Raw genomic sequence first — 66,574 nt, 5'->3', positions numbered from 1 at the left:
CAAGTTCTGTGGGGTCAGATATTGTTCCAGTTATGGGTGATAATTCTGGGAGATTGTTGATGAACCTCTCTGCAGTAGCAGACATAAATATATGTTCAACATGCTGATCTCTATTATGGGTGGATGGACACACCTGTTCTCAGAGGATCTTCTGAATGAATATTAAAGTCTCCAACAATTAATGCTTTGTTAAGAGAAACAACTAATGAAATCATTTGAAATGAAATCAACAAATTCACAGATAAATTCAGCATATGGCTCTGGGGGTCTGTAGATAACTATTAGTGGAATCATCTTGTTGGTCTTATTTATTTGTAGCTACATATGTTAGTATAAAGCTAAGATAGCTTAAAATAAAAATTCAGACAATGTGAAATTATTTCTGTCTTAACAATTCTTTGCAGCTAGCAGATGGTCATTTTTTAGCCTACTTGTCTGCTCCCTTGTTGGCTCCGGATTGTCACTGATTATCTAATACACACCAGCTACAGCATACAAAAACATTCTATCCAACCCGAGTGTTAACTTAGACAATGGTTCACTGGAAAATTGAAGTCTTTTACAGAAAACTTTCTTTAATGAAACGTAATGCATTCTTTAAAATCAGCTAAAGGTGCTTGGATACCTATGTACTTAGATGTGTTATGAAAATTCTTTTTCTGTATGGTTCTGCATGAAACCTTTAAGCATTTCTTCCAAGGAACACCCAAAAAACCTTTAAGAGCTCAATATTTTTCAAATTTGGTTGCAATTGACAATTCTTACACAACGTAATTTTCTATACATATCTGTAATTCTAAAGTGTTATATTTCTGAATAAAAATATGTTTAAAAAGAAAAGGCTAAATTTGTCAAGTATAATGTTTGAGATACAAAATAATACATAAAAGAGCTGCATGTGCTCTGCCCAGAAGACATGCATGTGAAACAATTTCCTGGCAAATGCGTAAGCCGGAACAGACCCTTAAAAACAGTTGCCTGTAAAACCACACACTAGCACACATTGTTTCAGGTCAGGTCTTGCAGAGGCAAGCCTTAGCATGTTGCTTGACTTAGAACATTTAAGTCAAAAATAGTTTAAAGGAACATGATTTTTGGAACATATACTCATTTAATTTCCTTCTGGCCACATCTGGGCTATTTTCTTGTCTGTGGGTTTCTGTCACACTTGCGGTTTGTGTTCATGTAAATGGGTTCATCTGCAAAAAAAAAAAAAAAACACAAAAAAAAAAAAAAAAAACACAATAAATAAATATATAAATAAATAAAAAATAAAATGTCAAAATGATTATTGTAAAAAGGAATTCCAGCTGAATGTGTAATAGTAAATTAATTATTCTCCTTACCCAAAGTTGAAGATTTTCTTCTGCATTTTAAAAGAATGACTATCACACTGCCAAGTAAAAGAAATCCTCCAGTCACTGGAATCAGCACTATATAAAGTCCTTGGTCCACTGAAATATAAGGAAACTTGAAATAAAGATTGTGCTAATATAGGTTCTTAAAGCATTTGTGGTGGTGTCATTTTAATTTGAACACAAAATGGCCTTGTCTCAAATAAGGAACAACTAAGTTATATAGTGGAATTATATATATACACGGTTATAAAGAAATTAATCTCGTTTTAAACTGTTTTTTTTTTTGTCATGTTAGGTTCTGTAAACTTCATGAACTTGAATTGGATCAGTTTTCCCTCTTCAAAACAACACAACATACCACATGAATGCAGAGAATCATTTTAATTTGAGAGGAGTGAACATATTGACAAAACCAGTATCTCTTCTCTTTTTAAATGTACACCTACAGGAACTACACTGGACTTTTGGCAGAAAGTACAGCTACCAGTCTTTCTCCACAGGGTTAAGGTTGCATAAGGAGTTCTTCCTCCACTCCTCTTTGCAGAATTGTTCAAGCTGGGAGAGGTAATTTGTTTGTCACTGATAGACAGCAACCGTCATGTCATTCCATGGTTTTGAAGCTGGATTCCTATTTAGAATGGGGATTTGAATAGCCCACATCAGAATACCCTAATCCTCTCTTGCTTGCTATTCCACAGTGGATTCGGCACTATGCACAGAGGTGTAGAACAATGTAATTGCAAGGAAGACCATCTCTCCCCTCGACGACCAGGTACTCTGTCTATCCACAGCCGGCATGAGGAGAACGCTATGCAGAGTTAATCCTTGGAAGGCTGCTGGACCAGACAACGTTCCTGGCAGGGTGCTCAGGGAAGGTGCAGAACAGCTAGCGGATGTCTTTACCGACATCTTCAACATTTCCCTGAGCAGCGCCGTTGTTCCTACGTGCCTCAAGACTACCACCATTGTCCCCGTCCCAAAGAAGTCTACAGTGTCTTGCCTCAATGACTAACTTCCCGTCGCGCTTACACACATTGTTATGAAGTGCTTCGAGAAGCTCGTCATGAGGCACATCAAGACCCAGTTACCACCCTCACTGGACCCCCTACAGTTCGCGTATGATTCAAACCGCTCCACAGACGATGCCATTGCTACAGCCCTTCATTTAGCACTCACCTACCTGGACAATAAAGACACTTATGTACGAATGCTGTTCATAGACTTTAGTTCAGCATTCAACACAATCATCCCTCAGCACCTGATTGGGAAGCTGAGCCTGCTGGGACTAAATACCTCCCTCTCCAACTGGATCCTGGACTTCCTGAGTGGGAGACCTCAGTCAGTCCGGATCAGGAACAGCATCTCCAGCACCACCACAGTGAACACTGGAGCCCCTCAGGGCTGCATGCTCAGTCCACTGCTGTTCACCTTGCTGACTCACGACTGTGAAGCAATACACAGATCGAACCATATCATCAAGTTCGCCGATGACATGACTGTGGTGGGTCTCATCAGCAAGAACGACGAGTCATCATACAGCAAGGAGGTGCAACAGCTAACTACCTGGTGTAGAGCCAACAACCTGTCTATGAATGTTGATAAAACTAAAGAGATTGTTGTTGACTTCAGAAGAGCACCGAGAACGCCGTTGTAAAATATTTTCTATCTTATTTATTGATTCCTGGATAAATGTTAAATTAAATAAGCAAAAAAGCACAAGACACAGACGGACATCAGTGGTTATGTATAAATATATATATAGGCTTGGTCGAATTATTGCTAGGGACAATTGAGTGTTCCCTGGATTTTGTTAGGGACATGTCCCTACCGTTCCTACCCAAATCAACGCCCTTGATTGCAACAGCTACATATGGTTGAAATGAAAATAAAAGCTTCTTGACTTGACTTGACTTGACTTGAGTCATTGTCCTGCTCAATATGTCCTGTAAATATGATTTACTGTACAACCTACAGTAGGCCTAATATCAGTGTCGGTCAACTCAAGTGGATTCACTCAGTGCATTCAATTTAAAAAAAAATTAGCCAATTAAAATGATCCTTAATGCTTTAATGAAGATATATGGAGGTCTGTTTTCCACCTACTAAGTTGTTGAGACATTTCAACAACAGTCCGTTTTGATGTAGACAGTAGTCTAGTTGTCCTCTGATATTATGCTTCAGCCTTAACTGTCTAAGTCAGATTTTGTGAATGCTGTATATAGTCGAAAGGGAATGTCAATCTAACTGAATGAGAGTGAAGTGAAATTCCCTTTAATGGAAACTGGCTGTAAATGTTGCAGCATTTAAACTGTAGCACCTCTAGCAATCATGTGGCTTTAAATGCTTTTTTAATACCTTGAATGGTTTTTAATCTACATTATATTTACATTATAATATTATGTATTATTTAACTCAGTTTAAGTTGACATTGTGTATGAAATGTGAGTTTGATCCCAGGTCCACCAAGCTGCCACTGTTGGGCGACTGAGCAAGACCCTTAACCCTCAATTGCTCATTTGAACAAAAATGAGATAATGTACTGTACTGTAAGTTGCTCTGGATCAGCATCTGCCAAATGCTGTAAATGTGTTGTATGTGCTTTTAGAATTTACCCGCATTGTCCAATTGGTTGTCACCTTTTTAACTCCTGAGGGGTTTGCACACCTTATTTATCTCTTGTTATGATTCATTTTGCTTTTAAGTATTTAATATTGCATTAAATGTGAGCTCCAAATCATGGTGTATATTCATCTCACTCAGTCATCTTTCTGCACTGCTTTAATCCAGTTGATTTATGAACATTGCACTGCAATTATGAATATATATCTGAAGTAGACTATAACAAATATATTTATTATTGCACATATTAAATGAAAGCTGTTACCTGTTGTAGTGGAAGTGGAGTCATGAGTAGGGGTCTGTTCTGTATTTTCTGTAATGTAAGAGAAATCAAAGATAAGTAAAACAGTGACCTAATGATGTGATATGCTGTTGTATCCAGGGTGTTCCTAGAGCTGCATTAGTGACATACTGGAAATGGCTTTGAAAGTTCCAGAATTCAGTGCAGACTCTGAAGTCAAGCAGAGGCTCGGCTTGGTTAGTGAGCGATCTATGAGATGACAAAAGTGGCATTGATGGCGCTATTAACATGAATGTTATGGAAGCTGACTTGCTGATACAGAGTCGAGAGAGCTAGATGGATTAAAGGACTAAATCGTTGCTGCACGTTTCTTTAAGTAAATATTATCAAGGGCTAAATTCCACCGCACCACTATCAGCAGGTGGTCAAATGCAATGGCAAGAAACTTTTAACCAATGTGAAAATAGACCGACCATAAAAGAAATTTTAACTTAGTTGTTAATAGGCAACAATTTCATTCTGACAAAAAATTAAACATAATGTATCTATGATACAAGTGGAAAATGAAACAAAGACCTGATCACACAAATACCAGAAATAATGAGGCTGTATGGTGAAGTTTAGTGAAGTGAGTCAAAGGTATTTTCTTCAACAGTGACATAGCTAAAGAACCATGCTTTTGCATGCAACACTCTTTCAAATTTAAAGAGCTTTGTACTTGCCTGAGTACAAAGTCAATGAGATGATATATATTTCAATTGTGTTGTTTTGGAATATGATTTTGCAAGTGTAATTGCCAGTATCTTCTTGTTTAACATCTCTGATAATCATTGACCCATTTTGCATGAACTGAAATCTGCTTTCCTCCCAAAATCTTATTGTCTTATTAGCATTGTCCAAGCTAATGTGAGCCAGCAGTTTGTTTCTGTCCGCCAGTTTCCATTCGACTGCGCTGATGTCTGTGTCAGACTCCACATTCGGCAGATGGAAGATGAACTTCTTGCCTTCCAGCACGGATTTCTTAATGACGATCCCACCTTACAGAAGAAAGAAGCATAGATATTGTTTAGCTCTTGGTCTTGTAGAGATGAGATTTCTTGATTTAGGTTGAAGTTTAGATGACTATGTCCCTTAGACTGCTTAGTTTATTTGATTGTGCTTTTCAGTCATGTGAAACATGTCTTTCAGCACTGAAGAATACATTCAGAAGGCATATCCATGAATGCAAGCTACAAAGCATGTACTACTATGAAACAACTATAATTCTCACAATAAAGTTTAAAAGAAGCATTCTACTTTCAGCCTTGAAACATGAAACATTACCAGGCTTACCTTTGATCAGGAGGAAAATGCTAAAGATGATGATGACTGTGTATTTGTGAGTCTTCATTGTAGTGTAGCTCCAGCGTTTAAACATTCACCGCCACTGCGACTCTCCCGTTGCTTTCTCTTCAATGCTCATTCTATTAATACATTGACATCTCACCTTACAGAAGACAGAGGAAAGTCTGCTCTTCTTCTGAGAGTTCTGTGGTCTTGTTCTGTGTATGTGTGTATTGCTTAGGCAGTTGGTGGAAAAATGAGAGGTTGCAGAAGAAGAACAGCAGAAGTGTTCTGCCTCCATCTGGATAAATAGAGACAATGCATACAAATATATGCAGAAACACATTAATACTAAGTTGGACAATGTGACTTTGAAGTAGAGACTGAGGATATGTTTCTAGAGAAAGCATCAACAAGCGTTACATAAATTGGTGTTTCACCATTTAAGATAAACCTACTGAGCATTTACAGAAGTCAGATCTTAACAAGCTTGAATCACTGAGGCCTCACATTCTACTCTGATCTAATACCTCTCTAGTATCATGTCAACATTACTTATACAGTTGGGATATAAACAATGCTGTTCCACAAATACACAAACTATTATTATTATTATTATTATTATTATTATTATTATTATTATTATTATTATTATTATTATTATTAACAATGATGCCAGTGCTGTTGGCAAAGGAAGTTTGGCTTTCATGTAGTAGTAATAGTTAACACATGCAAAAATACAAATCCTAACTTCTTGTCAATTTCTAAACTGATATTTCATATTTGCTTCCATATATATCTATACCAGTGATATATATCTATATATCTATAATGTAGTTTAGGTGGTAATGTGGTTACCTAATACAAGCTCTGTGGCATAATACAAGCTCGCTATTTCAGAGAATAAGACAGATATCTCTGAGAAGTACCTCAGCTCTGAGCAGAAACCTTTACAAGAGCACAGCTTTGCTGGATCATTGTAATAACAGTCAATAAAAATTGAAGAAAGCTTAATTTGTACAAGGAATATGGAACTAAATAGGAACATGGACTATGCACTGTAAAAAATGATTGTAAGTCTAAGTAAATAAGACAAAACAAACAAACAAACAAACAAAAAAATATATAGATATATATATATATACGTATATATATATATATATATACGTATATATATATACGTATATATATATATATATATACGTATATATATATATATATATATATATATATATATATATATATATATATATATATATATATATATATATACGTATATATATATATATATATACGTATATATATATATATATATACGTATATATATATATATATATATATATATATATATATATATATATATATATATATATATATATACATATATATATGCATTTTTTGCAAATAATAATTTTGTTAAAGTGAAAACTTTATATTAAGTAAAATTAAGTATATTAAGTAAAATATATATATATATATATATATATATATATATATATATATATATATATATATATATATATATATATATGTACTTAATTTAGACTTGCAAACATTAAACATCCAACAGTCGAGTAAATTTTACTTAAGATTTTTACTTAAGAATTAATATAGTACTTGTGTTCCTTTAGAAAATCAAGTAGAATTTAAGATGGTAATCTGCGCATGCATGAAAAAGAAGATTACCCGTGATCAGCAACAAGGGCATTTCCATTTTCTTTGACAGGTAAGTTTTAGTTGAAAATGCAAATTATTTTAGATTTTTTTTATTTAATGTATTTGGTAATTGTGTTAACACTTGAGTTGTCATCATTTAATTCTGTACATTTTCTGCAAAATGTGTTAGTTTTGAATGTGTTACTTTACACGTAATATATTTTTGTTCGATTACATTTTGTTGACACAGATTTGTTTTTTGTATTTATGTTCATTGATTCTTAGGATATATACACATCTTAAAACCTCTAAGTTTTTACAAAAGAAGTCTAAAACCCTTGAATGCGTGACTTTTTGCTTGATACATGTTTTGTTCGACATATCTTATTTTGTATGATTGTACAGTGATTCTTAAAAAAATCTAAATACTACGCGCTTTTGCCTGGACATGTTGGTTTAGACCTGTCGTGACTATAGTATACAGTGTCAAATTCCTCTGTAAATTTGCGTTAGCTGCAGTCACGTTGCTGTGAAGCTAGCATGTTATTTTAGAAAACAAAACATTATGCGCTACTTGGCACAAAATGGCACAGAGTTCGCTTTTCAGCCTGAATTAGAACACAATCTTTTAGGAGTAGGTAACTGTGTCCATAGTTCAGTGTCTGTTTCTCTCTCTCTCTCCTTTCCTTTGGGAAACAATGTTCTTTTATCTTCTATTTATGACAACAACTGTTATTTGAAATCAAAATTATGTGTTCCCATCTCCTGGATCTCCTTGACATCATTAAACCTTTACATATTTTCAAACTAAAATGCAAAGGTTGTTTGGACAAAATTTACTATCTAGGTTTTGTAACTAATGTATTTGAGGTTCAGTCTTTCAATATTGATTATTTCAAATCTCCTAACAGGCCACAGTCTCATTGTGTATCTCGGAGAAGTGGCAGAGAACCTATTCAAAGACAGCAAAGTGAGTCCCAGACATGTTGATGGGTTAGTTTACCCAAAAATAAAAGAAATTATTTACTCACCCTCAGGCCATCCCAGATGTAGGTGACATTTCTTCTTCACAGTGAAGAAAGTTTTTAGCTAAAACCGCAGTTTCCAGTGATTCAGATAATGCAAGTTATCAGGTCCTCCCTCTTGGAGTGTTCAAAAAGCAGATACATTCATCACAAAAGTAAATCCTGCAAGTGTTATTCTCCCTAGTGAGCTCATCCATTCATGAGCCTATGAGATCACTGATTAATGCTTGTATCAGGGTGTAATTTTCCATATTTATTCATTTGCTCATATTTTTTAATCGTTTATCTATGACAAACCACAAAAACAGAAGCCGCTTTACTTTAAGAGTGACTGGCAACACTTATGACCACAACCTTCTTAAACATGATGCCACTAATCAGAGCACATCATTGATGCCCGGTGCAGGCAAAATGTGAAAATACTGCAAAAGCTTGTGCCCTTCAAATGGCTCTGATTTATGCCTTAAATCTACAGTATCCATCAAATCTGAAATACACTTCTGAGGTTTTTCAAAAACTCTTTCTGGATCTCAATGGACTTAAGCTTTCTCCAAAAGTATGGTCTTTGAAAACCAAGCTGCACTTGAAATGTTTTACAGTAGTTCTCTGGATGTTCATAGGCATTAATCTGTCTTGTTTTACTCAACTTTGTTTAAACATTGTTGCATTGTGAGAAAATGTATACCCTGAAACATGCAGAATGATTGTTGCTGTTGCCATTTACATTTTTTCTGGTTTCATGTAATGGTTTTATATTTTCAAATACTGTATAAGAGAGTATTTCAAAATAAGCAGTTTGTTAAAGAAACCTGTTTTTTCTGAGTTTAAACTATTTAAAAAAGAGCATTTGGCCATGGAATTGCTTAATTTACTTAGAAGACAGGATTTATTTGTAACAGCAGTCTGTTAATATCAGTTTGTTGCTAAGGTTAAGATTCTGTCCAGTCTTTGCATTGTAATTTTTTCTTTTTTCTTTCATTGCTTATTTAGTTTCTCCCTAAATTAGTTAGATGGGTTATGTTTATTGTTTTGGCCTGAGCCCCCTCTTAAAGTCTTCAAACCCTTGTCAGTCTTATTCTGGGAAATGAGCTTGCTGGTGGTAAGGTTTGTCCCTTGACCCCAGTGTCACCAGTATGTCTTGACTATAATGTGTGCTGCAACTCGTTAGCCTGAAGCAATTCTTCTTAAAGCTTGAACTGTTGTTCAATAGCTCATTAAGTTTTGCTCCATATTTGGCTTGCCAAAGGTGATCCAGTCAGATCATGGCACTAATTTTACATCAAGAGTGTTTACACAGATGCTAAATGAACTGGGTATTGAGCACCAATTAGCTAGAGCTTACCATCCGGAGTCCCAGGGTGCATTGGAGTGATTCCACCAGACTCTTAAGTCAATGCTCCAAAGGTTTTGTATCAAAATGGGCAAGGAAAGGGTTGAGGGTTTACCGCAGATGTTTGCTGTTGGCTGAAACGAGTATCCGGTACGGATAAAGCACTGCCGAGTACGAGTATTATACGAGTAATACGAGTCAATATCTGTGCTCGGATTGAATGAAAATCATCATTGGGTAGCTGATTGTGTCAGTGTTCTGTGATAGACTAGTCACAGCGCCCCTCCCCTACACACATACAGATGTATTGTGTTGCTGTGTCTCACTCTGCTCACTCACAGTCACACACAGAACAGCTCTCTGTCTCTCCCTCAGTCACTCGGGTTCGGGGGTCTTTTCCGTTAACGTTTAGGGTTTCTTCAGCTTTTTACTTCGGGTTGTAACGTTAATAATACGTACTTACTAACCAGTAGAGTTCTGGTAAACGTGGGTTCGTTCAGACGTGGTGCTTGCTTGGTAGAATGCGACTCGCATTGCGTCTCTGCCTGTCGGAGATTTTTTCTTTTTTAAACCTTCAGCTGTCTCTAACCAGTAACCAGACACTGACACGTTTTTGCTGTATTTCATAAAAACATAAAGGTAGTAAGCTAGTGTTATAAATATTACAAATTAATTATTAAGCTACACACACACACACCTGGTGTGGAAAATAAAATAAAAAAAATCACACTGATCATAAAAAAATGAAAAGTTAAAAAAGAAAGTTATGTTGTTCATTACATTTTACTTCATAATTGCACTGCATTGTTTTGTTTTCATTGTTGCAAAACTTGTTCTGTAATATAGTTCGTTTGCTATCGTGATCAAAACCATTGATCTGAAGCTCAATCCTGATGCTGTCCTGTAAATATTTTTCTAATCAGCAATAAATATAACAATTTCTGATCAACCCATATCAATTGCATGCTTAAAATAACATACCGGTTAAAGCCCCGCCCACTTCCGGGTTAGGCCCCACCCACTCCGAGTACAGATACAGATACAGATAATTCATATGGTTAACAGATACAGATACAGATAATGCTGTACTCGCTCATCCCTAGTCTTTAGGAGTCACTGGGATTCAGTCCAGCAGAACTGGTATTTGGACATACAGTAAAAGGTTTTACTCAAGTTAATTAGTGAGCAGTTGCTGTCTTAGATTTTGATACCTTTGTCTGTCCATACTTTACAAAGCAAGTGAGATTGCTACTAAAGTACTTCTTGCTATCTCTCAGTCTATGATAAAGGTCCAGCCTGGTGATTCAGTGTAAGTTCTGGGGTTTTTTTTGTTTTTTTAAGGAGTGAGCGTGTATCATTCAAATCATCATATTCAAACTTTAAAGTAGCAAACTGAAGTAGAAGCGTATCATTGTGCATGAGATTTCCCATTCAAATCTGTCAGCTGAAAATGAAGAGGCTGTTGGGTCACTCTAGTATGATGTAATCTTAACTTTCAGTGCTTTGAGTCTGGGTTTGTATTTCTTGTATAGAGGCATTAAAATCCCCCCCCCCAATTAATAAATAAAAATCAACCATCAAACAAACTTAACATTTATTTGTCTATGTACACTTGCTTCACAATCATTGGGACATGTGTATTGTCAATTTATTTAGATAAAATCTACTTAATGAAAAATATAAAAATGAATGCACTCTTTACATAAATAATTGATTATAGTATTTTTAAATAATAACTGTTTTCTGACAGCTGGTTTATTATTACTTCTAGCAGCAGCAGTTGTGCTTGTCATTACGCTAGTTTTACTTTAGTTCCACTAAGCTTTTCTTAAGGAACTATGATTTATAACTTTTTGCATATTTCTGAGTTTTTCCCAAATAATTTAATTAATTCTAAAGAAAAAGATCTGTGACACTACTGCTGGGTCTACAGTCCAGTATCCATCAGTGTAAAGCTCAGCGATACTCAGTAATTGTGTTGACCACTGGATGATTGATTTCTTTTATTATTCAATCTTTCATGGTTTCTCACTTCCATCATTTTAAGCTACCTCTTATTTAGGTGAAACCCAATTCAGCTTTGTTAAATGTTTAACCCTTACAATTCAATTGCATCTAATTAATTTGTTTGATATGTATACACAAGGGCTAAATCTGTAAATGTTATTCAAATCACAGTAGTCAAAATATTTTATCATTTATTATCATCACTCTAGAATTATGTAATATATGCTTTCACTGCATCATGTATAGCTTAATTGCTTGTATTTTATTTTAAAATTTTTAACTTCTAATTTTTTTAATATAAATAGCCAACACAACCACCAGACTAGTACGAAATGGTTAAACAGAAACATATTAGGGAGAAAACATGAAATACCTGCATATGTTTTTGATAAGACAGAATCTCTCTTTCATTTTTATAACAAAGTTTAAGGTTAAACATAGTACATAATATTTAGGTCTCAATGAAATCTCGAAGAATGATTCTTGATAGAGATATTCTTCTTATTCCACTTGAAGAAAGTCCTCTGTTATGGAAGAGGAAATATATACAGCTCTTAATATATTTAAGTTAAAGTGCATTGAACTTCTAATGTTTTATTTCAATGCAGGGTTTACAATTCTATCAAATATCACTGTATTTTGACTATTTTAAAACTTCCACTATCTGGATGTTTCTCACCTTCATTAATAGCAGAGGAAATTAAGCTCCTCATTGCAGTCTCTGTTCTCCCAGACGTACGTGTTGAAGTTGAATGCACCACAGCTATAGGGCTGGATTGGGCATTGAGGCAGTGATACCAGGCTCCCCAGTGTTGTCCCGTTCACCCAGAGCCAGTTTCCATTGACGAAACGCAGGCCTGTCCACACCCTGGCAGTTTGGACTTTTTCAGTCTCTGTTTTAAGCAGGTCTAGCAGTGTTTGTGAATCCACAATGACCAGGTAAGAGTAATGAGTCCTGCAGTGCTGGAGAGCCTCCTCCCATGTTTTTTTCTCATTCACTAAAATGAACCTCCTATAACAAATGAAGGATTATTTAACTCACAGTCAGCATCATTCCACTGATTTAGAATCATATCAACACAATTCTCTTGGCCAAACATATCATTGGGTTCACCAGGGAACCAGTTTGTGAAATCAAAAACCTCTCCATCAGACCACTGCCAGGCATCTACATGTGGTATTGTTCTGTTCAGTCCAATCCATATGAAATTTCCTTGTTCATTAAGATTTGCAACTCTATTGTTTTCCTCTTCAGTGGTGATTGTAGCCAAATCCCAATAGTGCTCCCTACAAGTGAATGGGGCTCATGAATGGTTTGGTTACAAACATTCCTTAAAATATCTACATGTGTGTTCGTCAAAACAAATAAATTTATACAGGTTTGTAACATTATGAGGGTGAGAAAATGATGACAGAATTTTAATTTTTAGATCAACTATCTCTTTAATATTAATAAATTACACTCACTCCAATCATCTCTCTCTCTCTCTCTCTCTCTCTCCCTCTCTCTCTCTCTCTCTCTCTCTCTCTCTCTCTCCAATAGTTAATTCACTTCAAGGTTTGTGTGATTCAATAATTTACAATTTTTGATTGACGTGAGGGGGGCACGGTGGCTTAGTGGTTAGCACGTTCGCCTCACACCTCCAGGGTCGGGGTTCGATTCTGCCTCCACCTTGTGTGTGTGGAGTTTGCATGTTCTGCCTCGGGGGTTTCCTCCAGGTACTCCGGTTTCCTCCCCCGGTCCAAAGACATGCATGGTAGGTTGATTGGCATCTCTGGAAAATTGTCCCTAGTGTGTGAGTGCGTGAGTGAATGAGAGTGTGTGTGTGTGCCCTGTGATGGTTGGCACTCCGTCCAGGGTGTATCCTGCCTTGATGCCCAATGACGCCTGAGATAGGCACAGGCTCCCCATGACCCGAGGTAGTTCGGATAAGCGGTAGAAAATGAGTGAGTGAGTGAGTATTTTGGGCATTTGCAAAGGACGAATTGTGTTCATAGGTGAAGCTGCCAGCAGTGAGTTGACATAGTCTCAAAGCAGCTTTACAGAACATTAACACAAACAAAAAGTTAATGTAAAGTTTAATATAATAAAAATATTTAAGAATAATATTAGATATATTTAAATGTGTTTGTATTTATCTTCAATGAACAAGCCTGAGGTGACTGTGGTGAGGAAAAACTCCCTAAAACGGTAAAGGAAGAAATCAAGAGAGGAACCAGACTCATAGGGGAACCCCAAGTATGTTCAAATACTTCATGAAGCACAGTCCAACAGGAGCTGGTAAATCTCTAGTGAGGGTCAGTAAGGTCCAAAATCTTCATGGAAGACAATCGGAGCTGGAACAATTTCTGGATGCCTCAGGATGGGTAGAAGAGAGAAGCAGTGGAGAGGAATTAGCATAGCTGCTGTTCATAATATTAGCAAGCACTAGATGATAATGTGCCTATACTAGAGCACAGTATTATGGGATGTATTATGTGTATGCCTGACTAAAGAGATAAGTTTTTAATCTACATTTAAGCTGGGAGCGTGTGTCTGAGCCCAAACACTATCAGGAAGACTATTACAAAGTTTTTGATCTAAATATGAAAACGCTCTACTACCTTTAGTAGACTTAGATATTCTGGGAAATACCAGAAGTCCTGAGTTTTGTGATCTCAGAGAGTGTGAAGGATTGTAACGTGTTAGAAAACTAGTTAGATACATGGGAGCTAAACCATTAAGAGCCTTGTACATAAGTAGCAGCATTTTGTAACCAATTCTAAACTTAACAGGCAGCCAGTGTAGAGATGATAAAATTGGGGTTATATGACAATATTTTCTTGTCCTGGTAAGAACTCTGGCAGCTGCATTTTGGACTAACTGTAGCCTATTTATTGAAGATGCAGGACAACAACCTAGTAATGCATTACAATAGTCCAGTCCGGAGGTCATGAATGCATGAACTAGCTACTCACCATCAGATACAGATAGGATGTTTCTTAGCTTAGCAATATTTCTAAGGTGGAAGAAGGCTGTTGCTGAATAATTTAACACCCAGGTCTTTCACTGTTGAGAAAAGTTAAAGTACATCCCTTTAAATGGAAGTTGATGTGTGAGAGATTTGGTGTACTGGTTTTTGGACTGATGGGTTGTATTTCTGTCTAATCAAAATTTACAATAGAAAATTACAAGTCATCAAATCATTTATACCTTTATCTTACTCAGTTAATTTAGACAATTTAAATATTTCATCTGGTTTTGATAAGATATATAACTGGGTATCATCAGCATAACAATGAAAACTAATCCCAGAGGAAATTTCAACCAGATGTTGATGAATTCCATTTTGAGTCTGGCTCCTGACAAGGTTTATACCTCATACTGTCTGAGGGAGTTTTTTGGTGAGCTTTGATAGTATCATTGTGTTGAATGCTGAGCTATAATCAGTAACACAGCTGTCCATATTTTCCAGGTGAGTGAGGGCAGTGTGTACAATTTTACAGTTGAATGATGGGTTCTGAGTTTTCCCAGCAGTCAGTTTAATACGTATTGGTTTGTGGAGTACCATAATTTTTGTTCAGGTCAGATTCATGAGGTTTTATTTTTAATGCTTCTGTTGAACCACAATTCAATGGCTGATTTTCATTTTTAAATTTTCAGTAAATGTTTTATTTATTGTTACATTTGTCAGTTTAATTTTATTTCAGTGACCATTGTGGGTATTTTTCTTTCTTTAAGTTAATGGTACCAAAAATTTTGTCCATGTCTGAACTTTTTGTCCTACTGAACGCTACACTACACCATTAGAACGCTGTAAAAATACTTTATATAACTTCTGTACAATTATACATAAAATGTACATATTACATATTGTATATTTTTATACTCCCCATCCTCAACACATATTGTGCTTTACATACATCTGCATTATTTTATTTATGTGTATCTTATAGCCTTTATATGTATTCACTGTAGATATGTTTACATATATATCTATATATATATTACATGCTGCACATATGCTACATATGCTACATATTTATCTGCACTTGTCTATTTGCAAAATTGCTACTCTTTGCACTTCTGGTACTCTTTTGTTGCTGTGTACCTGTACTATGTAATGACAATAAAGGTCTATCTATCTATCTATCTATCTATCTATCTATCTATCTATCTATCTATCTATCTATCTATCTATCTAACTAACTAACTAACAGATATCGGTGACATTTGCTTCACAGACCACCAGAGGGCAACCCTGCACATTTTGAGTAACTCTTTTGTACTAGCAAAGATTTTTCAAAATTCGTTAAAAGAGACCATACTTAAATACATTAGCTATGGCACAGCCATGCTATTTCATCATTTATTCCTAAACAGCCAAAAGGAGTCATAATTCAAGATTATTTGATGATTTTAATTTTCCTGTATACAGTAGCTCTATGCTCAGATGCTGTTCTCTAAACCAACCATTTGAGTGCAGCATTTGATGATATTAATTATTAGAGATGAGCCGGATACTCGGCTGAAACGAGTATCCGGTACGGATAAAGCACTTCTGCCGAGTATGAGTATTATACGAGTAATACGAGTCAATATCTGTGCTCGGATTGAATGAAAATCATCATTGGGTAGCTGATTGTGTCAGCGTTCTATGATAGACTAGTCACAGCGCCCCTCCCCTACACACATACAGATGTATTGTGTTGCTGTGTCTCGCTCTGCTCACTCACAGTCACACACAGAACAGCTCTCTGTCTCTCCCTCAGTCACTCGGGTTCGCGGGTCTTTTCCGTTAACGTTTAGGGTTTCTTCAGCTTTTTACATCGGGTTGTAACGTTAATAATACGTACTTACTAACCAGTCGAGTTCTGGTAAACGTGGGTTCCTTCAGACGTGGTGCTTGCTTGGTAGAATGCGACTCGCATTGCGTCTCTGCCTGTCGGAGATTTTTTTTCTTTTTTAAACCTTCAGCTGTCTCTAACCAGTAACCAGACACTGAGTGTCTGACACGTTTTTGCTGTATTTCATAAAAACATAAAGGTAGTAAGCTAGTGTTATAAATATTACAAATTAATTATTAAGCTACACACACACTCACACACACACCCCTGGTGTGGAAATAAAAAAATAAAAAAAGAACCAAAAAAAAAAAATCCCACTGATCATAAAAAAATTAAAAGTTAAAAACGAAAGTTATGTTGTTCATTACATTTTACTTCATAATTGCACTGCATTGTTTTGTTTTCATTGTTGCAAAACTTGTTCTGTAATATAGTTCGTTTGCTATCGTGATCAAAACCATTGATCTGAAGCTCAATCCTGATGCTGTCCTGTAAATATTTTTCTAATCAGCAATAAATATAACAATTTCTGATCAACTGATATCAATTGCATGCTTAAAATAACATACTGGTTAAAGCCCCGCCCATTTCAAGACAAGCCCCGCCTACTTCTGGGTTAGGCCCCACCACTCCGAGTACAGATACAGATACAGATAATTCATATGGTTAACAAATACAGATAATGCTGTACTATTATGTTCTAATGACTAGCTTTGGAAATACAACAGGTTTAGTTAAATTAGTTTACTTTTTTTTGAGAGAGAGATAAACAGACTTTTTAACAGTTAGTATTTAAATCTAGATGTGTTTAAACAGTGTAGAACCAGTGATCCAAAATAAACTGCCATCACAACAATGGACTTCAACAAATCAGATTTAACCAGACATTTGGCAGGTTTTTGATGGGTATTATGGCCTCATATGTCTACAGTGACTGATCACCAGCAGCAAGCGAGACCAGCTTATGGGGTTCTCTGACTAGTACTGTACTATTTATAGTGCTATATTTGCCATAGTACACAGTGCAGCATTGCTCTTTTAAACCTTTCTTTTTTTTTTCTGTGTGATTTGCAGAACTGGACTGACCAATCCATGAGGTACCTGGATGACGGCTGCACGGCAGTTGTTTCAACTATTTTTTTTTTTAAATTAAGGACTTTAACTACGACATGTTTGACCAAACTCAGGTTTATTGGGTACGATGGAAGCAAGACTTCTTCAGGGCACAAATACTGATGCTTAATGGTAGGTAACTTAAGCAGTAGCTGTTTTATTGTAACTCGTTCACTGCACAATATAAACAAATGAGTGATATATAGTTTTGTTTCTAATTTTGTTTCTATAATTTTTCAGAGAATAAAGAAGACATAGAGCAGGATTTGTCTAAAGGCAAACGACTCCGGGTGGCACCTCAAAAAAACACCTTAAAAACACATCGCCACCACATACTACTTGTTACTTGCTAAAAGAGAGAGTGGAAGCTAAGAACAAAAATGTGTGTTGTAAAGGTTATATTGTGTAATGTTATTTGTACACGTGTGTATATTACAGTGTGATGGCAAATGTCATCGTCCAATAAATATTTTAAACAAACTTATACATATACATTATATATATATATATATATATATATATATATATATATATATATATATACACACACACACACACACACACACACACACACACACATATATGTATTTACTATTTTTAAGAGGTCAGTTTCTAAACAGTGAAGTACCTTTTTGAGAAAGGATGTGGGGAGGGTGACAAGGCTGCAAGTTGATGCTTTAAGATGTTGTACTGTTTCTTCCAAGGTTTTTATATCAATTATGTCAAATTCTGAGAAAATGACAAATTTTTGAGGTTGTTGTAATGAGGTCTGACTGACCACATTACAATATGAGGCCGTATTGATTGCCATTCTGATATTACTGATTTTCTCAGAAAAAAAGGTTGCAAACTCATTGCATTTGTTGTCAGAGAGCGTTTCACTGGGAACTTGATTTGGGGGGTTTGTTAGTCTCTCTACAGTAGCAACAGTAGCGAAATAGTAGCAACAGCTACTCTACAGTAGCTACAGTAGCGAAAAGAAAAAGTAAAAAAAAAAAAAATATATATATATATACATATATATATATATATACCGTAAAACTTCAAATAATAGCCGAGTCCCAAATAGACGCCTGTCTCTTTTAAACGCCTGGTGTGACGACAGGTTTGGGTAAATAAAGGCCGGTCTCAAATACAGGCCTGGTCTGTTTTTTAGTATCGGGTTGTATTTGATCTTCTAAAACCCTTCAGATCGTCTGTTCTATGTTTTGATTAGATTTCACGTGACAGACGCAACCGTTCATGAACGACTCATCACTATGGCAACATAACAAAGAGGTTAACGAACTTTCTTTTGGTCTTCAGTTTTTCTTAATTCTCTCAATACCACCATGGAGACAAGAAGAAAAAAGTAAGATTTGACATTTAAGCTAACAGTTGTCAAATTTGCCAAAAAAAATTCGGGAGAAGCAGCGTTTCTCGGTTGATCCAAAGAGAGTGCGAGAATGGCGTAAAAATAAAGCTGAACTGCAACGGCTGTCCGAGGAAGACGACAAAAGGGCCAGACAGCGAGGTGGAGGGAGGAAGAAGGCCAGTGAAGAGCTGGAGGTGAGCGTTTGAGTGGATCCACAGCATGCGGGCAAAGCATCTCAGAGTCTCACGTAAAATGTTCAGGGCCAAGGCAAAAGAAGTGTATGCAGCAGTGAGTGATGGCAGGGATGAGGAGAGTTTTACTGCAAGTGCTGGCTGGCTGGACAAATTACTGAAGCGCAACGACTTTTCAGTCAGAAGACGCACAACTGTGGCCCAGAAAGACGCCAAGCACTTCACTGAGAAACTGGTGAATTTTGTCACATATACAACGCGGATTATTAAGGCAAAGAAAATACAGCCGAAAAACATTATAGCCATGGATGAAACAGCGGTGTGGTTTGATATGGTGGGCTCTACAACGGTGGATGCAAGAGGTGCGTGCAGTGTTCCACTGAAAACCACAGGCCATGAGAAGAGCCACTTAACTGTGGTGTTGGCTGCGAAAGCAGACGGGACCAAATTGAAAACTTACATTGTCTTCAAAGCGGGGGATCAAGGAGGTGAAATCAATGCAAAATATCAGTGGGGTGGTGGTGGCCACGTCCAAAGATGGATGGATGAACGAGGGGTTGACTGCAGACTGGCTTCAGAGAGTGGTGGGAAAGCTCAACTTCGCCCCTCGTCTCCTAGCCTGGGATTCATATCGCTGTCATATCAGCACAGCGACCAAAGCTAAGCTCAAAAGGGGCTACAACATAACCACGGCTGTGATACCCGGTGGCTGTACAAAGTACATACAGGCCCCTGACGTCGTATGGAACCAACCATTCAAAGCCAGCCTGCACGAGTCCTATGACAACTGGATGGCAGGGGATGTGGACAAAGCTGGAGGAAATATGAGGGCCCCAGCTCGCCGCTTGTTGGTTTCCTGGGTACTTCAAGCATGGGAAAAGCTGGATACGGAGTGGCTGAAAAATTCCTTTAAGGTATGCTTGCACGTACACGCGCTCGTGTGTTTGTGTGTGCGAGGGAGAAAGAGTAGTTAATATATTTCATTAACTTCAGGATGTTATCCTTAGGTATGTGGCCTGACAGCAGCTTCTGATGGAGGCGAGGATCACCTTATCCATTGTTTCAAAGAGGGAGAGCCATGTGCATCTGGGCGGGAGCTGTTAGTGCAAGCAAGGCAGGCAGAGTTAGCGGAGGCCGGAGGGGGAGAAGTGGAGGAGAGCGACGAGGAGGAGGAATTCGCCAGTGAATTTGTAATTGAGGATCGTGGGGATGATGATAGTGATGAATAGAGTAATTTTCTATCACATGATTGCAGTTGTTTTACAGGGTAGCCTTCATTCTTTCTTGTTGATGTGTTTCGGGCAACAAGTTAATATGCTCGATGAATTTTAGCGGTAACTTATATTGTTCTGCCCATTGCTGTCACATCGTTTTGTTTTTTGTGCTGTCAATAATCTAAGACATTTCTTACATTAAATGATTTGTTAAACACATTCGAATCAATTATAAATAAAACGTAATATAATGTGGTAACCTCCTACTGTCATGCTTGAACATCTCAACACTAAATTAAAGGCCTGTCTCTTATAGACGCCTGTTTCAAATTCAAGCCGGTGCAGTTCAGCGATTTGGGTAAATAGAAGCCCGGGCTATTATTTGAAGTTTTACGGTATATAGAAATATATAAGTAAATGATAGGAATATCCAGAATGTTTTTCTTTATTAAAAAGTAAATTGCAATTCTCTAGAAAATTGTCTTGGTCTTTATTTAACTATGAATATGCACTAAGAAATGTGATATGTAACAAATGGGTTTTGTTGTGGTCTTGCTGGGATTATACTAGCATCCAATAGACAACATATGTTGACCAGCACCCCAGCATCCCAGGCTGGTCGGCCAGCACACCAGCAACCAGCACCTAATGCTGGACCAGCATACCACCATCCCAGGCTGGTCGGGGAGCACACCAGCAACCAGCACCTAATGCAAAACATATCTTATGCTGGACCAGCAATGCTGTTTTTTTTAGCAGGGTATGCATGCTTCCTAAAGCAAATGCACTTAAGCTGGGTCTAACTCAATACACCCATGCAAAACCCCTAGACCCAGGGCTAGATTTTCATACCCCACACTAACACGAACAATGTGGAAAGCTTTCAATGTGCAACAAATGAAGGTGTTGAGGTAAAGACCCTGCTAAAAAAACCAGCATTGTTGGTACCGAATAAACCTGAGTTTGGTCAAACATGTCATAGTTAAAGTCCTTAATTTTGCTAGTTGAAACAACTGCCGTGCAGCCATCATCCAGGTACCTCACCTATGCAAACATTCTGATTCCCAGTGATCAGCAGATTCGTCGTGTAGAAGCGGAAGCTTTTTACTTACCCCAAAACAAAATCCTAATTACGGTGGCAAAAACATGGTGATCTGGAACACGTGCACTTATACTAATTTCGATAAACACTGTAAGGTATATAATGTAGTCGAAAACATTGCGAGATTTATTTTTGGAAAGTGCAGGAACAACATTTACCTTCGTGAACATAGTTGCTTTAAAGCAATGCTGATGCTGGGTAATATTTCTTCACATTACCACTTTACTAAAAAACAAACAAACAACTTAACTCTTTCTTAATTATATATATAAGATTTCTAAAACCATCATTCTGTATGATTTATATGCTGCTTCCCTCTGTGAGCCCGGGAAGTCAACATTTGTTGGTATTACTATATTTAATTTGTGGAGACACTTTAATCCCTAACAACCAATTTTTAAATGTTTTTATTCTTTGTTTTTAAAACCTTTTTGGGCTTTGTTATTTCAGTTCTTTATTCAAAAGAGGGAGCAAAAGAAATAACACACTTATAATTAAATATATTCCAATATATTCTGTTTTAATCTTATATTAATGTGTTACATAGAAACATACACAAGCAAAAATAAAGGTTGTTCCCATAAAGCTCATTCCAGAAAGATCATACTGATTAACCAGCTACACCAGCCCCGTTTTGCTTGATAACACCATGACTATGCTGGCCACCCATCTATACCAGCACTATACCAGCACTATACCAGCACTGATGAGCATTATACCAGCACTATACCAGCATGAACCAGTAAAAACCAGCCTGGACCAGCATGGAATTCATGCTGGTTTATTCTGGATTTTTCAGCAGGGGATGAACCTGAATTCTAAGAACTTTGGAGAGAATCGTGGAATACTGGCCCAGAGGTTGTGAAGTCTAGGGCAGGAGAAAAACATGTGACCAAGATTACATGGGGTACCATGACACCGCTCACATTGATCGGTTATTTGTGGATAAATTTCAGATAAGCAAGACCTTAAATAATGAACCCTGTATAATACCTTAAACTGAATTAGTTGCAACCTTGCACAGGATGTGCTGGAGCAAACACATGATAATGCCTTTTCCCATCGCTGATCTGAAAAAGTTATTCCTAGCTCTGAATAAGACCTCTGAATTTTAGCTGTTGAATAGGTGTCTAAATCCATTAACTGTTTATATATTATTGATATAATAGATGTATTGTTGGGCTTAAGAGACAGCAGCTCTTCCCAAAGTTGAGTGTTAGGAAGTGAAGGATGGGAAGGGAAGAGAGATGAAGCACAGTGCCAAACCTGAAAGTAGCGAAATAAATGAGCAGCCGGGAGATTCATTTCAGCGGACAAAGTGGAAAAAGTTGAGAAAAGTGATCTTTATACAAGTCTTTAAAACTTTTAATGCCACAGTTTTCCCACTGTATATAGACATCATCAGTCAGGCCAGAGGGAAATAAGTAATCTTTTTGATATAGGCATTGTGGTTGAGGCTGAAACAAACTTGTAATTGTTCCTGAATTGCGACCAGATTTTAATACTGGACTGAACCACAGGATTCTTTGTGAAAAAAAATGGGTTAATTGGGAGGGAAGATGTCAGTAAAGCATTTAAAGAAGAGGAGATACAGGACTGGTCCGCAAGCCTACACCATAGCAGTTCTTGTGATTAAAGCCAGTAAGTCAATTTGTGAATGTGAGCCGACCAATAATACAACAAAAAATTAGTTAAAGCCAGACCGCCACTAAACGTAAATCTCTGCAAAAGTGATTTCCTCACCCTGGGATTTTTACCTCCCCACAAAAAAGAGGTAATAAGTTGGTCCAGTGTTTTGAAAAAAATTTTGGGCATAAATATAGGGATACACTGAAACAGACAAAAGTAGCCGAGGCAAAATGTTTATTTTAATGGCGTTAATACGACCAATTACAGACAAAGGGATGGAACCCCACCTTTGAAAATCCGACTTGATCTGGCTAAGCAATGGGGAGAAATTAGCCGAATATAAGGAAGGCAGAGTCCGGGTCACGTTGACTCCCGAATATTTGAAACCTGAAGGACTGAACTTGAAAGGAATGTCAGACTGTTTCAGTGTAAGAGCCAGAGAATTTATAGGATAGCATTCACTTTTAAGTAAGTTCACTTTATAACCTGAAAAAGAGCCAAATCTCTTTAACCAAGATAAAATTGGTGGAACACTTGCCAAAGGATCAGAAACATATAGAAGTTGATCATCTGCAAACAGTGACAATTTCAGACCAATATTATATCGGGATACTCAGTGAAATGAAGTGAGTGATTGCAAAGCTAGCGACAAGGGTTCAATGGCCAAAGCAAAAAGTAAGGGAGACAGGGGGCGCTAGCCTGAGGGGAATTGTACAACAATCGAATCCATGAAATAAATCGGTCCCCAAAGCCAAACTTATTTAGGATGGCAAAAAGATAGACCCACTCCACCCGATCGATAGCTTTCTCAGCATCAAGCGAGATGACTACTTCTGGACTAGTTAAAGAGTGATTAGACAGAATGACATTCAAAAGTGTGCGAACGTTAAAAAATAACTGCCGTCCTTTAATGAAGCCATTCTGTTCCTCTGAAATAATAGAAGGAAGGATTTTTTCAAGATGTCTCGCTAATACCTTGGCCAAGATTTTTACATCCACATTGAGAAGGGATATAGGTCTATATGAGCCACAAGATGTAGGATCCTTATCCTTCTTTAAGAGAAGCGTGATGACTGCCTGAGAACAAGTGGGAGGCAAAGAGCCACGTTCTAAAGATTCATTGTATACTAAAAGAAGAAGTGGAGCTAAACGGTCTATAAATTTCTTGAAAAATTCAACAGGGAACCCGTCTGGGCCTGGTGCCTTACCATTATGCATAGCTTTAATAGCATGCATAACCTTTTCTAATTTTAGGGGCACATCTAATTGTTCAGCCATGGTGGGGTCAATGGTAGGCACTGCCAAATCTTTGAGAAAAGAAGCCAAATCAGATGTATCAGCTACAGATTCAGACTTATACAGAGATTAATAATAAGTTTTAAATACATTATTTATTTCCTTAGACTCAGAAACCATTTTGCCTTGTCTTTAATTTGAAGTATCAAACTTGAAGCAGCCTTGGATTGGCAGCCATTTGCTTGTCTAAATCATAAATGTTTGTAGTCAGATCCTGAAGCTTAGCTTTGCGGTCTTTATTGAAATGGACAGAATACGAACTAATTAGTCATTTATCAGCATATACGCTTTAAGAGATTCCCACAACAATGAAGATGAGACAGCATCACTCCTATTAAAGACTATATATTCATCTATTGCAGACAAGGTAAAAAACATTAAATGCCTCGTCTGACAACAACAAAGAATTTAACCTCCAGGGTGGGGAAAAACGCGACTGGCCCACAAATTTGATTTTAACACTAAGTGGTGCAGCAATAACAATTGCGTGATAATCAGACGCTGTGACTTTAGGGATTAGGGGAATTGTCAATAAAAAAATAATCAATACGTGAAAAAGACTGGTGCACCTGAGAGTAAAACTGATATGTCCTGGCACCAGGGTTGTAAAATCTCCAAGAGTCTACAAACCCATTTTTAAAATCCAAAATGGATTTGGACATAGAAGACTGGGTCAGGGTTCGAGGGTTTGAACGATCTAAGGCGGGGTCAATAACACAATTCAGATCACCAGCCAGTATTAAAAGTGGGTGTCAAGGAAAGGGAGGATACTCCACAACTTGTCTGTAAAACCTGGATTATCAAAATTTGGAGCATATACATTGACCAACAATACAGGGTTATTACAAAGAGTGCCAACTATTAGGTGTCTCCCATTCTTGTCAGCCACCATCTTTGAAGGAGTAAACTAAATTCATTTATTGATCAGAATAGCTACAGACATAAATGTGAACAAACATTGCTCTGTGTCCTTCACTTCCTGGGAAAGGTGTGGATTTTATCCTCAGTAATGAACAGCAGGTGGAAAGATAATGCCTGTTATTGAAGTCGATAAACCAGATGCGCTATGTGACTCCAAGTTCAAGTTCAGTTCAACTTTATTTCATTTCCCGAAGGCAATTTTGTTGCAGCATACAGGCATATCGCAAAAACAAAAAACAAACAGAACATAAAGAAACAACACATTCACACAATTCACAAAGAATTAAAAAAAAAACTTTACCTTGTATTTAAAAGTTTAACAGCTGATGGAACAAATGAATGTTTGAACCTATTTGTTTTACTCATAATGATCCTGTACCTAATACCCGATGGTAGAAGGCCAAAATCATTATACATAGGGTGGGAATCATCTGATAATATAATCTGGGCTTTCCCCAAAACTCCAAAATACTGTCTGAAAATTACCCTGATGTTTTCCCAGCCTGCGCCATTACGCGTGCCCAGTCGCGCAGAATCAGTGATGTAGTGGATATGTCTAGTTCATTTATGCGTCCACTGTTGTCAGGCGATGCATCATTGCATATTAATCTTGAACCAAAAAATCGTTCAAAGACCGAAGACCTAGGTGAGATAATGTCAGATGCAGAAATGCTTAAATTGCCAGTGTCACGGGAGAAAATTGTCACTGCACAGAAAGAGGATAAAACTCTTGTGGCTTGTTTTAATTCTGTTAATTCCCTTGATGTTGCTAAGGATAAAAATGTGCTTATTTCCTGGATAATGACTTACTGATGCGAAAGTGATGTTCTAATGCTGATGAGAGTTTAGACTGGAATGTTGTATATCAAATTGTGGTTCTGATTTCCTATCGTCAACATGTCTTGAGCTTGGCTCATGATCACCAGCTGGCTGGTCATTTAGGTGTTACCAAGACATATAGTCGGATTTTGAGACATTTTTTCTGGAAGAAAGATGTTGTTCGCTGTTGCCGTACTTCTCATACTGTACTTGTCAGATTATTGGAAAGCCAAATCAGAGAATTCCACCCGCTCCTTTATCTCCTATACCTGCGATGGGAGAACCGTTCAAACATGTGTTGGTAGACTGTGTTGGTCCATTACCAAGAACAAAGTCTGGAAATCAGTTTTTATTAACTGTTATGTGTATGGCCACCCGATTTCCCGGGTCACTGCACCTATTGTTAGTAAGTATTTCCCGGGTCACTGCACCTATTGTTAGTAAGGCATGTGAAATTCTTTTCCACGTTTGGACTTTCAAAAACAATACAAACTAATCAAGGTACAAATTTTTTAGCAAAACTTCTTAAACAAGTACTAGAAACATTGAAAATTTCGCACCGAGTCTCAAGTGCATACCTGTGTTTGTCATCTTAACATGTTAAAAGCTTATCATGTCAGAGAGTCGTCAATGTCAACAAGTGCTGCTCTCCGTGTCTATTGGTTTCAAAACCTGACGGCACATTCAGGTTTTGTACAGATTACCATAAAGTGCTGTGACTGTACCGGACAGCTACCCGTTACCTCGCATGGAGGATTGTGTTGATAACATTGGGTCTGCACGTTTCGTTACAAAGCTTGATATGCTGAAAGGATACTGGCAAGTTCCGCTCACCTCACAAGCTTCTGATATTTCAGCTTTTGTAACAACAGATAACTTTCTGCAATATAAAGCTATGGCTTTCGGCTTCAGCCATAACAGATTTTCCGATTCCTATGATCCGTAGAGAGTTGCGAAGGTTTTTGGGTATAACAGGCTATTATCGTAGCTTTTGTAAGAATTTTACGACTGTAGTGAGTCCTCTTACTTCACTACTTAGCCCATCGAAATTTTATGTGTGGTCTTGTCACAACCTGGATGGAAGGAGGCAGACCTGTATGCAGGATACCTTCAAATGAAGGGGGTTTAATAAATGAAGAGGACAAAGACAGAAATGACGATAACTGAAACAATACAAATGACGACACTTAACATAGACTAGACATGACGAGGGGTAAACGTAACTAATGATTCCGCGCTGCCATCGGCAACGCGGCTCACTTAAATATAAGAGACAATGAAGACACAATAAGGATCAGGTGTGACGACAAGGAGGAGCAGACGAAGGCGGGGCAGACACGTGACGAGGAACAACAACAAATGCACATGGCCAAAAAGTCCGGGCTGAGTCCTGACAGTACCCCCCCTCGAGGCGCGGCTCCCGAAGCGCCAAACCCTGACAAGGTCCAGGAGGGGGGGCGAGGCACACGGCAAAGGCAGACGGGGGTAGCAAGGAACACGGCGAAGGCCGATGGGGGGAGCTAGGTCCACGGCGAGGCCGGTGAGGGGAGCAAGGCACACCGCGAGGCCGGTGAGGGGAGCAAGGCACACGGCGAGGTAGGTGGGGGGAGCAAGGCTCACAGCGGCACAGCCAGCGAGGGCCGAGCGACGTCCACAGCCGAGCAGAGGGGCCGAGCGACGTCCACAACCGAGCAGAGGGGCCGAGCGACGTCCACAGCCGAGCAGAAGGGCCGAGTGACGTCCACAGCCGAGCAGAAGGGTCACTCGACTTCCATAGCCGAGCTGAAGGGCAGAGCGACGTCCACAGCCGAGCTGAAGGGCCGAGCAAAACCCCCCTATGCACCGCGGCCAGACCCACGTCCTGATGACCAGAATACGAAGGGTGGGAGGGCGGGAAAGATTCTTCGCCATGGGCCTGCAGCGCCCCCCCGCGGAAGAAGTGAAATGACGCCCTCCTCAGACGGAACCGAAAATGGAGCGGCGTCCCTCACCGGAAAAAATGCGGAGCGATGTCCCCGAAAAAAAAAAGAAAAAAGGGCCTGAAGGACTGGCGGAACAGTCCAGGGGGAGAAGAAAAAATGCCGGTCCAAGCTGGAAGCTATCCTGCTGGGTCTGCTGGGTTTTTGGGCGGAATCATTCTTTCACAACCTGGATGGAAGGAGACAGACCCATATGCAGGATAGCTTCAAATGAAGGGGGTTTAATAAATAAAGAGGACAAAGACAGAAATGAGGATAACTGAAACAATACAAATGACGACACTTAACAGACTAGACATGACGAGGGGTAAACGTAACTAATGATTCCGCGCTGCCATCGGCAACGCGGCTCACTTAAATATAAAAGACAATGAAGACACAATAAGGATCAGGTGTGACGATAAGGAGGAGCAGACGAAGGCGGGGCAGACACGTGACGAGGAACGACAACAAATGCACATGGCCAAAAAGTCCGGGCTGAGTCCTGACAGGTCTGCTGAGAGTCAGCATGCTTTTGAGTCGGTGAAAAATTTTATGGGTAATGCACCGTTTTAATGGCACCTGACTGTACAAAAGCTTTTAAACTAGAGGTGGATGCAAGCTTCATGGGTGCTGGTGCTGTTCTTATTCAGGAGGATGAGAATGGATTCAAACATCCGATTAGTTATTTTTCTCTGAAATATATTAAACATCAGCTGAATTATTCAACAATTGAAAAAGAAGCCCTTGCTTTGCTGCTCGCGTTACAACACTTTGAGGTTTACCTTGGTTACAGTAGTTTACCAGTGGTAGTCTACACAGATCACAACCCTCTTGTGTTTTTAACTCGTATGTATAACTAAAATCAGCGTTTAATACGCTGGGCACTTATAGTCCAGAGTTTTAATCTGGAAATCAAACATAAGGGTTCAGAGAATGTCTTGGCTGATGCTCTCTCGAGAGTATAGGTGGGTATACAATGTGTGTTTTCAGAAACAAGTTTGAAAAAAAGAAGCGACGGGAGACCCTTCCGCTTTGCCTTTTGCTGTTGTTGCCACGTTACTCAGTGTATATGATAATTCGACAAATGGGAGACCCTTCCGCTTTTCCTTTTTTTTGCTGTTGTGGCCACATTACTCAGTTTGTATGATAATTAATTACACTGTTACCTTAAAAACATTGGGGTTGCATTTCCTCTCTCTGTCTAAGAAGCTTTTGCTCCTTTTGTTCATTTTTGGTATACCAGAGAAAGTGGGACAGGTAAGATGTCGCACGACTTCCATAGTGCCACACGTAGGTAACTCGATGTTAGACACACTAGGTAAGAGGTGTACGCCACCCCCTGTATGTTTTGTTAAGTAGGATCGAGTAGGGAAGTATACGGCACTAAAGACTTTTGTTTCTTGTTTATTTTCATTAGATAGGTTAGAGGGTTAAAGAGTTAGTATTGGTTTTGTTATTTTTCTTTATTTTCTTTGGTGTCACTACCGTCTCATTTTCTCTTTTTTTAAAATTTTTATTTTTTTGTTAGAGTTGTCCCGTTACCTTTTTTTTTCCACCTGGACAGTAAACCACATGTCATGGTTATTTCTGGTCCCTGCATTTCTTTGCTTACTACACCCACAAAAGAACACCACAGCCACAAATGTTACTCCTTACCCTAGACCACGTACAAAAAGGTCATAACACTGCATCTGCAAAGCCAACAGCATTGTGGATGACTCCACACACCACTCACACACACTCTTCACCCTCCTGCTGTCTGGAAAAAGGTACTGAAGCATTCGAGCCCTCACGACCAGACTGTGTAACAGTTTCTTTTCACAAGCCATCAGACTCCTTAATAACTGAACTGAACTGTACTGAGCACAACCCTCACATGCACATCATCTGTATGGACTGCACAGACCTACACCAAATACGCACGCTTCCAATATACTGTATATCCAGCAAACTGTTTACATGATGTTTTTGCTCATTCATTTGCTGTTTTGCACAATCCTTTACAATATCTCAGGTAACTGCTGCTATAATACTGTGTTCACTCCAGTATTTCTGCACACGCAATATTGTTGAACATACAGTATTTACACTGGTCAGTGTTGTTTCTGTTTATTGTCTTTTGTGTATTGTCTTGTAATTTTTTGTTTGCACTGTCTTTTGTCCTGCACTGTTCTGTCTGTCTTGTTTGCCTTGTCCTGCACTGTTTGCACCAGGTTGCACATGTTGTGAAAAATCCTTGAACCTTAAGAGAGTATATTATAATATTATTATTATATTAATACCAAGGCAATATATATATATATAACTAGAGATTATGTTAACCAGAAGTCAGAGGGTGGAAGAGGAACTGTCTATTATAGTAACTCAGCAGACAGGAGAAGAAATAATGTAAACAGGGTCATAAGTTTAAAAAAATAATTTTAAGGTAATATTTAACTAGAGAATAAAATAACCACACTGGAGTCAGAGGGAATGTTTATATGTTTATTATAAACAAACTTAGTAATCAGAGGGAGAAGTAGGGGAGTAATCTGGAGATCCAGGGCCATAATCAGAGGGAGAAGAAGGAATTTAATCTGGAGAGATGCCAAGACAGGAGTGAGAGGACGAATATAGGCATGAGGAGGCACTGGGGGACGAGGAGGAGAGACGGGAGTCCCGAGCTCAGGGTAGCAAAGCTCAACATGAGGACAGCCATCAGTTTGAGTTCTCTGGTCCACGAGGTTAGCCAGAGGGGTTTAAGAGGAGGAAGTGCTAGTAGGAGGCCCTCCCTTGGATGTGAAGCATCCCACACATGAATAGTCTCAGGATGCTTTACTGTTGGCATGACACAGGACTGGTGGTATTGCTCACCATTTCTTCTCCAGACAAGCTTTTTTCTGGATGCCCCAAACAATTGGAAAGGGGATTAATAAGAGGAAATGCCTTTACTCCAGTCTCAGCAGTCTAATCCCTGTATCCCTAATCACAAGTTTGATTCTCTTATAAAGAAGTGTAGGCAGGAAACGTGGGCATCATAAAAATACAAAAATACAAAGACAAAAGTGCACACAAAAAATAATCACAAACTCAAATTATACCAAATTACAAAAACAAAAAAAAAAGAAAATGTCCTCACTGGTAAAAAAAAGGTCCAGTGACACAATTACACACATAACAAAAATAAACGATCATACAAAAGAAATATTAAACAACCAATTTACAGAACTTCCAAACAAAATATAATAATTAAGTACAGGGCTGGGGTTACCCACCAGCGTTAGTTATCCAAAAGCACACTTCCACACACACACCTCACCGTGAACATTGAAGTAGCACCACCACCAAAGATCTTTCACCCGTGGGACCCCAGCTCCTGAAAGAAATCAAAAACAAAATAAATACATCTCCTAAACAGAAATGAATGAAAAGCAAATTTAAGTCACAATTCAACACAACGAAAGACTGTACAAAGTTTGAGGAAAGCAGGACTCAAAGGAGCGGCCACGTCGTCCTTAGGCCAGCCCCAATAAATGCACGATCCTCCACCCAGAAGTAGACCAGCAAATGTCAGTTAAAACTATCACAGAATCCAGACGGCAGCAGCAGAAGTCCCTTTAAATAGTTGTAATCTGATATTATTCACAGATAGGCACAGGCTCCCCGTGACCCGAGGTAGTTCGGATAAGCGGTAGAAGATGAATGAATGAATGAATGATATTATTCACTCAGTTAGCAGCGGAGAAAGAACCGAACTGCAATAATAATTGTCCAGGACGAAAAGGAGAATCCCATAACAAATATAAATGATACAAACAGAATTACTAGTCATTGCACAAATACATGCGATGGGTTGGCACTCCGTCCAGGGTGTATCCTGCCTTGATGCCCGATGACGCCTGAGATAGGCACAGGCTCCCCGTGACCCGAGGTAGTTCGGATAAGCGGTAGAAGATGAATGAATGAATGAATGCACAAATACACGCCGAAATTCAACCTAGCAAACCCAAACAAAACTTACCCAAATGCGGATAGATGAGTTCATGAGAATCAGTTCACCGCTCAGGATAGGCAGCCTTCAAATAACCCGCTGTTAAACATGAAGTACAAGGAGCGCACATTACTCACGCCACCCGACCCGCATTGAAGCTAGACATTGTTTGCAATACAACTTCCTCATACCTAAAAGGAAACAGATCCAAAACAGCATCAGTTACACTGATGACAGTTACAAACACTGATGAAAAGGCTAAGGATACAACAAATGAGCCATTAGTGCAACGAGTAAAGATAAAAACTAATTAGCCAATGCTACATGCTAACAGCACATACCTGAAACCACTATAGCAACAGAAAAAGGCTCAAACCAACCCGCTCTAAATAGTGTCTGCTCGCTACTGATTGGTGGTCCTGAGCGTCAATCACCACTTGTACCTCATTCATTCAATATCCTACAATATGGGGGAGGAGCTCTTGCCAACCTGAGGTTTCAGAAAAGACACAATCTGGTACACTGAGCTCCACAGGTCATGGATTTTACAGTATGTCGATCTCTCACGCTATAGTCACGGAGATATACCAACTGACCCTCTTTCAGTGGTGATTCTCGTACCTGCAGATCGTGCCTGGCTTTTCGGTGGTCAGCAGCGGCCCACAACCGCTCACAAGCACCCTCAAAAGCCACCTGCAACTGATCCTGATGCTCCAGGACCCACCGATGAACACTAACTGCCAGCAGGTCTTCGACTCTACCAAGCAGGAAGTCGACTGGGAGTCTAGGCTCCTGCCCAAACATAAAAAAATACAGGCATTCCCCCGTAGCTTGGTGAGGAGTTGTTGTAGGCGAACAATACCTGGGGAAGACAAGATGGCTAGTCCCCCTTCCTTGACACAGGCAAGGTGTGCAAGAGATGTGCAAGAGTTTAACGTCCTGTTAAAACGTTCACGCTGGCCATTTCCAGCAGGGTGATGAGTAGTGCGTGACTTTTCAACTCCATATAAGCAACACAACTGATGAATGAGAGCCGACTCAAAGTTACGGCCTTGGTCCGAATGGATACGGCCAGGCAAACCAAATTTACAAAACCAGAACCTGTGTCTCAGCTTGTTGATTTCTAGTGGGTACAGCCAAGGTGTATTTGGTGAAAATATCAGTCATGACCAACATATTCTCAAGACCGGAACTTGAAGGTTCCAACACAGTAACGTCCAAGGCCAGAATCTCATTTGGCCATGTAGCCAGCAGGTGTCCCATGAAACTAACAGGGGCAGGTTGGACACCCTTGGCACACTGGCATCTCTCACACTCATGGCACCATGGGCACTGGTGCCCCTGCAGTTGGTGAAATTGCGTCAACACTGCGGACTTCATGGCCACCAGCAACAGCACTTGGAGGACCTCCTCTCCACCATCTGGGCGAAACACCCGACGATAAAGCCCCCCCCTTCTCCACCAGGCGATCCCACTGCCGAAACAAAAGCACAGCAGACCTAGAAAGTTTCTTACGTTCCTCAGAGCTAGGCGGCGATTTCCTCCTCCAAAACACCAGCAGCTCTCCAATAACTAGATTGGCCTGCTGCTGAGCAGACATATCACTGGTGGAATAACCAGGAAAGGATACGATCTGGTTTATCTGAGTCACCAATCCGCCTTGGTCGACTTGACGCAACGCAGCAGGAACGGCTACACCTGGGCACAAATCCTGAACCTCCAAAGCAGGTGGGTTCTGGTGTGACAAGGCATCAGCATTGCGGTTGCTCTTACCTGATCTGTACTTAAGCTCAAAGTCATAGGCTGCCAACTGGGCAGCCCAATGCTGTTCTATGGCACCCAACTTAGCTGAGGTCAGGTAGCTAAGAGGGTTATTATCGATGTAGACTTCACACTTAAGTCCCAGCAGGTACTCGCGGAACTTCTCGGTCATGGCCCACTTAAGCGCAAGAAACTCCAGCTTCATAGAACTGTAGTTTGAGGTATTGCGCTCAGTGGGCCTAAGACCTCAGCTACCATAAGCTATGGGATGCACCTTACCTTGTTGCTCTTGTGAGAGGACCGACCCCTAGCCCCCCATGGCTGGCGTCCACCTCCAAGATAAAAGGAAGTGAAAAGTCGGCATAGGCGAGTACAGGGGCTGTGGTAAGTCTACCCTTTAACTCCTCAAAGCTACTCTGACACTTAGTAGACCATGCCTCAGCAAACTCACCATACCCAGACTTTGACCACTTTGGGGTTGCTAGCTCTGCCAGCAACCTGTGTAGGGGGGCAGCCAGCCTCACAATCCCCTCAACAAAACGGCGGTAGTAGCTAGCAAACCCCAAAAATTACCGCAAACCTGCAACACTGGTTGGCTGAGGCCACTGAGAAACTGCCTCAATCTTGCCTGGGTCTGTGGAGACCCCTTCTGAGGAGATTACATGACCCAGGTACTGCACTTCAAATTTGAAGAAGGCACACTTGGACAACTTGGCCTTCAAACCTTCCCTGCATAACCAGCTTAAGACTGCCTCCATCCGAGCTAGATGTTGGTCAACTGACGAGGCGAAAACAACAATGTCATGAAGGTACTGTAACAGGGTACTGTTACCTGTTTTTCCTACTCTCCATTAGGGGGCAGCTGAGGGTTGAAACCCCAAGTATTTAACCAGGTAGTAGAGTAGAAGAAGAGAGATTTGTTTGGAAGAAGGAAGCAACATTTGCTCTAGTTCCTTTAAATCATTCCTTTTGGAGTCCTGATTGAGAAACTTTGTTTCCAGTTCAATTTTGTAAGTTTTGTTTTTATCTTATGTTATTTGTATTTAATCTGTTTGATTTGCATAATTTGAATGTGAGCTTTCTAGTTAATGTTAGGTTTTTGTTCTGTTGTAGATGGACTTTTTGAATGCTACTTTGCATCTGATGTATGGATCTATGTTAATTGTAAAGACTCTACTTTCATGGAACAAGAACATTTCCCAATGAAGTGCTAGTGTTACTTTTGCGTTGAGGAGGATTGGTATCCCAAGTACAAGGATCTGACTTTGTGGGTTTTTTTCACTGTGGATTACTTGAACATTTGGGTGTGCAGGGTTTTCATCATAACGGGGATGCTATTTTCTGATATGAAACATTGACTGGTGTAACCATACTCTGCTGTCAATATTCAAAGAGTTGTGTGTCTATAACTTTGAATCCTCATGTTCCATTGTTGTGTTTAGATTTTTTTTGGTCATAATCATTCTTGTCTGAAGCCTGATAACATTATAAAAGGATTCAAAAACTTATTTTTACACATTGTTGTTTGTGGTAATTCTTGGGAAATACATTAACATCTTTCTAATTAGTGTAAAATTAGTAGTTGGCAGCCCCGCCCTATTTTTTACATGTATACAGGGAGTGCAGAATTATTAGGGAAGTTGTATTTTTGAGGATTAATTTTATTATTGAACAACAACCATGTTCTCAATGAACCCAAAAAACTCATTAATAGCAAAGCTGAATATTTTTGGAAGTAGTTTTTAGTTTGTTTGTAGTTTTAGCTATTTTAGGAGGATATCTGTGTGTGCAGGTGACTATTACTGTGCATAATTATTAGGCAACTTAACAAAAAACAAATATATACCCATTTCAATTATTTATTTTCACCAGTGAAACCAATATTACATCTCAACATTCACAAATATACATTTCTGACATTCAAAAACAAAACAAAAACAAATCAGTGACCAATATAGCCACCTTTCTTTGCAAGGACACTCAAAAGCCTGCCATCCATGGATTCTGTCAGTGTTTTGATCTGTTCACCGTCAACATTGCGTGCAGCAGCAACCACAGCCTCCCAGACACTCTTCAGAGAGGTGTACTGTTTTCCCTCCTTGTAAATCTCACATTTGATGATGGACCACAGGTTCTCTATGGGGTTCAGATCAGGTGAACAAGGAGGCCATGTCATTAGTTTTTCTTCTTTTAGACCCTTTCTTGCCAGCCACGCTGTGGAGTACTTGGACGCGTGTGATGGAGCATTGTCCTGCATGAAAATCATGTTTTTCTTGAAGGATGCAGACTTCTTCCTGTACCACTGCTTGAAGAAGGTGTCTTCCAGAAACTGGCAGTAGGACTGGGAGTTGAGCTTGACCCCATCCTCAACCCGAAAAGGCCCCACAAGCTCATCTTTGATGATACCAGCCCAAACCAGTACTCCACCTCCACCTTGCTGGCGTCTCAGTCGGACTGGAGCTCTCTGCCCTTTACCGATCCAGCCACGAGCCCATCCATCTGGCCCATCAAGACTCACTCTCATTTCATCAGTCCATAAAACCTTAGAAAAATCAGTCTTCAGATATTTCTTGGCCCAGTCTTGACGTTTCAGCTTGTGTGTCTTGTTCAGTGGTGGTCGTTTTTCAGCCTTTCTTACCTTGGCCATGTCTCTGAGTATTGCACACCTTGTGCTTTTGGGCACTCCAGTGATGTTGCAGCTCTGAAATATGGCAAAACTGGTGGCAAGTGGCATCTTGGCAGCTGCACGCTTGACTTTTCTCAGTTCATGGGCAGTTATTTTGCGCCTTGGTTTTTCCACACGCTTCTTGCGACCCTGTTGACTATTTTGAATGAAACGCTTGATTGTTCGATGATCACGCTTCAGAAGCTTGGCAATTTTAAGAGTGCTGCATCCCTCTGCAAGATATCTCACTATTTTTGACTTTTCGGGGCCTGTCAAGTCCTTCTTTTGACCCATTTTGCCAAAGGAAAGGAAGTTGCCTAATAATTATGCACACCTGATATAGGGTGTAGATGTCATTAGACCACACCCCTTCTCATTACAGAGATGCACATCACCTAATATGCTTAATTGGTTGTAGGCTTTCGAGCCTATACAGCTTGGAGTAAGACAACATGCATAAAGAGGATGATGTGGTCAAAATACTCATTTGCCTAATAATTCTGCACTCCCTGTAGCTACCTGCCTCTGTAGGGGGCAGGGGGGTTATAGTACAAGAGGAGAGACTGGCATTGTTGGTCCCCAAACAACCATTCCATTAATCTTTGAAAGGTGCTGGGGTGTTGCAAAGCCCGGACGGCATCCTGTTCCATTCAAAGAGCCCAAACGGAGTACATAAAGCTGTCTTGGATCTATCTGCCTCACTAACAGGGACCTGATTGTACCCACTTGCAAGGTCCAAAATGGAAAACAAATATGCCCCTACCAGTGAGTCCAATGTCTCCTCGATACGAGGTAGAGGGAAGGCATCCTTCCTGGTCTTAGAGTTTAAATGATGGTAGTCTACACACATGCGTAGACTACCGTCCTTCTTCTTGACCAACACGATGGGCGAAGCATAAGGGCTGCAGCTCTCTCTAATTACCTGGGCCTCAAGAAGTTGGTTAATGTGTGCCTTTACTACCTCGTACTCGGAAGGAGGAATATGCCTATACCACTGGTGCACAAGGACCTCATCTAGTAAGGAAATGTCATGGGAAATGAGATTAGTACATCCCAAATCCCCATCATGTATGGAAAACACAGATGAATACTGATCCAGTATCGCCCTCACCTTACTTTGTTTTTCACTAACACAGACAAGTCAATTGCCCTGATCTGTTCTTGTACAGAAGGGGAAGCCTGCACAACTTGTGTACTCACCCTAGCTGAAACCTCCTGAACTTCAGTGACCTCTGGGGGTAAGCTAACCACATGAACATGGTTGACAGTACCTATGACCATGCTAGCATACATCACTACATCTATTTTACCCACATTAACCACAGGCTCATAAGCTGTGCCATGGTGCACGTGTACCAGAGCAGGAGATGCCAACAAACCTGCTGGAAGACCAGAATCTGGAGGCTCAAACAATACTATACCATTTGAGTACTGTGCAGAGCAGGTTACGGCAACCAAATTCATGGTGCCCCTGGGATGCACTTTGACTCGACCCCCCTGATCTGAAACTGGCTGGACATCGATGTGATGCCAATGCTGTAAGACCTGGAAAACAGAAATAGGGGCCTGTGACACAACAGGTAAATCAAAGAGACTTGTGCCATGCTGGCCAAAGAGCTCCCGGTAGCAGCGGCTCAGGACGTTCATTCCCAGAACCCCAGGAACCTGAGCACACAAAGCACTGGGAGGATCTCTGACCACCAGCACTCCGCATCCTAAGACCACACGCCCATAAAGCTGTACATCCAACTCCAAATGGCCAATATAAGGAATTGAGAGGCCATTCGCAGCCCGGAGCTGTAACCAATGGCAAGAGCGAAGCTGTTTCTGAACCCACGACCCAAAATTCATCAAGAAACAATTCTCTGTAATGGTGGACACCATAGAACCAGTGTCCACCAGGCAAGGTACCATAACCCCACCCATACACGCGTCTAGTTGTGGACACGTCGACATAAAACGAGACATAAAATCAGCATCATTTAGAACACCCTGGCCTGTCTTTTCCCCGACCAAGCTGTGGCCCTGCAGCTCAGCGGGAACTAGTTTCCCGACGGTTGCCTGGACTGTGACTGCCCAGCTCTTGTTACTGCGGAGTCTGTGCGTACTGGTGGAAAGCGAGAAGGTTTCAGGTCCCTTATCACAATCCCTAGCAAAGTGACCAGGATGCTGACACCTTCTACAAAAGATCTGATTAGGTAGGGATAATTGTGAATGCTGAGGATTTTGAATTTGAGCCACACTTTGAGTAAGTTGATTCAGTTGTTGTTGTTGCTTTTTCAGCATTTCTTGCAACTCGCCCAATTCGGAAGTCGCCGAAATACTACTTCCCCCTGTGTGCTCATAAGCGGAAGGAACTGATTGGCTTCGACCGCATCCCCCCCCCCCCCCAGGCATTCCCTCACGTTCCCAGGGAATAGCTTCGCTGCGAATGTCCAACAACATAGCAGTGGGTTGGCGACGGACCAACTGTTTCAGTTCACGTCGAAGCGCACCATCGGTCACATGTTCAACAAATTGATCTCGCAATAAAATATCCGCATTAGGCATACCATGGGGTGATTGACGTTTCACCTTTTCCAGAAGATTCAACAGGGCCAGGGAGAATTCTAACAAGGTCTCCCCATTCTGTTGTTTTCTGGGAAAAAAATGACTCTTGAAGAGCTACGTACAAACTTGTGCAACCATACAATTCACGCAACGCCTGAATAATTTTGTTTGGATCCTCCCTCTTGTCCCTTGGCCGATATCGAATTTCCTTCCTCCCCTCTCCCTCCAAATGATCAACCAAAAAGAATGCTTGATCAACTGAAGAGAGATGGCAAAGACGCATGCATGACTGAGCCTCCTCCACCCATTCCTCAATCATAACGCCGGACCTACCATTAAATTTCAGACACTTACGATCTCGAGGAACAAAAACAAAACGATCTGTTTGCAGATGCCACAGCGCCAGTGAGTGGTGGGTCTACAACAGCAAACATAGGAACATTAGATGGGCCAGGTTGTGCAACTGGCACTTGCTCCTGTTGCAATCTTTCATTATCTGCCCTTAATTGGAATAATAGTTCATCATCCATAATTGCAAACCCCACAATCACTTACCACTACTGATGGAAATATGGAACTCAGGATCTACTCTTCACACCCAAATAATAAAAAAAAGGACTGTTGCTGCCCAGTTTCTGCAAAAGTAAAAATATACAAAACACAAATAATACACAAACAATACCCACATCTTCTGCACTATACAAGAGATCCTGCTGACTACACCAGAATGTGATGCAAGGGGTGTAGAGGAGAGCCATACAGCTTGTCACACAGAAGCCGAAGTTTATCTACTTGTAGAAAATTCGAACAACGTCACCTGGGAGGGTTACACCCAGGAAATACAAATAAACGGAGTTTGTTATTAGATCACACAAGTTTGATTCTCTTATAAAGATGTGTAGTGATGTGAAATCACTTAAAATAGGCTCAATACAAATTAGCCATTCATAGCGGCTCAAACCAAAATTACAAAAAGACAAAACTGCACACAAAAAATAATCACAAACTCAAATTATACCAAATTACAAAAACAAAAAAAAAGAAAATGTCCTCACTGGTAAAAAAAAAGGTCCAGTGACACAATTACACACATAACAAAAATAAACGATCAGACAAAAGAAATATTAAACAACCAATTTACGGAACTTCCAAATAAACCAAACAAAATATAATAACTAAGTACAGGGCTGGGGTTACCCACTGGAGTGATCACCAGCATTAGTTATCCAAAAGCACACTTCCACACACACACACCTCACCGTGAACTCAGATCACACACTCGTACACCTCAAGAGTGTTGCATGGCAAACGTTGAAGTAGCACCACCACCAAAGATCTTTCACCCGTGGGACCCCAGCTCCTGAAAGAAATCAAAAACAAAATAAATTCATCTCCTAAACAGAAATAAATGAAAAGCAAATTTAAGTCACAATTCAACACAACAAAAGACTTTGTAAAAAGTTTGAGGAAAACAGGACTCAAAGGAGCGGCCACGTCTTCCTTAGGCCAGCCCCAATAAATGCACGATCCTCCACCCAGTAGACCAGCAAATGTCAGTTAAAACTATCACAGAAACCAGATGGCAGCAGCAGAAGTCCCTTTAAATAGTTGTAATCCGATATTATTCACTCGGTGCGCAGCGGAGAAAGAACCGAACTGCAATAATAATCGTCCAGGACGAAAAGGAGAATCCTATAACAAATATAAATGATACAAACAGAATTACTAGTCATTGCACAAATACACGTCGAAATTCCCCCTAGCAAACCCAAACAAAACTTTCCCAAATGCAGATAGCTGAGTTCATGAGAATCAGTTTGCTGGACTTTGTTGGGTGCCTGAGTTTCTGATTCTGAGTTTTTGTCTTGTTCATAATGTTGTGCATTACATTGTTTGCAATACCTAAGACCACAGTTTTTAAATGTTTTGCAATAGCAAACACCAATTAATGTAATGGAATTGCCATTCTGAAAAGACACTTGAACAGTCCTCCTAGGCCCACCTCTTACATGGGGGTGCTATGAAAACCTGGAAGGCTATTTCCAGTCTGATTGACATAATAATCTACATTCATCTCCGGATAACGGTACTCCTATAATTTTTAAAGATAGAACAAATGATTAGCAGGTCTAAATTGTAGTTTAGCTTTAGATATCAATTTCCCATAATTAAAAAGTATGGGAAAAAAGTAAGGGTTCAGAGATGAGTGAAATCTCCAGTAATCCATAATGTCTTTATATACCTGGTTGCTGCAGATTTCTTTTGCACTCGTTCAGAACAGTTTTGATGTGAGGCTCATCTTGAAAATCACAGACAGTGGATTTCTTTAATTTTTTAATAGAGTGTGTTTGATACCAAAAAATATATGTCCTTTTCACCAATCTGTAGTTGTTCATGTGCAGATATTATGCATCAGGATCCAACAAGCATGTGTGGTAGGGTTGACTCAGGTGATCAATAATTCTGACAACTTAATATAAATATTTAATATTTAACTTAAATATTATATTCAAGTTTTTGGTACTTGAAAGTTTTATGGTTCAAGGTTCTACATGCACTATGTATGTGTATGCTCCTGAAATAAAAATTCAGAAAGATCTGATGCATTGTTTTTGTTAATATAACTCATATACAGTCTCTTTAAGGGTATGATCAAGTATTTGCCATTGTCTAATCTTTATTAAGCAAACAAAAATCACAATTTAAACAATGAATCGCAATAGCTACAGAATCGCAATATGTATTGAATCGGCACAAAAGTATCGGGATAGTATTGAATCACCAGATTAGTGAATTGCCCAGCCCTAATATTTTTGCTGTCAACCAGAACTGGTTGAATTATTATCCATGGTAGCAACTGAGTTGTGAAAATAAGGGCTTGGGAATGTTCTTGGGGCTGGCTGGCTATTATCGGAGGTTTGTAACTAACTTTTCAAACATCACCAGCTTAATGACTGACCTGAATAAAAACAATCTGGTAAGGTGAGATAAAGACTGGCACCACACACGTGCAGACTGGGCAAAAGCTGCGAGTCCGAGCAATAACAACGATTTCTGTTCCACCCTCTGCCTATTTTTAGCCCTTTGCTTGTAAACGAAATGCTCAATTTAAAATGAGTATATCTCAAAAACTATAAGGTGTATAATTCTGGTACCAAAATAAAGGTAACAGATGTGAGATTAATGCAGAAAAACCTCTTTAATTTTTGAATATTAAAAACTATAATACAACAAATTTACAACATTTTTTTTACATCAAATATAAAACTAAGCAAACCGTAATAGTTTTTTAATTTCATTTTTAATATTACCTATTTTCTAGTTATATTCCTATGAATAACTAATCATATATTAATACATGGAAAACCACATGTACTTTCATGTTAACAGGTATATAACTAATAGAGATGAGCCGGATACTCGGCTGAAACGAGTATCCGGTACGGATAAAGCACTTCTGCCGAGTACGAGTAATATACGAGTAATACGAGTCAATATCTGTGCTCGGATTGAATGAAAATCATCATTGGGTATCTGATTGTGTCAGCGTTCTGTGATAGGCTAGTCACAGCGCCCCTCCCCTACACACATACAGATGTATTGTGTTGCTGTGTCTCGCTCTGCTCACTCACAGTCACACAGAGAATAGCTCTCTGTCTCTCCCTCAGTCACTCGGGTTCACGGGTCTTTTCCGTTAACGTTTAGGGTTTCTTCAGCTTTTTACTTCGGGTTGTAACGTTAATAATACGTACTTACTAACCAGTAGAGTTCTGGTAAACGTGGGTTCGTTCAGACGTGGTGCTTGCTTGGTAGAATGCGACACCGCATTGCGTCTCTGCCTGTCGGAGATTTTTTTCTTTTTTAAACCTTCGGCTGTCTCTAACCAGTAACCAGACACTGAGTGTCTGACACGTTTTTGCTGTATTTCATAAAAACATAAAGGTAGTAAGCTAGTGTTATAAATATTACAAATTAATTATTACCGGTTAAAGCCCCACCCATTTCAAGACAAGCCACGCCTACTTCTGGGTTAGGCCCCACCCACTCCGAGTACGGATACGGATACAGATAATTCATATGGTTAACAGATACGGATACAGATACAGATAATGCTATACTAGCTCATCCCTAATAACTAACTGTTGCTCTACCTGATCGTTGCTTAGTATCAACAGAACCTCTTATTTTCTCTTTTCAGAGTTTGAACAGCACTGACTGGCATTTTCAAGTGTTGAGATAGCATTTTATATCCTTTTCCTACTTTATAAAGTTCCTCTACCTTATTACGCAAGTCCATTGGCACTTCTTTTGTCTTCTCCATGGTCAGTATCCAGCCAAGTCAGTGCAAGCTTCACTTTAAAAGCCTTTTAAACATCTGTGTGTCAACCGGTGTGTTTATAATGTGGCCAATCATTCTAGAATATGTAAAGATTTGATACATTTTGTTTAGGTGATTTCAGTTATCATTAGGTTTTAAAAAGAAGCCGAAGAACTATGTGATAATTAATGACTTCATATGACCATAATCCTTAAATAAGGAAAAAAATATTTTGCATTCATATTTTCCAAATAAATGACAATGTTTAAAAATTTATTTCAGAGGATGCAAACATTTGAGCACAACTATATATCATACTTTTGCTGGTTAGGCAGAAAACATGTAGAATAATTATTTTTGTGTACTGTAAATGGCAATAAATTCTCAAATCTTGAATATGAGCTATAATGACTCCTTTTTTATTCATGTTTAACAACAATTCATCATGAACGTCCTGTTTTACTGTAAAGTATTGAAAGTTCAACAATGCTAGAATGAGGAAAGATGAAGATAAATGTTTAGAAAATAAGTGTTTAGAAACGTTTAGAATGTAAGTTTAGAAAATATGTAAGAGGAAAATTATGTATTAAGACAAATTCCAGGGCATAATATTTGTAATTATCTTCCCACTTAAAGAATGAAAAGCCAACAATAATCACTGAAATAACTTGAAGCTGAGAAAAGTAATAATAAATAAAAATGTATTGAAAATTAACATGAAAAGAATCGCTTTTGAATTGTGGCTGAACAGATGGATAAAAAAGCAAACTAATGAAACTGACCTGGACAAAAATGCTCAGCTGCTATAATATGTGAGAACCAGAGCTAATTTTTCTAAATTCTATTTTATACATATTCCAAAACAATAGATGTAATTATAAATGAAAAATAAGTTGGCCTACATTTATGGTGTGTCATTCCTTAATACATCAAGAATTATTAGTTTTGTGTTAGAGAAATAAAGCATTCTAGGATATGCTGTTAAAAATTACAATTTATAATATAAAAAATTAAAATGTACAATTTATGTTGTATAGTTAACTCGGCACATTGCATCCACAGTTTTAATTTCTAATACTATTAATTTTTCACCAAGATCTTTTATTAATGATGGAAAAGTCAGGACACTGCGTAAAGTCTTCTCCAGCACATTCCAAGATTAAAATTTAGATCTGGAAACTGTCGTAGCCAATTCATATGTGAAAATGATGTCTCATGATCACTGAGCCACTCTTTCACAATTTAAGCCTCATGGATTCTGGAACTGCCATCTTGGGATATGCCCATGCCATCACGGAAGCAAAATCGACTGATGGAAAAACCTGGTCATTCTGGGCATTTTCAGGGAGTCATTTGATCTATTTTTGGGCACATAACAGTTGAAACTACATGCCATCTTTTTTCTTACCCTAATGCATCCATCACTCTGAAACAGTGTAATTCTGGACTCATCAAACTATATGGCCTTTTTCCAATTGTAACCCACTCGTATAATTTAACTGATAGATCCAATAAATCTGTCATTAATTACTATACTTAGAATAAGTGTTTATTTGCACTTATATACATATTTTCTTTTTTTTTTCTTCTATCTAATGCATAACGTGTTTAGTCATGTTTAATATGTATATCTATATATGTGGGTATATTTTTTTTTTCGGGTGTGAATGTATTAGAGAAGTTGAGTCGAGTGTTGCTGACGTCACTTGTGCGCCAGTAGTGGTGAAAGATGCGCGCTGCATGTTTTTGGCGGCTGCTCAACTTTATCCATCCTCGCGAATCTCTGTCAAAATACATGTCTGAACTGTTTCATTGCATTAGGTTTTGCAACGTGTGTGTTCTATGAGCTGGGACTGTTTCATCGCGGTGTGATTGCGTTGGATTCGGGTCGATAAGGACGTGTTACTCTGGAATCTATTCGGATGGACTGCGCCCCCACAGGACTGTAACCACAGTTTTTTTTTTCTTCAACGTGTCCTCAACCGGGAACTTTGGTATTTATACACTTATCTATGGACTATTTGGGATATTTCTAGTTTCTTTTGTTGTTATTGGAATTGTTAAATATCTATTATTGTTAAATGGGTAAATTGTGCTCCATTTAAAAATTTTTTTTTTTTTCTTTGTTAAAATTGAACAGAACAAGAAAGTTACACAAACCTGCAATACAGTTTAAAAGTGAAACAAAAGAAAATTAGTAAATACATTATTCATTTTGGTTAATTTTTGTGTTGGTGCTTTATTCAAGCAGTTATACTAAATGAGACTAGATTACATATAAGTGCAGACACACAATTCTGATATAATTTTTTTGGTGTGAGACCCCGAACCCGGGACTCCAGACATCAATATAAATTGCTATTTTAAGTGTTTGGTGATCTCAGACCTAGTAGATATTTTCCTCCTTTTCTTTAATGTGAACCCAACATATGGGTTACACAATCATTTTGCTCTCAAGCAAATTGAAGCCATTTTACCCAGATTTGTTTCATTGATAAGTGGTTTTCTTAAAGCAACACAGTAGTTAGGTCACAAATTAAATTGCAAAAGCAGTTCTAGTTTTAAGAGACCATTTAGCTTCCAATAAATTGTAAAAAGAAACAGTACAAATGAAATAGTAAATAATTCGGTAGCATTCATATGTCTACATTGGGGAAAAAAAGAGAAAAAGGTACAACATAATGCCCATACTAGCTCAAGTTACAACAAATTTTTTTTTTTTTACATTTAAATCACAGTAATATATTTGTCAAGTTTCATTAGCAATTTGTTTGCTATTTTCACTGCCTGTTGTGCCTCTTCGGTTTTGAACTGTTCGTGTGGAATGTGTGGTGATGGGTGGCAGTTTGGGTATTGAGTTCTCTTAGCATCAACACCAAGTGCCCTCAGCTGATTCACAATGAGGGGCAAGTCATTAAGGTAGGCAACATACTGTGATACTTTCTGGGCAAGGCTAGTGATGGTGGATGAAGTTCCAGGATGCTTTCCATTCCTTCTGAACTCTGTTGCTATTAGAGCTTTTTCCACTGACTGGTGCACTTTAAAAAGACACCACTCTGGGTTTGGGTTGTGTTCAAAGTCGTTCTGAGCAGCAAGAAGGTCACATTGTGCTTGTCTGTACCAGCGATTAGCTTCCTCTTTGTTTGGTCTTGGTGTTTCTTGGAAATGTGACCAAAAATTATATCGCCATCTGAAATTGCTATGATAGAACTGCTCTCGTCCTCTTTTGTGACTTCTAGCTTCATAGTTCCATCTATCATAAAAATTGCTGAAGTTGGCCCAATGTGTTGTGTTTTGTTGTGCTGATGTGTTGTGCTTTGTCTTTCCTTGCTGTAGATCATCAATTCTTTTTAGCAAATATTTAAAGGCTTCATTGGCAAGCTCTGAGTTCTCTGGGTTTTTATCTGGATGCCACCTTAAGTACAGGCGTCTAATGGCCTTTGATTTGTCCTCATGTGACATCTTCCAGATCTCTTCCAAGCTCTGGTCAATCTCTATTTTAACCTCCTCCAAAGTTTGTGGTAAGGGTCTCTTTGGGGATGGTACAGACTGTGAAGGTTTAGACCTTGATAGTTCAGGCAAAATGTCTATGACTGTGCAGGTAACATTTCCAAATGAACTTGATCTTTTTTCTCTCTTAAACTGATAAAGGTCAAGGGCACTAACTTCAATTATCTTTTCATTTCCAATCTGTATTCTGTATCTTGAAGGATTTCTTTTGGTGTGTCCGTGATTCTCATCCAGACACTCCACAACAATGGCAAAGATATATTCATTTTCTAATTCATCCTTGCTAAAACCAACATACTCCCCTTTCTTAAAATTGTTCAGGAGATCCATATCAAGGGAATCATGCCATTCTTCTGGTATAGGAGTTCCAGGGCTTGGACGGAAAAGTCCCTCTTCATGACTCACAATGTTACGGACTCCATGATTTTCTAAGGCCCTTTCAACATCCTCCATGTTTTCACATAATAAAAGCTGTCCGAGTACTAGCAGGCTTAACGAACTCAAGGAGTTTTCAAGAAGAGCATTGATTTCTTTGGTAAGAAACATATTGACCTCATTCACCACTTTGAGAGCCATGTTATCATTGTGCTTCAAATAGAAAACACACTCATCTTGCTGTTTTTCCACATAAACATGAGTTTCAGTCTCAGTACCTTCTAGTGGCTGATGATTTAACAGAAGTTCAGTGTGTAAAGTCTTGCGACAGACAATTTGAATTTTGCCAAATATTTTTTCACACATGTGTGTAGCTTTAGCCTGTGAAATGGTGCCGTTGCTTTGTTCTCTGATCAAACATATAAGACCGTGACAGAACTCACAAGAAGACAGACGTTTTTCAAACCAGCCACTGAATTCACACGATTTTCCATAATCGCAGTGTTCCACATGCGCACCAACCAAGTTCACAGAAATTACTTGAGAGAGCAGTTTAGGCTGAATCTCTTTAGGAAGCAACTGCAAATGTTTTTGATGTTCATAGGGATCTCCATTGAGGTGACATTGGTTTAGATTCACCAGTAGCTTCAGTTTTGTTTTTAGTGAATCCTCTAGTCTGCTGGCCTGAAAGAAGGTGTCATTGAAAAACAATGTGCTGGACTCATAGAGTTTTCCATCTGATGATGGGAGGTAAAGCGTGATGTTCTGAAAATCAGTTAATTTTTTCTCTTTGTTTATCAGACAAAAAAGCTGCTGCACAACACGCTGAACAGTTTTCTGCTGGTTTGGTTGAAGTGTGGTTTTATCACAGCACTCTGCATAGATTTCTTTAAGTACAGTACAGAATTGTGTGACAGTAGGCTTTTCTTCAACACCAATCTTCTTGAAGAATTCTGCATACACTGCATGTTTTGATTGTATGGGGTATACGTAGAACCTGAACTCATCAGCATTAGGTAGTGCCAGGACTACTTGACTAGCTTTCACAAGATTTGTGTCGTTTTCAACAAGAACAAGAGGAACATCAGCCAAAACAGACTCATTAAAAGGCACAGACTGTAAGTAGGCGTATGAATTCTTGAACACTTTAGCTCTGGTCTCCACCAACGCTTCAGTTCTGCACTGAGATCTACAGATATTTTTTAGGTTCTGCATGACCTGCTCTGAGGGTGGTTCATCCAAAGCTCCAGCTGTCCTTAGGGCATTTAACTCTTTCTGATTGAAGTCCTTTGAGGGCAGTATTGGCATGGCAGTCCATATGAGATATTGATGATCAGACTGCTTTTCAAGCAGTGATCCTTTGATGGCAACCACATCCCTTCCTTGTGCAAATGCTTTGTGATAATCACAAAGTTTTTTTTCAATCTGCATAGCCACTATAAATTTTATGGTTGCGATTCTTTGCATTAATTTAGATTTTTTCTCATCACCCAAATGAAGTGCTGTCTTAAGCACAGTTACAGATCTGCGTGTAAGAACCTGCAGTTCAGTGTCACCTTTAGCATCTGACTCAATTTGATGAGCAAATGTTATTACCTCCATTTCAGATACTTTATGCTTTAGTCCAAGGCTCCTGATGAGAGATTTTGCTCTTGTACTATTGCTGAATAGTTCCCAAAAAGATTTTGGGATAAATCTGTGCTTTGGAAGCATAACTTTATACAGGTTTACGGCATCATCAAAAAAGTATGAGGCAAGCTGAGGACAGCCATTAATGTCCTGAATAAATCTGACATCTCTCAATGTTAAGGCAATGCTGTCTTTATAGTCTTCATAGTCAGATCTTTGGCTCAGGTCCACTAGAAGCCTTATCAAATCAAGAAGCTGGGTCTGAGTAAGCTTGTGTACAGAAGGAATCACAAATTTGACACAGTACTTTAAATCATCCAAAATCTTAATGTCCAGACATCTTGATAGGCTTTCATTTACATAGCTGTATTTGAGAAAAATGCAGTCTTTGTGATCAAACATGTACAAGCCTGGAAAGGTGTCTTGGCAAACAGTATGCAAAATCAATACATTGCTGTGAAAATCGATTCTTTGCCGTTTTCCACAAATGGTCTGAAATAAAGGCAAAGACTTAAACATTCTCTGATACTCATTTGTTTTTGTAGAGCCAGATTGTAAGAAGCGTTGAAGCTCATCAAATTCGTCATCAGAAAGCTTCTCAAACTCTGAATGAGGAACTTTGTCCAACTGCTTCAGAACAGCACTGCAGTCACTGGTATTTAACAGTTCTGGTTTTACAAATATAGTCAAAAATGATTGAAGCCCAAGGAAGAAATCAAGGTCTAATGTCATGAATCCGAGTTTAATGAGAGTGGCAGAAATCCGTTCTTTTGGATCATGAACAATACAATGTAGATTTTCGATTTTTTGCAGAAAGCACTGTTCTTTTTGTCCTGGATAGATGACAGGCAAAATCGGACTGCCAGAGAAGTGATTCTGTATTTCACCAAAGACCCGATTTTCTGTTTCATCTTGGGAATCATTTACTTTGACTTCATTAACCAAAAATTTCCACATTTCTTTCAGCCATTCTTTTGTTTCCTTTCCTGCTGTATGAAGCCCATTTGTTTCATTACGCAGTGAGTGTTGAAGAAGTTGTTGAAGAACCGGCTTTATAAACTTTGATGCCACTGGGATGGTTAATTTCTCAATATATTTCCCCTTTTGCAGAATAGTTTTGTGGCAAGAATTCACTTGATATTCTACAAACTCTGACTTGTGTTCATTAAAAATTTCAGCAAAATTTGAGATGAGCTTTGGAGAATTGGAGCTGAACTTCCTCAACATTTTATCTTGGGTGAGGAGGAGAGGCAGGCCATTAAGGTCAACAGACAAGGATTCCTCATTAGCAGTCCTAAGGCAAAAGTTCAATAGATTTGAACATCCGTTTGGATCTTTGATCAAAGTCTGGTTGATGGGTAATGGTAAATCATCAGTAGTTTGTGAGGGATCATTCATTCTTTTCTTCTTCAAATAACTGATCACTGATAAAGGATTCACTTCAGCCACTTGCACACCTGCAGTCTTAAAACTCTGTCGAAATTTGTCAAATAACCATGAAAATGGTACTAAGTTCATACCTGTGTGCTCCAAAACTTGAAGAATGCTAAAGTGCTCCTCTGTTATGAAATGAGGTAAATCTGTTGAATCTGGTTTTGAAACACTTGACCAGTTAAATGTGTACTTTGAATCACAGACATACAACTGAAGTGTTCCAACTTTCTGTGTTGGAACCCTTCTAAGAGTTGGTATCACAGGAAGGTTTCGTTGATTGATTGACCTGTAGACTTCATTAATCATATCATGCCAAGCTTGGGCTACACTCTTTGACACAGATGGAAAGTGCCTCAGGCAAAAGTGAAGATGTGATTTGAGATTTTCTATGGCTTTGGGTTCACCCTTTCTAAAGCTTGAACAGATGTGTGTTAGCAGGTCAGCATACAGAGTTGCAATGATCTTTAATTTCAGTAACTGATTCCATCTAGTTTTTGAACTCTCACCATCCTCTTTCCATAGATCTCTTCTAGAATGATCCACCTCAAAGTTTCCATTCACATGGACAGGAAGACCAGTTTCTCCTGGCAATGGCAGAGAACAAAATGCCTTTCCATGAAATTCATTTTCGTTAGGTTTTGTGCCTAAACAAGCTGCCAGGCCTACATGAGGTACTTTGGCATGCAATTCTTCTTCATTTTGTAGAAAGGATCCATATTGCTCTGCAATAATCCAGAGGCTTTCTTTTCTTCCTGATGTGATCAGAACTTTATAGATAGTTTGCAGTGGAATTACAATTCCAGATTTGAAGGATTTGCAAACATGGTTAAGAAAATCTTCCCTTTGCTTCACCGTACTCTCAATGACTTTTTTCTCTATTAGGAAATAATTGACTTCACTTCCATTCTTGTTGATTTCATGGAGGTGTATTTTTGTAACATGCTTCAAAAAGAGAATCAGTTCCTCGGGATTTGATTTTAAAGCCTGGAAAAGTTCCATAATGTCACAATCTCTAACTTTATTTATAGATATTTCTGATTGGGCTGCCATTCGTTCTGTCCTGATTGGAAGTCTGAACATGGTTCCAGAATTAAGAGGAAATTTATCAGGAAGAAATGTTTGGTAAACATCCTGGAAAGACGTTTTGAAATTTTCATCCATTAAGTACATGCAGCCTGGTGACTCCTTTGTCCCAGCTTCTACATATTTTATGTTTGGATCAAATATGCAGAGATATTCATCACCAGTCAGTATAGATGGGCAGTCAGTCAGCTGGTAAACAGAATTAAAACCAAGACCATATTTCCCAGTCCTTCCCAAAGTGCCATGTTTTCCTCCTTCTCCTAGTTGCTGAATTCCTATCAGGTCTTCATTTGAGAATTTCTTATTGTTGTACACACAAAGTGCCGGGCCTTGAAGCAACTCCCATCTTTCCCCAAATGTTTTTCTAGTCCCATGATTCTGTTTGTCCCATACAAAATGGATTTCTGTTGCCTCTGCATCATCAGCATTCTGAATGAGTTCTTTCAGAATATCTTGTTTGGCTGGATAGGCTTCAATTATGTTTTTAATCCGAACAGTTAGTTTCTCTTGTTGTCCGAATTCCTTTGCAAAGGGTGAAAACTCACTGACAAGATGGTTCTGTAGTGTATGGTGTCTTGTTGTCACTACACCAAAACAGCATGCAACCTCTCGAGGTATTAGTTTATGACAGAGGGTTACCCCAGCTTGCACTGGCATCCATGGAGTGTCACTAAATTTCAGCTTGCTTGAATTTGTCAACACACCTTTTTCATCAGGCATTAGACAGTTTTTAACAGTTCCAGATGTAGCCCTATACAGCCCTTTTTTAAGTATGTCAAGACAGACATCAAGATCCCTGTTATGAAGTGGTCTGGAAAAGGTACTAATTTTTTCAAGGACCGCATTAAATTGCTTTACTGTAAATTGTCTGCTTATGCCAACACAGTTCCAGAGATTCTCAAATTTGGAGAAGATTGTGGGAAGAAAATAGAGATAAGGCTTCACCTCAAAATCACCACCCATGGCCACTGATGAGACATTTACAAAGTGATCATCAATTAAAACAAATGGGATTGATTGCACAAGTTCCATAATAGCAGTGGGATCACCATCATTCAACAGATGTTTGTTGAGATAGTCATAACAACTTTTGGCAATGTTAAGGAGTAAAGAATTTTCAAATGATTTCACATGTCGATGTACTTCTTTGAGTTGTCTGAGCACTGTCTCAATTGATGGGTTCTTTATCACCCCCAACTTTGTGAGAACTGGGTCATCCGGCAGTACACCTAATTTAGAAAAATCGACAGTGAATTCTGTCATGTTTACCAAGTGGTTGCTCTGGCAGTCATAGATTTCAGATGGCTTTTTAAGTATGGTCATCACTTCAAAGTGCTGATTGGTACCAACAGCAGGAAGAAAGGATATATGCTTAAGGGTTTCCCATTGCAAAGATTCAACATGACAGGATTTTTTCATTGAGTCCAAGAGACAACGAAGATGTTTGTATGTTTTATTTTTGTCTTTAGCCCAAACCTGGGAGATTGTCTTCACTCTCTCTATAACTTCCTCTAATGGGAGTACATCAGTCAACATTCCCAAGCCTGACAATCGATGTATCCTTTCTGGAGTGAAGTAGTCATTTTTGGTACCTTCCAGAAAGCGACCCTCCTCTGGCTCATACAAGCATGCTACTTTACCATGAGGGTTCACCAGTTTGTTGGTGAACTGAAGTGTTCCTAGTTTCTGTGTTGGAATGCATGCAGTACTTTTAAGCAATTCGTCAACCTTTTGATCATTCAAGTCTATGGCATTTAATATGAGAGCATTTCTGCCATAAGCATCCATTTTGCTCAAGTTCTTAAAAACTACTTGATAAAAGTCAAACCAGCTAAACGTTCTCTCCTTTACTATCTCACTGAAGCCACATCGAATTAAATTATGCCTTGCCCAGGCTGGCAAAGGGACAGCACAGTAGTTTGGTTCAGTATATTTCAGGAACACTTCCATGGCAAGTTTTCCCACTGCCTCATTTTCTTGAATGCTTGGATCAAGAAATCTTGCATTGTCGAAGGAGCACCAGATGTTTCCATTACTCAAGAGCTCAAGGGATTTGCCATCCGAGCTCTGTACAATGGCTGTGTAAAAAGCACTAACCAAAGGTTGAAATGCTTTGTTTACTTGTTCGATATCAGGCCAGAATTTGTAGTAGTCATAGTTTTGAAGACTCCCATTTTGGCATATTTTCTTCAACTCAAGCAGTGAGGTGATGTAGGCTGTAGCAACCGCATCTTGTAGTAATGCTTTGTTCCACTCCAGTTTTATTCCACATTCCCACAGAGCCTTCCTGTTTGATGTGACTGCAAAAGATCCATTGATATGAACTGGGAGGCCTGTATGAATTGGAAGAGGAAGAAAACAAAAGGCCTGGCCATCTGCACATCTTTCATCTGAGGACCAAGTATTGTCTGATTCTCTTTTGAGAGGTACAGCAACTCCTCCAATTGGTAATGAAAATTTGCATTGATTCACTTCTCTCTGAAACATTCTCAGCGAATCCTTTGTTCCAAAACATGAATAAAGGAACCAGGATTGGGTACTGGTTCTCTCTGCAGACTCACAAACTATTTCCACAATGTTTGCAGCAAAACAATCAACAGTCCTGTGGCAGTTTGTGGCAGTGTTTTTCAGAGCTTCCCTGATGTCCTGTAGATGCTGTTCATTTGAAACTTTAATTGAACATACAACCTCTTTGGAGATTTTCATGACTGTCTCGATTGGTTCCTGTTTAAAGATTTGAAGAGACAGTAACTTTATGTCCTTAAGAAATAACAGAGGAGTAAAAGAACCATCTGTTAACTGTTGCTGGAATGCATTTATGCTCTCTTTGTCATACACCTTGGAGCTAATTTCTGACTTGCAGGCCTCCTCAGCTGTGCGAAATGGTAGTTTAATCAGAGTTCCATTGTAATATTTCTGTTTGCTGTTTGACAGATCACAGTCAAAAATTCCCTGATAAGATTTAAACTGACCAGGAAACCTTCTAAACAGTCTCTCTTTGAACAAGTCAAGTTTAATCCCAGGAACTGCTTTACTTCGTATGTGCTTTTCCAGATGTGTTACATTTGGATCAAGAATTAAAAGACTATTTCCACTCAAAATAGATGGAATATCTGTCACGTGGTAAACAGCATTGAAACCCAGTCCAAACTTCCCAATTTTCTCAAATTTGTTTTCTTTTGATGCAGAGCCAACTCTAACAATGTTTCTCCAATCGTCCTCTGAGAACAGCTCATTGTTGAAAGCCCAAAGACAAGGACCATTGCATAGAGCCATACCATCATCAATAAGTCCTTCAGAAGGGTGTGTTCTGAAATCCAGCATAAATCCACAGGTGCTCGCACCAGCATCTTCGGCATTTTGTATAAGCTCTTTAAAAATATCGCTTTCGTCATCATATTCTTTAAGTATGTTCTTGATTCTCTGAGTGATTGGCTCTGTTTGACCACATTGCTCAATTCCCTCATAGTCTTCCTCGTGTCCAATTATCTGTGGTTTTAGAATACGGGTACTAAGAAAGGGAATTTTCAGCCATCTTGCAGTGATGGGTAGCACTTCCTCATGGATGACATAGAACTCCTCCTTATCTTCTTTTAGGTCTTCTAACCCATCATCACTGATATCACAAAAAACAGTTTTTTTCAAAGGCTGAAGGGTGAAGTTTTGGTTTTGTGCCTTGACTGGTACAGGTGTACTGTCCTGTAAAGTCTTTTCATTTTTTCGCATCCAGTCAAGGATGGCTGTTGACACTTTAAGTTCAGAGGGCTCTCCATAAGGTGGAGTTCTATCATCAATGTTCTCTTTAATGTCACTGAGTATGGCTTCTATTTCTGCATCAGAAAGTGTTTCTTTTACACCACACTCTCTTAGGAGGTCTTCATATTGTAAAAATTCATCTGCCACCTTCTTGACATAAAGGCTAAGATCCAGTTCAGCTGGAAATGTGAGCACTACTTCCCGTGGTGACACAAACTCAGTCTGGCTCCAGAGCCAAGGAATGCATTTATTGTTCATTTCCTTACTGAAATGTTCAGTGTTTTCTTGCATGAATTTGTATGTGCTGTGCAGCTTGTTTTTGAATTCGTAATCTGAATCTGGGCTAACCATTGTTGGAGCTAATGATATCAGTACACACAGATTCTCCAAGACCTTTTCAGCTGGAGGAGGACTATAAAGGTCAAGTTTTTGACAGATACTCTCATTTAGGTCTGAAGCAAGTGGCATGACATGTCCCACAATTGCAGAATATTTTGAAGCCCTTATTTCAGTTGGTTTGTAGAGATACCTCTTCTGGCTTTTTTTACTTTTGTTTGGATTTGGATTTTCACAAGGAACCCATTGCAACTGAATAAGTTCTTGTCTCTTCCCCTCAGAGAATTTTGATAGCAAGTCATTTCCATTCAATATCCTTACAAGAACATCAGCCTTTTTAAAAGCTCTGTTTCGTGAGTGTATGTGGAGCTTCTGAATTTGTGAGGCGACATGAAGTATATTTGCCGGTGACAATTCTTCTTCTTTTGTCTGTAGACCAAGTTGTTTCAAGCTTTCTAGCATCTTTGGTGACCTATAAACCTGTGGTGGGAAGAAGTCTTCCTCAAAAAGATCTAGGAAAGTTTTGTTTGTGGGATCAAAAACACTTGATGGTGTTTTGCGTTCACCCTTTTCTGTCAGAATGAAACTGAGATTCCTGCTTTTCCTCAGCAATTCATCACTTTGGGAGAATAGGATATGTCCATGAGTTAGCATCCAAGCCATTATTTTTTGTTCATCCACTATGGTGAAAATCTTGCCATCAATGCAGTCTACCAAGTAAATGGCTAACTGAGCAGTATCCAGATGGTCAACCTTTAGGAGAGTCAAAAGTCTGCGGTCAGCTTCATTTGCACATTGGACTATGGTGTCAGGTACAGGTAAATCCTTGGGAATGGCCGGGTTGGAATTTAAAATAACTGCTTGTTTTGACTCAATGGCAACATATTTTTCAGACATCAATCTGAAAATGGGCAGAGCTGACAGTAAATCTTGTTCTACATCAGATAGACAATCTAAAGAAGAGATATAGGCTTTAAACTCTTCTTTTTCATGAACTGAACCAGAGGCAATGCCATTGACAACCTTGTGTATGTCTGAATTCAAAAGAATTTGTAGGACATTCCTTGGGTATGGTGTTAGTACATATCTTTCAATGTCATGATGCTTCAGACACTCATCTTTCTTAATGACAGTACCTCCGATTGCCTTTATAATTTTTTGCATTTGATCTGACAAGGTGGACTCTCTGCTGCTCTGAAAAATTAAAGTGGATTTCTCTTCCAATCTTGCTAACATTCCAGTACTGCATGCTTGTTGGAGTGGTTCCAGGGGTATTAACGGCATGCCGATAAAATCCTTTAGTTCTGTCCAGTGAGTGTTCAGAAACTTCCAGAATTCTTTCAACCATGTCTTTGGTGGATGATCATCTTTAACAGAATTCCACTTCACATGACCTGTTGTCTCTTTCCAGTCTCTGGGTAAGTGTTTCCTGGCAAATGCAGCTACACTGTTTGCATCCAAATTAATCAGCTGATAGAGTTTTGAATCTAGAATTAATCAGAGCAGATAAATAATTTAATAGAACTTTATTTACATTTGTGTAAATCATTAAATTGTATTTATTACTTAAGGCTGTCAATTTAAGCAACATAAAGTCTTCAGAAAAAGCTGCAAACATTTGATAATTTTTACAGTCTGCATGTAATTCTTATTTGTTAATGTTTATAGCATGTATGTTACACAGCTACAGTGAGAAATGATGCTTCTATTACAATGGTGTTAAAATAACAATAAAAAATATTATATCATGTTATGAAGTTAAGACTGTAGCAAACGGTATTTTGTTGGTATGGGATGCTGAATTTCTTTTAATGAGAGACTTTTTGAAATGACCATAATCATAAAATTTTTTAACAAAAGACATAATTTCCTTACTTGTCATGGCAATGCATCTCAGATGATAGGCTGTGTTGCTGTTTAAATCTTCAGGCAAAAATCTGTCTTTGCAAAAAGGTAGCAACACTCTGGACAAAGAATATACATGTTGCTTTAATGATACACAACACATGAAGATACAACAAACAAGAGTCCTAAGATAAAATACAACAGAACTTACCGTGAAAACTTTTCATTGTCAATCAAAGCAATGTCCTCTTCCCGGTTTGTAAAGGACCTGAAACTTCCATCAGTAAGTGGCAGAAGCTGTAGACCATTTAGTTCTTCATACCTCCCATCACTGAGAACATACTCCAAGATTGACAGTTTCTCGTCCTTACGGATTGATTGAGTGTCACTTCTGTGGAGCACAGATCTAACAAAACCTGGTGTCACCCATTTTAACGTTTCAGGTTTTGGGAAGGTTCCCTTTATGCTGAGCAGAACATGTTCAGGAGCAGTAACAAGGTTTTCTTCTTCCTCCATCAGTATGTGGAAAACTGCAGACATTATATTGGTGTCAGTATAATTACCTGGAAAAACTGCATCTGAAGCAGCCACCCATTTTTTCTCATTTTTAGCTAGAGAAAAGATTTCCTGATTTTTGAATAATCTTTGTAAAAGGTCTACTGCAACTTCATGCCAACGTGGCCTGTGTTCCGTTGCTCTCAGATCAGGCCAGAGATTGTACACAGCACTTACAGGCAGTACCGACTTTCTTGATAGTTGTATACTGTCTTGGATTATCTTGAGATATACATGAGGAAGAACCTCCTTCATTAGCAGTTCATTCCACTCTGCTGATTTATCATTCTTCTGATCCTCTTCCTGCCACTTGATGTACCTTCTGTTGTCTGTAAGACCAAAGCATGCATTAATATGAACAGGGAGTCCTGTCCTGTTTGTTTCATTGTTTGGAAGGGGCAAGAAGCAGCTCAGTCTTCCACTGCCACATGCACCGTCTTCGTCGCACCGAAATGCTATGTCAACCTGAGGGTAAAAACTCAGTTTATCAGCGAGCGAGTCAATCTCAGGTACACATCCTTCTGTTAAGCGACAGGCTGTCACAAGCCACTTGGTGGTTGTTTTTTCTTGACATGGTGATCTGCAGGACACTGTTTTAAAGCTAGTCTTGCCTTGCAAACAGTTTCCTCTTAAATCCTCACTTTCCTGGAGTGGGCTGGATGGAGATGATGCAGAAACATTCATCCTAATGGTGACTGTGTCATTTGAGTCAATATGCCACAAAGAAATGGATGAGACTGATCTTAGAAACAAAACACTAATGTCTGCATCTGGAAGGAAGCTGTCAAAAAGTTGGGTGGCCTTCTTGGAGTCGTATAAATTGTCAGAAATATCAGAGGCCTCATGACGCAGAGGAAACCGAAAGAGTGTTCCTTTAAAGTAACCTTCATTAATGATCTTCTCCCAAGCACATGCATTCTCACAGACTAGATTAACAATATCCTGAAAAGGTTTGAATTGATCTGTAAATTCTAAAAGGTGCTTTCTGTCCTCTTCATCATCCAGGGACCAGCGGTAACCCTCACGCTCATCATCAAACATCAGCTGTTGTGGGTCAAAAACTGCAAGGTGTTTGGAGCTAAACACACTTGGCAAATCTGTGAATTAAAAAAGAACTCTAATCATGTTTTACAATTTAACTCTGGCACTCCATATTCTTATAACTTATAAAACCATTTCTCCAATGACTTTTTCTGTGCCCACTACCCCCGTTTCCATCACTAATCAGTGGGGGAAGTAGCTACTTAGAACACTAGTTCTAACTAGCTCCAAACTCAGAACACTAGTTCTTCATTTTTAACATTTCCCAAAATCAGTTTAGAGTGGTCTGTTCTTACAAAACATTTGTTGTTTTTCATGATTTTATCTAACTTTGTTTAATGCAGTAATATTTTACAGATGACAAGTGATTCCTGGGTTGTATAATCTTACATAATTATTTTGTTATAAGTGCACGGTGTGTGAATAATGTGTTATATACAGTTCTGTTGTAATATTAAAATCAATACCATATTTAAAATAATTATTGAATTTATTATTGAATAATTATTTGAAACATTCAAAGAATTCTGACAGCCCAAATATGCTCAGGTATTTACAGTACAACTGTCTGAGTCATACAGTAATTCCAGTAGTTGAGCTTTTAAATAGTTGAGTAATGAAGCTGTCAAGCATGTCAAAAACTTGACCAAAACTTGACTTTACAATTTTGGTGAAAAACTGAATCACACATGATCTTATAATTTGCACTTTGTTTAATGTTATGTCATTTCCTTTAAATTTTCACCTGTAACATGGTAAACAGAATTGAAGCCGATTCCGAATCTCCCCACTTTGGTTGGATCATCGTGCTTGATGCTCCTGCCAGCTCGCTGAATCCCTTCCCAGTCCTCCTCAGTGAAGTCTGCATCATTGAACGCATACAGAGCTGGTCCTACAAAAACAGTGAAGTGGTATTACACTCAGTCGGAACTGGTCATAATGTCCAACTGACTAAATGCCGTTAGTAGTGGGAAACCTTCATTGAAACAGAAGTCAAATTGTGCCTATTAATAATGTATGATGGTATTTTAAGTAGAAGGTTCAAAATTGAAAATTTCAATATTTTTTGTTTTGTCAAACAGAATTATTTTTACCTCAGTGCATGTTCAAATTCAGCTGCTTAACTGAGTGGTGAGACAGGATAAAATATGCAAATTTTATGTGGTTTTATTAATTGGACTCCATGAATTAGAACCAGATCCTTTGTTGATGAATGAGAACAGACTGAATAATGAGACGAATGCAACATTAAATACAATACTACAACATCTTAAATAATCATATCAAATAACTGGTTACACATATGGTGAGTAGAAAAGCATCTCAGAGGCTCCTATTGACTGGGATGGTGAAATTTCCCCCATAATCTTCTCTGTTATACAGTATGTTGCTGTGGCTGTGGCACAGGTATTAGCTTAGACACTCAGTAGACTCCTTCAGCAGGTAGACATTTTAATTCCACATACAGTATACCCTGATTTTTGTTGTGGTCAGCGTTTCTCAGAATCCAACATATCTGATTAGCACTGTGAGACTAGATGCTATTTCTGTGTTTTCAGACTGAAACATTTTATGTTCGCTCAGTTCTGTTTAAACAGTAAGTAGATTGGAAGGCACTATTTGTTTATGAAAGATATTTATAAAGTTTTTGTAATACATATGTGATTCCCATATTTTCTATTGCTTTATAAGCCCTTTAGAATATTGTATACAATAACAAAAAATAATTCCATATAATAAAAAATAACAGGAACACTTAATCTTTGAGAAACAAAGAGACTTTTATACTGGTTGTTTTAGAATAAAAAAATTTTTTTAGAAGTCTGTCCGCTTTTGTTTAAAAATCTAAAAACTATATTCATGACCTGTTTGACAGAAAATAGTGTGCTTTTTTTCTTTTAAACTTTCTGCACAGTGTTAAAACTCTCAAAATCCTGATGTAAACTTTACAAGTTTCTTACTTTTTCAATCAGTTTTCAGTAACACTATGAAGCCTTTATCTGCCTATATTTATACAGTACCTGTTAAAATTAACAGTGTTATGAATAATTAGGTAACGATGACACTCAACATTATAATTGATAAAGGGATAAATCAGAACACAAAGTTTAAAAAAATGTTCACATCAACATTTAGAATAAACTGATAATACTGTATGTTGTTTATGTTTATGTTTATGTACTGTATATAGAAGCACAAGCGTGAAGACCGTCAGAATCACAGCACTAGATCTTATGGGTATGGTGAAAGGTTGCTTTGTTTTAACTTCCTGAGAGTTTTACCTTTCAAAAAGAATGTCAGAATCTTTGAATCAGTTTAGCTGGAATTAAAAAAATTTTTTCACTTATTTTTTTTTAAATAAGTGACGAATTGCATACTTACAGTATGCACTATTATACACTAATATAAACAGAGTAGTTTGATCAAACTGAAAACTCAATAACAAGAAGAACCTGACTGATGGACTTATTCCAATCAAAAATGCTTGACGAGGAATACAATTGAAACTGGGTAATGACATTCCATGGGAAAAGAAGTTTTACATTGTTAGTTAGAAAGGTTGTGTACTGTAATGAATAAGTATAAATATATGACCCATGCGATACAGCACTATGTTATCAAGGAATGATTAGAGCTTTATGAGACATTATTTTGTTTAATTTCATTTATAAAAGGAAACTTTAGCATACAGGAAATTCAAAGCACAGTTAGAATTATTTCAGACCATTTTTTTTCTTTTTTTTGTTCACTCAAATCCAGTTTTATTTAACTATTCGTGAAATTATATTTTTTGGTTCGCACCACAATCCTGGAAGCTTCATGATCTTATATGTATGAAGTGACAAAAAAAATTTGACATGACTGAAAATATCTAGTTTATATTTGCTCCTTCCCTGAACATTCACCTGGCAACATAAATATGAATAGAAATACCTTGATACTTCCCCAGTGCAGGGTTCCACACGCTATCAGTACCATATCTTCGCTCATCGTAGATGAAGACAGTTTTCGAGGCTCCGGCATCATCTGCGTTCTGTATCAACTCCTGTTAAACAACACACTCAGAGTGAGACTCGTTTATTTATATGACAGTCCATCTGCTTAGTGCATAGTCTGAAAGGAGATCTGAAGGGTTGTGAAGGAGCATGAAATATAAAGTAATGAATTATAAATGATTCCCAAAAAATACACCATAGTGAAGTTTTAAAGTGTAAATATAAAATGAAATAAAAAATGAAGTGTGACTGATGGAATCATTATGGTGACAATGCAAATGTTTATTTGGGAGTGTGACCTTATGAACGATAAATAAAGCATTATAAAAGTTATTTGAATTAAAAAATATGAACTAATTTCAAGTAATTACGAAGCATAATTATGAGGTTAATTTAAAATTTTGGGGGTTTATGAAATAATTATTAAGCATTACAAAAAAAATCAGGATTATGAAATTTAGAAATTGTAAAGTAAGGTTTAAGAAGTTACTATGAAGGTTCATGAGGAAACAATGAGGAATTGTGCAGTAATTAAATGTTAATTAATTATAGTTGCTTGTGTTGGGATTATGGATTGAATGAATGGATGGTGAATTTTATGAAGTGTTTATGAGATATCTATAAAGGATTATGAAGAATTGTAAAGGATAATATAGAAATGAGGGGGTATGGAAGAAAAGGGAGGAATTACAAAGAAAGGTTTATAACATCATTATTAAGAATTATGAATGGGTAATATGGATATATATAGAGTGATATAGAGTGACATTTTGTGTAGTTATTATGAATGAATATGAAGTAATACATGTATAATAACATCTTACATAAAAACAACATACTCTGTTATGCTTTAAATAATATTTTGTGTTTAACTTATAAACCTGCAAAAACAAGAATACAGTTCATTATCACCTTCAGTATCTGTCCTCCATCAGGGTAGCGTCTCAGAATCTCCTTCAGGTAGTCGATAAATGGTGGCGCTGTGGCTCCAAATGCATTTCTTTATTGGAGAATGTTAAAATTATTTATTTATTTATCTTAAATAAGATTATGCATGGTAAAGAGATTATACAGAATATGATGGTGAATGAATGATTATTGAGGGTTTATGGAAGATTAAGGAGAAATTAAAAAAGTAGTTTGTGGCATGATTACATATAAATGCTGGAGAACTTTAAATGATTGTGAAGGAATTATAAAGGATTATGAAGAAAGGATGTGTTATTATTATAAGAAAGGAAGTGTTATTATTATAAAAAAAAATAAGTTAATTTTGCAAGAGTCAAAAGTAAGAAGAATTTCAAAGTTCAGCTTATTGTAGATCTATTGAAGGAATATAAAACCATTTTGTAGTTAGTAATTTTCAAGAAATTAAAAGAATTATGAGGAATTATGAGGATGACTGATTACAGAAAAGTTTGATGAAGTCAATATGAGGGACTCTACAGTCCCTCTGGGAGTTTTGAGTGATTGTGTGGCCATGCTTGATTTTGCTTTTAAACTCCTAGCAGTAAAGAAACACGAGTTATGACTTTCTAAAGAGTGTATAAATAAAAATCATTGTAGAAATCATTATAAACAATACTTTAAACAATACTTGAAAAAAATATGGAAAGGGTTGTAAAGAAATATGTTATAAAGTGTTACGAAGTATTATGAAGAAAAATATTTATATTTATGAAGTCATTATAATAAAAAAGTACAAGGGAATGTCAAAAATAAATCTCAGAATTGGCTGAAGTGATGCTGTCATCTTAAGAGTGTTCTGTTACTTCACAACCACACTAGTGAGTCTGGCGTTATCAAAGTGGGTTCTGTAAATCTAAGACACTTTTCTTACTTTGGTGAAAGCAGACTGTCTGCTTGTTTATTTATGCTACAGTTAGTGATCTAAGATGTGTCCCATATATGACTGTGGAATTAAGATTAAGAGAAAAAATAAACTAAAATCTAAAACTAGGAAACGCTAAACTACATTATACCACTAGAGGGCGCCAGAGTACAACCATAAATACCGTGGGCACCTACAAACTGCTTACTGTTGTAAAGATGTTACTGTTGTTGCACATTATTTTCTACCTTTTTTAGTAGTATCTGAAGACTTGAGTGTGCTTGTGTTCTACGATGCAACATGTTCGGTGGGAAATTGTAGATTTTAGATTGTCTGTTCATAATGTGAACTGGCTACCTGTGTAATTATTAAATCTTCTCTTTCAGTACTCTCTAGGACTTATGATTTTTTTTATGTAACTTTAAAAAAAAAGGGGTGTAGCTGAGCAGCTACGAATTTGCTTATCTCTTGGCTGGGAAAATATAAAGCTGGAGCATAAGATAAAGAATGTCAGGATCTAGCCCAGACTTTTTTCATGTGCCTTTGTTTATGCTCTGTGTTCATGTGTCTGGCCTGAACTTGTCTGTTCCTTCCCACCTCTGCACACCTGTCTAATTGTTTTGAGTATTTACTCGTGTTGTGTTGTCTCCGTCTTTTGTTTTGTCTTTGTTTTTTGTTTTTTATTAATAAACCGTGGGTTTTTTTGGCTATCCTGCATTTGGGTCTGTTTTTAACCCCTGTTATCTGATAAAGAAACTCGAGAGCTACATTTCATAGCAGGAATTCAAATGTGCAATTAGTGTAATATGATTCAACAACAGTCCTGTCAGGAATTTGATGACTACAGCATGCTCTTTCGGGTTGCCATATAATTCTTTCACGTATTTATTTTTTGGTTTTGTTCACACCTTGTCTTCACCCTGTCCTGTCATTGGTTGTCTTCTTCATGTATCTCAATTACCTTACAGTTTGCTTGTCTATTATTGTGTGAATAATGTCCAGTCTTTACCCAGCAACCTTTTTGTTTTTGTAGTTACTTTTACTCGTATCCTACTTTTGACAGTGCTCTTTCCTTCCTCTTTGTATTTGTCTGCCTGATCCTTTATTAATACACTTGACTCATCTGCATTACCCTTTACATGACCGGTATGGCGTGATATATAGATACTAAACAACTGTAACCAGAACTGTTTTTCTAGACATGTGCCATATATCATATCACTCACTTTTTTATTTTCCCCTTGCTTCTTTGTGGTAAAGTCATCATTGCAGTTTTATGTTCTCCTGTGAACCCAACATACACATAACACATAATCATTAGCATATTATCACTGGTACACATATTATCATTGGCACATTTCATGCTGTACAAAAAAAAATAAAAAATACATCCAAATAGTATTCTGCTAAATTCTCTATAAATAAACTTTAATACATGAACATGTGGTGTAAGGAATAAACCATCTCTTGCTGTTACAGGAAAATGATCAGTGATAGAGTGGAGTTAAAATTATTACAGTTTATTTGTTGTGAAATGATTGTGAAATGATTCCTGTTTTTATTTTTATTACAACAGCCTGTCTTTAACCCTAACACTAACCCTAGCCTTGTAGCTTCATAAAAAAATAAGTTAACAAAAAATATATAATAATAATAATAATAATAATAATATTCTCCATTTATTCTCCAAGAGAGCTGAATTATTAATTAATTAATTCATTCATTCATTCATTCATTCATTCATTCATTCGCTTATGTATTAATTTGGTAAGTTGATCTGTTAGGCTACTGTTTTTGTTGCGTTACATACAGAAATAAACATAAAGACAGATGTAAAGGAACGATAAGCAATGGTGAATGAATGGATGAATTCATTTCAGTTCTTACCTCCTGACGGTCATTATGGTGTTAATGATGAGAGAGAATGTCATGTCTGCTGTGCTGAAGTGAGAAATGTCTGTTTCTGAGCTCCACTCGGCTTAAATACAGACACACAGTTTCACTTCCTTGTGTTCAAAACTTCTGTGGAAACGAAACCTACGCCGTGCGCGCTACTGAATCATATATCAAGTGAACTGAACCGAGTCCAAATACAGCCGTGTTGAGCTGTTTGTTTGATTCAGACTATGCTGAATCACTCGGGTTTAATAAGTTTCGGAAGTTCAGGATCCCTTTTCCATGATAACGGCCATGTGTTTACTTTCATTTCACTGTTACTTCAAAAACTAAAGCTGAATCTAACTGAATATAGAGATCTGTTACTCAGTGTTCTGTGTACAGCAACAATCTTTTCTTTTTAATGACAGAATAATTATTTAAATGACCTAAAATCATTTCTACACTTTTTTTTTATACAGATATTAAAACATATGCAGGCAAATATGACAGAACAGACACTGGCCTTTACAGGCTTGTGTTGCATGTTGCTCATATAAAGTGGAAAAGTACAGTCATGTGCAAAAATTAGGACACCCCATTAAATATTAAGATCTTTATTAAAAAATGTCAACATGTCAATTTCTGATCTTGTTTTAATTTTGTACCTGTAGATTGATTTGTACATGTAGATGAAAGTGATGTAATTGCACGTAAACAACAAAACACACTTTGTTCTCACTTATTAAACAAAAGAAATCAACACAAATGAGTATTTGATCTGAGGAAAAAGTTAGTACTCCCTGTGCTCTAATTTTTCTAGTGTTTCCTTTTTGGCTAAAATAACCCTAATGAGACGTTTCATATAGCCATCTACCAGTTTCATATAGCCATCTACAGTACCTCATGTTTTTATGATGCTGTATATGTTTCTTCCTTCACACCTCCCATGATAATTAAAGTTGTTCAGTCTCTTACTGATTGTAGATTCATGCACTTTGACATCAACTGTAAAAGGAGCTTGCTGAAGGTCCCGTGATAATATTTTAGGATTTTTG

General features: G+C 38.3%; 2 protein-coding genes across 3 annotated transcripts in view; both read right to left on the bottom strand.

The window, feature by feature from the left end:
• The window catches only part of LOC132850733 (uncharacterized), a 6,545-nt gene extending 480 nt beyond the window's left edge, over positions 1-6,065 (bottom strand). Inside the window, exons 1-5 of the mRNA XM_060877395.1 lie at positions 5,551-6,065; positions 4,941-5,255; positions 4,243-4,290; positions 1,347-1,454; positions 1-1,199 (exon numbers count right to left, since the gene is read on the bottom strand). The exon at positions 1-1,199 is cut by the window's left edge and continues 480 nt beyond it. Coding sequence (XP_060733378.1) covers positions 1,138-1,199; positions 1,347-1,454; positions 4,243-4,290; positions 4,941-5,255; positions 5,551-5,635 — 618 coding nt within the window. The 5' untranslated portion in view covers positions 5,636-6,065 and the 3' untranslated portion in view covers positions 1-1,137. The remainder of the gene's footprint in view (positions 1,200-1,346; positions 1,455-4,242; positions 4,291-4,940; positions 5,256-5,550) is intronic.
• Positions 6,066-43,648: 37,583 nt separating this feature from the next.
• On the bottom strand, positions 43,649-65,659 carry LOC132850451 (sacsin-like). Of its 2 annotated transcripts, XM_060877058.1 has the most exons (8): positions 65,529-65,659; positions 64,868-64,925; positions 62,723-62,810; positions 61,749-61,860; positions 59,560-59,706; positions 57,430-58,870; positions 57,249-57,337; positions 43,649-56,860 (listed from the first exon to the last, which is right to left on the bottom strand). In XM_060877058.1, the coding sequence occupies exons 2-8, from the start codon at positions 64,906-64,908 to the stop codon at positions 45,978-45,980; spliced, it is 12,801 nt and encodes a 4,266-aa protein (XP_060733041.1). In that variant the 5' UTR covers positions 64,909-64,925; positions 65,529-65,659; the 3' UTR covers positions 43,649-45,977. The 2 variants fall into 2 exon arrangements, with proteins under 2 accessions (XP_060733041.1, XP_060733042.1); XM_060877059.1 differs by lacking the exons at positions 61,749-61,860; positions 62,723-62,810; positions 64,868-64,925; positions 65,529-65,659 and having other exon boundaries at positions 59,606-59,706.
• Positions 65,660-66,574: the final 915 nt, after the last annotated feature.

Source organism: Tachysurus vachellii, chromosome 8, assembly GCF_030014155.1.
Source record: "Tachysurus vachellii isolate PV-2020 chromosome 8, HZAU_Pvac_v1, whole genome shotgun sequence".
Lineage (NCBI taxonomy): Eukaryota > Metazoa > Chordata > Actinopteri > Siluriformes > Bagridae > Tachysurus > Tachysurus vachellii.
This window is presented reverse-complemented; position numbering and strand designations above follow the sequence as displayed.

Coding starts and splice junctions, on each gene's coding strand:
- LOC132850451 (XM_060877058.1), bottom strand. CDS start 64,908: ATGATGACTTTACCACAAAGAAGCAAGGGGAAAATAAAAAA. Junction 62,811..64,867: donor AGCAAGGGGAAAATAAAAAA/GTGAGTGATATG, acceptor TCTCCAATAAAG/AAATGCATTTGGAGCCACAG. Junction 56,861..57,248: donor GAGATGCATTGCCATGACAA/GTAAGGAAATTA, acceptor GATTAATTCTAG/ATTCAAAACTCTATCAGCTG.